This window comes from Oncorhynchus gorbuscha, linkage group LG08 (genome assembly GCF_021184085.1).
Source record: "Oncorhynchus gorbuscha isolate QuinsamMale2020 ecotype Even-year linkage group LG08, OgorEven_v1.0, whole genome shotgun sequence".
Classification (NCBI taxonomy): Eukaryota; Metazoa; Chordata; class Actinopteri; order Salmoniformes; family Salmonidae; genus Oncorhynchus; species Oncorhynchus gorbuscha.
Genome location: NC_060180.1, coordinates 27,542,083 through 27,607,996, shown reverse-complemented (window position 1 = coordinate 27,607,996; position 65,914 = coordinate 27,542,083). Strand labels below are relative to the sequence as shown.

General features: G+C 42.7%; 1 protein-coding gene across 1 annotated transcript; it reads left to right on the top strand.

Annotated features, from left to right (window-relative positions):
• Positions 1–12,314: 12,314 nt before the first annotated feature.
• On the top strand, positions 12,315–49,556 carry LOC124041435 (protein FAM204A-like). The gene is made up of 7 exons (XM_046359012.1): positions 12,315–12,798; positions 13,191–13,281; positions 13,763–13,805; positions 14,217–14,319; positions 23,305–23,394; positions 48,638–48,747; positions 49,195–49,556. The coding sequence occupies exons 1-7, from the start codon at positions 12,541–12,543 to the stop codon at positions 49,244–49,246; spliced, it is 747 nt and encodes a 248-aa protein (XP_046214968.1). The 5' UTR covers positions 12,315–12,540; the 3' UTR covers positions 49,247–49,556.
• The last annotated feature ends 16,358 nt before the right edge of the window (positions 49,557–65,914 follow it).

Below are 65,914 nucleotides of genomic sequence, written 5' to 3'. Positions count from 1 at the left end.
ACAACACGCTTTAATGTCCCGAAACACAACATGTACAAAGTGAAAACACAAATGAACAGAAATATAACCGGACAGCGTGTAACCCAAATTACAACAAAATACACTCAACCAACAAAACAGACGAACAAGCCCGCACGAAACAGAAGCGGGCTAAACAGACTATATATGCCCTATCCTAACAACCAAACTAGAAACAGGTGCTACCAATTAGACAAAACTAAACGAACACAGAACAATGGATCAGCGATAGCTAGTAGACCGGCGACGACGACCGCCGAGCGCCACCCGAACAAGCAGGGGAGTCACCTTCGGTAATATTCGTGACAGTACACCCCTCCTGACGCGCAGCTCCGGCAGCGCGCCGACGTCGGCCTCGGGGACGACCCGGAGGCCGAGGCGCTGGGCGATCCGGGCGGAGGCGATGAAATTCACTCAACATGGATGGGTCTAGAATATCCCTCGCCGGAACCCAGCACCTCTCCTCCGGACCGTACCCCTCCCAGTCGACGAGGTACTGCAAGCCTCTCACCCGGCGTCTCGAGTCCAGAATAGCTCGTATCTTGTACGCCGGGGACCCCTCGATGTCCAGAGGGGGTGGAGGAACCTCCGGTACCTCATTCTCCTGCATGGGACCAGCTACCACCGGCCTGAGAAGAGACACATGAAATGAGGGGTTAATACGATAATACGAAGGAAGTGATAATCGATAACAAACCTCATTTATTCTCCTCAGGACTTTAAATGGCCCTATACACTGCGGACCCAGCTTCCGGCAGGGCAAGTGGAGAGGCAGGTTACGGGTCGAGAGCCAGACCCTGTCCCCAGGTGCAAACACGGGGCCTCACTGCGGTGACGGTCAGCGCTCTTCTTCTGCCTTATACTAGCTTGGCGTAATGACTCCTGGACTGCCCTCCAGGTCTCCTTAGAGCGCTGTACCCACTCCTCCACCGCAGGAGCCTCAGTCTGGCTCTGATGCCACGGTGCCAAGACCGGCTGGTACCCCAACACGCACTCAAATGGTGACATGTTGGTAGAAGAGTGGCTTAGTGAATTCTGGGCTATTTCTGCCCAGGGAATATATCTCGCCCACTCGCCTGGCCGGTCCTGGCAATACGACCGCAGAAACCTACCCACCTCCTGGTTAACTCTCTCCACCTGACCATTACTCTCCGGGTGATACCCTGAGGTAAGGCTGACCGAGACCCCCAGACGTTCCATAAATGCTCTCCAAACACGGGAGATAAATTGGGGGCCCCGATCAGAAACTATATCCTCGGGCACCCCGTAGTGCCGGAAGACATGGGTGAAAAGAGCTTCCGCAGTCTGTAGGGCCGTAGGGAGACCGGGCAATGGGATAAGACGGCAGGACTTAGAGAACCGATCCACAACGACCAGGATAGTAGTGTTACTCTGAGAGGGGGGAAGGTCAGTAAGAAAATCCACCGAAAGATGGGTCCACGGCCGTTGTGGAACGGGAAGAGGTTGTAATTTACCTCTTGGCAGGTGTCTAGGAGCCTTACTCTGGGCGCACACCGAACAGGAGGAAACATAGAATTGCACATCCCTCCTCAAAGTGGGCCACCAGTACTTCCTCTCAAGACCTCTCACGGTCCTATAAACAACTGGGTGACCCGACGAGGGTAGACAATGAGCCCATCGAATCAATTGATCACGAACAGCCAGCGGCACGTACCTACGACCCTCCGGACACTGTGGAGGCGTAGTTTCCCCCCTTAGTGTCCGCTTGATGTCCGCGTCCACATCCCATACTACCGGTGCCACCAGCTTAGCTGCCGGAATGATGGGAGTAGGATCGATGGACCTGTCCTCAGTGTCATAGAGTCTTGAGAGCGCGTCAGCCTTAGTGTTGAGGGAACCTGGTCTATATGAGACAGTGAAATGAAATCTGGTGAAAAACATGGCCCACCTTGCCTGACGAGGATTCATTCTCCTAGCTGATCGGATATACTCCAGGTTACGATGGTCAGTCCAGATAAGGAAAGGGTGCTTAGCCCCCTCAAGCCAGTGTCTCCACACCTTCAGGGCCTTAACCATAGCCAACAACTCCCTATCCCCCACATCATAATTCCGCTCCGCTGGCCAGAGTTTCTTAGAAAAAAAGGCACAGGGGCGGAGCTTCGGTGGCACACCCGAACGCTGTGAGAGCACAGCTCCAACCCCAGCCTCGGATGCGTCCACCTCTACTATAAACGCCAAAGAAGGGTCCGGATGTGCCAACACCGGCGCCTTAGTAAACATCGCCTTCAACTTATGAAAAGCTCCGTTCGCCTCTGCTGACCACTGTAAACGCACCGGGCCCCCCTTCAGCAGTGAGGTAATAGGGGCAGCTATCTGACCAAAACCCCGGATAAACCTCCGGTAGTAATTGGCAAATCCCAAGAACCGCTGCACCTCCTTTACCGTGGTCGGAGTCGGCCAATTACGCACGGCCTTAACGTGATCACTCTCCATTACCAAACCAGAGCTGGAAATACGATAACCCAGGAAGGAAACTGATTGTTTGAAAAACTCACATTTCTCCGCCTTCACATACAGGTCATGCTCCAGCAGTCGTCTAAGAACTTTACGCACAAGAGATACATGCGCAGTGCGTGTAGCGGAGTAGATCAAAATATTGTCAATATAAACCACTACACCCTGTCCGTGCAGGTCTCTGAGTATTTCATCCACGAAGGATTGAAATATAGCTGGAGCATTCTTTAAACCGTATGGCATGACGCGATACTCATAATGGCCCGACGTAGTGCTAAATGCAGTTTTCCACTCATCTCCCTTCCGAATACGCACCAAATTATAAGCACTCCTGAGATCCAGTTTAGTGAAGAACTGCGCTCCGTGAAATGATTCCACTACCGTAGCAATGAGAGGTAGTGGGTAACTAAAACCCACTGTGATGGAATTTAGACCTCTATAATCAATACACGGACGCAAACCACCATCTTTTTCTTCACAAAAAAGAAACTCGAAGAGACAGGTGACATGGAGGGCCGAATGTACCCCTGTCCCAGAGCCTCGGTGATATAATTTTCCATAGCCACCTTCTCCTCCTGAGACAAAGGATACACATGACTCCTGGGAAGTGCAGCGTTAACCTGGAGATTTATCACGCAATCCCCCTGCCTATGGGGTGGTAATTGGGTCGCTTTCTTTTTACTGAAAACGATAGCAAATCATCATACTCAGCTGGAATGCGCACGGTGGAAACCTGGTCTGGACTCTCCACCGTTGTAGCACCGATGGAAACCCCTACACACCTGCCTGAACACTCATCAGACCACCCCTGTAGAGTTCCCTGTTTCCAGGAAATCGTAGGATTATGAATAGCCAACCAGGGAATCCCCAGAACAACTGGAAACGCAGGTGAATCGATAAGGAACAAACTAATTCGCTCCTTGTGATTCCCCTGCGTAATCATCTCCAACGAAATTGTGGCTTTCTTCACCAGCCCTGACCCTAATGCTCGACTATCTAAAGAGTGCACGGGAAAAGGGGGGTTTACTTTAACTAACGGAATCCTCAACCTCTGAGCGAGTCCGCGATCTATAAAGTTTCCAGCTGCGCCTGAATCTACCAGTGCCTTATGCTGGAGAGAAGGAGAATAATTTAGGAAACAAATTAATAGAAACATGTGACCAACAGGAAACTCTGGGAGAGTGTGGTGCTTACTCACCTGGGGTGACCGATGAGTATTCTGCCTGCCCTCATGATTCCCAGATGAATTCCTCCAGCACCGACCAGACGTGTGCCCTCTCCGGCCACAACTGGTACAGGAGGAGCTTCCTCCTCCGATCTCCCTTGATGCGGTACCTCCTAACTCCATCGGAATAGGGGCAGGAGATTCAGGAGGTAGAACTGACAAGACCCTTTCAGAACGTCCACGAGCAACTAGTAGATGGTCCAACCGGATCTACAGGTCTATCAGTCCATCCAGGCCAAGTGTAGTATCCCGACAGGCCAGCTCCCTACGGACGTCCTCTCTCAGGCTACACCTGTAATGGTCTATCAGGGCCCTGTCGTTCCACCCTGCTCCCGCAGCCAAGGTCCGGAACTCCAGCGCGAAGTCCTGCGCGCTCCTCTTCCCCTGTCTCAGATGGAACAATCTCTCACCTGCCGCACGACCCTCTGGAGGGTGATCGAACATGGCCCTGAAACGGCGGATGAACTCTGAGTAGTTGTCTCTTGCCGAGTCGGGCCCGTTCCAGACCGCATTAGCCCACTCCAGGGCTCTACCAGACAGGCAGGTGATGAGGACCCCTACTCTCTCCTCCTCTGAGGGGGCCGGTCGAACGGTGGAAAGGTAGAGGTCTAATTGCAGCAGGAATCCCTGGCACCCTGTCGCTGTTCCATCGTATTTCCTCGGAGGCGTCATGAGCAGAGCGCTGGAACCGGATCCAGATGGGGCAGATGGTAGAGTTGCTGGTGGGAGGGTCGGTGGAGTAGTAGGGAAACCATTCCTCTCCCAACGATCCATCCTCTCCATCATCCGTTCCATCGCTGATCCTAGGCGATGGAGGATGGATGTGTGATGTTGGACTCTCTCCTCCATAGTGGGAAGAGGAGTGGTCGCTGCTCCTGCTGACTCCATATCGTGGTGCGGGCTTCTGTCACAATATTGAGTGAAGAGGTGTGGAGTCAGGCGCAGAGAGCAAAGATGTGGGAAAAACAACACGCTTTAATGTCCCGAAACACAACATGTACAAAGTGAAAACACAAATGAACAGAAATATAACCGGACAGCGTGTAACCCAAATTACAACAAAATACACTCAACCAACAAAACAGACGAACAAGCCCGCACGAAACAGAAGCGGGCTAAACAGACTATATATACCCTATCCTAACAACCAAACTAGAAACAGGTGCTACCAATTAGACAAAACTAAACGAACACAGAACAATGGATCGGCGATAGCTAGTAGACCGGCGACGACGACCGCCGAGCGCCACCCGAACAAGAAGGGGAGTCACCTTCGGTAATATTCGTGACACCCTGCATGTGTATTTTAATTAACGTTTGAGTTTTAACGAGTGCTATTAGCATTTAGCATAGCGCATTTGCATTTCAAGATGTCTAGATGGGACGCCTGCGTGTCGGGTCAACCTAAGAGGTTAATGTCCTTGAGTGGCCCAGCCAGAGCCCGGACTTGATCCCGATCAAACATTTCTGGAGAGACCTGAAAATAGCTGTGCTGCAATGCTCCCCATCCTACCTGACAGAGCTTGAGAGGATCTGCAGAGAAGAATTGGAGAAACTCCCCCAAAAATACAGGTGTGCCAAGCTTGTAGCATCATACCCAAGAAGACTCAAGGTTGTAGTCGCTGCCAAAGGTGCTTCAAAAAAGTAAAGGGTCTGAATAATTACGTAAATGTGATATTTATTTTATTTTTATTATAAATGAGTTATAAATTATGTCATTATGGGGTATTGTGTGTAAATATAAGGGGAAAAAACTATCAATTTTAGACTAAGGTTGTATCGTAACAAAATGTGGAAAAAGTCAAGGGGTCTGAATACTTTCCCGAAGGCACTGTAACTACATTTTTTTGACAGGTGTCGCTTATTTTCCCCAGTGTATTCTGTCTCTCTGTGCAAGTGCGTCTTGTGTTAGCCAAGTGAACCAGCGTGTTTTTCCCGTACACCTTTTGCTATTCTATTTTTGATAGTCCTCTCGGTTTTGACCCCTGCCTGACTCTGGACTACTTTCCCGCCTGCCTGATAATCCTGCCTGCACAGACCTTGATTCTGCCAGCCCTCTGGTACCCTTTGGACTCTGAAATGGTTTTAACCCTTTTGCTTGTCCGCGACCATTCTCTTGCCTTACCCTATTGGATTAATAAATATTGTAAGACTCCAACTATCTGCCTCCTGTGTCTGCATCTGGGTCTCGTCTTGTGTCATGATAAATATAGTTTATATTTGCAGATTCTTCAAAGTAGCTACCCTTTGTCTTGATGACAGCTTTGCACACTCTTGGCATTCTCTCACCCAGCTTCACCTGGAATGCTTTTCCAACAGTCTTGAAGGAGTTCCCACATATTCTGAGCACTTGTAGGCTGCTTTTCCTTCACTCTGCGGTCCGACTCATCTCAAACCATCTCAATTTGGTTGAGGTCGGGGGACTGTGGAGGCCAGGTCATCTGATGCAGCACTCGCATCACTATAATTATTGGTAATATAGACCTTACACAACCTAGAGGTGTGTTGGGTCATTGTCCTGTTGAAAATCAAATAATAATCCCACTAAGCCCAAACCAGATGGGATGGTGTGTTGCTGCAGAATGCTGCGGTAGCCATGCTGGTTAAGTGTTCCTTGAATTGTAAATAAATCACAGACAGTGTCACCAGCAAAGCCCCCCCACACCATAACACCACCTCCTTTACGGTGGGAAATGCACATGCAAAGATCATCGGTTCACCCACACCACTTCTCACAAAGACACGGCAGTTGGAAACAAAAATCTTCAATTTGGACTAAAGACCAAAGGGCAAATTTCCACAAGTCTAATGTCCATTTCTCGTGTTTCTTGGCCCAAGTAAGATTCTTCTTATTGGTGTCCTTTAGTAGTGGTTTGTTTGCAGGAATTCAACCATGAAGGCCTGATTCTCCTCTGAACAGTTGGTGTTGAAATGTTTCTGTTATTTGAACTCTGTGAAGCATTTATCTGGGCTCTAGGTCTTCCTTTCCTGTGGCAGTCCTCATGAGAGCCAGTTTCATCATAGCGCTTTATGGTTTTTGCGACTGCACTTGAAGAACAAAAGTTGTTGAAATGTTCTATATTGACTGACCTTCATGTCTTAAAGTAATGATGGACTGTTGTTTTTCTTTGCTTATTTGAGCTGTTCTTGCCATAATATGGACTTGGTCTTTTACCAGAATAGGGCTATTTTCTGTATACCCTTCCTACCTTGTCACAACACAACTTATTGGCTCAAACACATTAAGAAGGAAAGAAATTCCACAAATTTTAAGAAGGCACACCTGTTAATTGAAATGCATTCCAGGTTACTACCTCATGAAGCTGGTTGAGAGAATTCCAAGAGTGTGCAACGCTGTCATCAAGGAGGCTTCTCAATGGAAGCTTCTCTAATGTCAAACATGTAAAGTGTGGTGTACCAAAGGGCAGCTCCCTGCTCTCTACTCTTTAATTTTTTTACCAATGACCTGCCACTGGCATTAAACAAAGCATGTGTGTCCATGTATGCTGACGATTGAATCATATATGCATCAGCAACCACAGCTAATGAAGTCACTGAAACCCTTAAAGAGTTGCAGTCTGTTTTGGAATGAGCGGCCAGTAATAAACCGGTCTTGGACATTACTTAAGTTCTAGACCTCAGCTGAATCTGGTAATGAATGGTCTGGCTGTTGAACAAGTTTAGGAGACTAAATTACTTGGCGTTAATTTAGATTGTAAACTGTTATGGTCAAAACATATAAATTCAATGGTTGTAAAGATGGTGAGAGGTCTGGCCGTAATAAAGAGATGCTCTGTTTTTTTGACAGCACACTCCAAAAAGCAAGTTCTGCAGACTATAGTTTTGTCTGATCTTGATTATTGTCCAGTCGTGTGGTCCAGTGCTGCAAGGAAAGACCTAGTTAAGCTGCAGCTGTCCCAGAACAGAGCGGCACGTTTTGCTCTTCATTGTAATCTGAGTGCTAATATAAATACTATGCTGCCAGTCTCACTTGGCTAAGAGTTGAGGAGAGACTGACTGCATCACTTCTTCTTTTTATAAGAAACATTAATGTGTTGAAAATACCAAATTGTTTGCATAGTCAACTGACACACAGCTCTGACACACACACTTATCCCAACAGACATGCCACCAGGGGTCTTTTCACAGTCCCCAAATCCAGAACAAATTCAAGAAAGTGTACAGTAGAGACCTAATTGCATGGAACTTTCTTCCATCTCATATTGCTCAAATAAACAGCAAACCTGGTTTTAATAAACAGATAAACCAACACCTCGTGGCACAACGCCTCTCCCCTATTTGACCTAAATAGTTTGTGTGTATGCATTCATATGGAGGCTATGTGTGCCTTTAAAAACAATGTATCTAGTTCTGTCTTTGAGCTGTTCTTGTCTATTGATGTTCTGTATTATGTCATTCTGTATTATGTGTCATGTTCTGTGTGGACCCCAGGAAGAGTAGCTGCTGCTTTTGCAACATCTAATGGAGATCCTAATAAAATACCAAAAGGCAAAAGGTGGCTTTTTGAAGAATCTCAAATATAAACTATATTTTGATTTGTTTAACACTTTTTCGGTTACTACGTGTGTTATTTCATAGTTTTGATGACTTCACTATTACTCTACAATGTAGAACATAGTAAAAATAAAGAAAAACCCTTGAATGAGTAGGTGTTCTTAAACTTTTGACCGGTAGTGTATATATTTGCAAACACATGGCTGGGGGATTGGAAATGATGCAGACAATTACATTGATGGAAGCTACAATCTATCTGCAATACTAAAGCTGATCTACCCCCTAAATTTAGAAAATGTCATTTTCGGACTACTAAACCATCATTTTTTTTATTTTTATTTTTTTATCATTGATTTAGAACCATGGAGAGTTACCGCAAGTCACACACAAAACAATCCTATAACTGTGAGGTAAGTTTCAAACAAGCCTTTCCATTGCTCCCAGGGAATGTCAGGATCGCCTGGGTGAAGCAGAAATGAGTCTGGAGGAGGCAGAGAGATTGTGGGAATGACAGGTGGATGAAGAATGATACTTAGTTTTCTAGAAACGGCTCGTATTTATTAGCCACAACTCGAAGATCATCACATTCGTGAACTAGCATAACAACAGCTGTTTAGCCAAGGTACAGTGGCTCCAGTAGAACATCTACGGTGAGTCAAAAGGAACACAACAATAACTCCCAGGGGCTACATAACAATGTTATATTCAATGGTTGCCTCAAGTTTGCATGTGGTGGCCTTATCGGTATGTGCTTTTAGCCAACTTGTTCAACTATATCATTGTCGATGATAGTCAGAGGAGTTTGCTACTGCACATACAGATCTGAGACCAGACTACAGCAACAGAGAACCAACACAACGATATTTTCCGAGGATGACGTTAGATTGCACTCACTTTTCATCAACAGACTCTCGAAAACCATGAGCAATTTACATGTTAATATATTTTAACAATGCCATGTGTGAAACCCATTAAGATGAATTAAAACTTTGTGAAATTTGACTTTACTCATAAAAACACTATTGTTCAAAAGCTATGCGTGGGATATGGATAAAATGTGACAAATTCCGTCAGAGTAAATATGGTTTAATAAATGAATTAGCTTCATAAATAATGTCTGTAATGACATTTTAGGGGACAATAAGCCTGAGCGTTGTCAGGAAATAGTTGATGTATGAGTTTCATGCCTCAGCGGTTCCTCAAAATGAATAGGCTTGGGAAGATAGCTGGGGCCAGCAACCAGCCTATTTCCTAGAATGATCTACTTGTTGTCAATTTGCACAGTGGAATTACACATGCAAATTGAACTGCCTGCACAAACACCACTTGGAGATGATAAAAACAAATTAACAAAGGCTATAGAAGGAAGATTTATTTCACTGGCTAACCCAGGTCAAGCAATACATGTATTTGATGATTGTGTGTACCCAATTTTGGTGTAATTATATCAGCAAATTATTCTTTGTAATCTTATAATTTTTCCACAACCTTCTCCTTACACACAAAATTAACTTCCTCCGTATCCTTGCAGAAAACAATTCTTCTTAATACCCTGTCGGATAACACTGCATAATCAGATTTGCGCCTCATATTTTTCAGTTTTAGATACAACGTTCAAAGTGTCTGACTGTTATGTGTGGAAGGTCAAAGGTTAGGTGATAATGTATAACTGACTGGCTAACGGCACACACACGGATCCATATAGGGTAAGTCAGAATATGAAAATATATATAATCGCCTCTTAACATCATCCCTCATCTTTGGCAGGAAATGATGAATCCCTGGACCTCCACGTTTGCTATTAGATATCTCATTTACTTTGTACACACAGTGCTAATCTGCACTAATGAATTCTGCCACCCCAAGCCAGATCGAGATTACTTAAAATTATTACCACTTCCACAGATATGCCTTTCCTCATTTGAGGCTCAATTTGGTGAGCTCGCAAAAACAGTCTGTCACACTAAGATACTAATAATTAGGGGTTTAAGATGATTAGTTTATCTCTCTGCACTTACAGTACTGCTGCCTCTTATCCACCATGGCCAAAACTTAATAAGAGACTCCAAGTTTAAAACAGCCAACTCCAAATTACCAAGAAATTATGGAAATAATGAGCTGGAGTACATGCCAAGGAGAGAGCGAGACAGCTCAGAGAGACAATAATTCAACTGTGAAATAGAACACAAAGTCTGGTAATCAATACAAAATAATTCAAACTTCTACTGCCACCATGTTATTAAATCATATTTACCCTGACTTTGTGGTTCCTTGTTTACCTTCAGAGTTCACCCTGCTTTTTTCCATTGCATTGTCACATAAGTAATTCAATGGGTAATAATTCTGAGTGAGTGATAGCAGCTAATGGTAGCATATTTAAGGGGATAACATAGAGATTTCACATCTTTCAGAATTACATTTTAATATACTAGGATAGCATAAGTCCTATCACCCTGGTTTATTTTGCATATCACATTTCTATTTAAAGTGGAGTAGAGAATATTTCCCACAAAGGGCGCAGGGAGGTCAAGGAGATTACTGAATCATTCACCTTTGTTTTGATTTGAGGGTCACCTTTAAGGAATATCTGGGTCATTAGTTGTGACTTTCACCCTGTCATGCATATTTGGACATCTGTAAACAATAATGTTCGCTGTCTAGCAATCAATATAGTCCAGAGAGAATATGCACACATTTATTGTTGTCAGCCACATCCTTCCATACAATTGAAACAAACATCGTAGGCAACATTTTTCATATAGACATAATTCATGTAGATTATTGGTTTGGCAATCACTTGCAACTAAAAAAGACTGATGTGATTTACTGAATTAGCAATTTAAGGGTAGATGTTCCTTTGCCAATGCCAAGGGCTATACAAGATTTGCATGCTAATCATTCTAATGATAATGCAATGCCTTCAGCTGTTTGAATAAATTGTGAACCATTGGTCACAAAATAGAATACTTATCTTCCTGAGAACATGGCATAAATAACAGATTTACTTGCCAGTTGTAACAAACCACTTATCTACGATTACTAACACTGTATAACTTCCTTGGCGATACTGTTGGCTGAATCGAAATTATTTTTACCTGAATTTCTAGATCGGGAAAGCCAAATAGTTATTACCCTTATTGGTAAACCAGTGCGTGTAGCTTATGCTTTTGTTAAACAGTCAAAAATCAGAATAGAGTAAACCTAGAGTCTTAAACATAGTGTAGGCTGCTGCAACTCGCTGTTGGCTGGGCTCCCCGCTTGTGACATCAAACCCCTGCAACTTATCCAGAACGCTGTAGCCCACCTGTGTTCAACCTTCCCAAGTTCTCCCATGTCACCCTGCTCTTCCGCACACTCCACTGGCTTCCAGTCGAAGCTCGCATCCACTACAAGACCATGGTACTTGTCTACGGAGCAGCAAGAGGAACTGTCCCTCCCTACTTTCAGGCTATGGTCAAACCCTACGCTCCAACCCGAGCACTCCTTTCTGCCACCTCTGGTCTCTCAGCCCAGTCGAAGCTCTTCTCTGTCCTGGCACCCCAATGGTGGAACCAGCTTCCCCCTAAATCTAGGACAGCAGAGTCCCTGCCCATCTTCAGAAAACATCTGAAACCCTGACTCTTCACCCTATCATCTGAACCCTTCCCCCAATAAATAAATAAATTAGGCCTTTTGTGAACTAACCCTCGCACTTTCCCTTTTTCCACCTTACTAGCTCTGAGTTTGCTGACAGATACTTTATTGAGGAAAATGTACTTACTATGACTGTGATATGTGGTTGTCCCACCTTGCTATCTTAATTTGAATCCACGAACTGTAAGTCACTTTGGATATGAGCATCTACTAAACTACTTAAAAAAAATGTTATGTACTGACCTTTTGAAAAACACAATAGCAGCAAATGTCTTTTAAAATCATGGAATACCAACACATTTATGGTGGTTGTCGTCATTTAAAACTAATCATGGAATACCAACACATTTATGGTGGTTATCTCCCTATAATTGTGTTAATTCTAAGAGGGACAATCGTTCAACATTTCAGCAATAATCTGAGTTGCGCAGCGCGACTGTAATAAAGACGACCTGAAACGCAACCATCGGCTTTAGTGCAGCGATAGAACAGTTTTCATTGGTAGAGACTATATTGTTTTTCCCAATCGGAGTAGTTGTTTTGCAAGAGTCACAATGTCCACCAGGAAGTGAAAATGTTTACAACGCTTCAAGTAGTTTTCGATGCATTTTTAAAATATCAGTTTGACTAACACGTTTTATAAACCGAGTTGCTGTTGATTTGCCATTCTCAAGATGTATAGCGGACTTTTACCGAAAGGTCTGAGCGATGCAGAAATTAGTTCAGATGATGAGGACGACCAGGGACAAAATGTAGTTGCAAATCAAGAAAAAACGTTAGCCTCAAACAAATGTCGTGCAGTTGGACTTTCGCGTGGTCTTAAGGAAAACGTTGGGACACTTGTAGACACAAGTTCTTCCCATATACAACCCGTCGTAGAACATGACAAGTCGTTGGACTGCTTACCCGGGATTTCCGAGGAGAAGTGGCAAGTATGTCACACATGTTATGCTTCCTAGTCAGGTGTTGCATATCAAGCTAACGTTAGCTAGCTAGCGATGTTGCCTATATACTCTATAGCATCCCCTACTACTTTTGGATAGGCAGTCCATAAATGATTAAACCTGCATGGAAAACAATAACGTGTTCTAACAAAATGGCTGCATTGCTTGGCTATACCACTTATTCCCGTTTCCCAGGATCAGCGCCACTTTCAAAAAGCATGTCCAACGTGGATAAGCTACTCATCTTTGTAAAGCCACATTGTATGTTTTACTACCATATACACATTACACCCAATTCATGCTGAAAGGGTTAGGGTAAATGCTTTTGTTGCATACAGTGTTGTTGCTTAAATGAATGGTTACACTTCATGTTCTTTTAGAGATTTAAAGAGCTACAGAAGAAAAAAGATGAGATTAAGAAGATGAAGCTCCCCAAAAAAAGACAGCGGGGAAAACGACGACATAAGAAAGGTCAATTGCACTTCTTTTTAACCACACAGCCACTGGAAAGATAACGATCTTTGCCCTGGTCAGATGTAACCGACTTGACCTATCCCAGAAATAATGGAAATGGGAAAAGAAGAGGGTTCATCCTGTGTCCAAATTCTAAGTGTCACATGACCCTAACGTTAGTGTTTTTGTTAAAGTGCTGTCTGTGTTCCTTTGTCCTCGTTAAATACAAAAATGGTATTATAATTGAGTTAGTCTTTTGCCTATAAAAGCTGAACTGGAATGGATCTGAGTGGAACATAATTAAATAATATACAATTCCATTGAAAGTCACTGAAAGAAATAGTCAGCAGGTCTACCTCTTTTCACTGTTTTGGATATGATCACAGTGTATGTTAATATTTCTGAGCTCATGAGTTATGACACAATACGACGGACTGTAAAATTGGGTGATTTTGGAGTTTACAAGATTAATTTCTTTGTGTTTCATGTCACTAAACAGATGATGAATCAGGGACTAAGAACATGGAATCAAACAATGAAAGGTAACGTAGACCTAAATGTATCACAAAATCTGTTCAAACATAGTTCTATACAGTATTCCACTAACTACTAAAGAGTCTTCAAAGGCTTTGTCCCGATTTTCCACCATTCTCCCAAAAGTGCGCATTAGAGCTTGCACACTTTCTTGCACGGGATCTCCCTCCAGCCAATGCTTAGGCTACACCAATCCTATGCTTTAAATCCATGACAGGGAGTGTCCAAGTGCACACTTATGGAAAAGGGTGGAGAATTGTGACATAGCCTTGTTATTGGTGTAGGCCTAACTGAAAGCCTATTCTACCCGGGCATTCCAAAAATTTGATTGGTACTTAGCACCCATTTATAGCCTTAACATATGCTGTAGTCTTGTTCTGAACCGATAATAAACATGAACACTCTTTCTTCTTCGCCAGAGAGCCTCAAGCTGAGCATGACAAGCATTGGGATGGGCTGACGCAGTACTTTGGCATCAATGATAGATTTCAACCCCCTGCCTGTTACAAGCCTGCTCCCAAGGTAAAAAATAAAGTCTGCCTGTGTCTAATGCCATCATGTTATGGCAAAAGCATTGAACATGTTCTGTCTTTCCATATCCATGCGTGTGTAACTTCTTATTGTTTTATTAAATATGACAGGCGGCTTAAGAGGTTTCTAGACTCAAACCTGACAAAAGATTGTGTTACGTTTTAATGATGAGATTACCTTAATCTTGACATTGTGATGATTCTCCATTCCACTTTTTTTTGGTTGAGATTAAAGTAAGATGTAGATTTGCTCTAGAGAGAAGTGTCTGTACTGAATGTCTATACAGATACCTGACAGCTCCTGCTCAGTGTTACTGTATGTGGAAAGCTCAGAGTGCACTCAATACATGCACAATAACATAGCCTCTCACACGTTGAGTAGCCTAATTGTCAGACCCATGGATCTAGCCTACATGGATATGACTCTAGTCTACATAGCATGAGCCTACATTTTGATGAAAAGGTGTATAGAAAATGGCATCACAGACACTTGCCTGCTTTTGTTTTAGTGTCTCTCAACCTTGCGTCTTTGTGAAGGAAAGTGCATGTGAATAGCTGTTTGTGTGTGTCCTAATAATAACCCTAATAAGAAACTCTTGGACAAATTAGTTAATTTCTTACTTGAATCCATTTAGAAATACATCTGTGTACTTGATACATCTGGTGTAATAGAACAAGAAAGAGACATACATATTTTGATATGTAAATTGTTGTGCAAGCAAAATAATATATATATATATACACACACTGCTCAAAAAAATAAAGGGAACACTAAAATAACACATCTGAGATCTGAATGAATGAAATATTCTTATTAAATACTTTTTACTTTACATATTTGAATGTGCTGACAACAAAATCACACAAAAATTATCAATGGAAATCAAATTTATCAACCCATGGAGGTCTGGATTTGGAGTCACACTCAAAATTAAAGTGGAAAACCACACTACAGGCTGATCCAACTTTGATGTAATGTCCTTAAAACAAGTCAAAATGAGGCTCAGTAGCGTGTGTGGCCTCCACGTGCCTGTATGACCTCCAAACAACTCCTGGGCATGCTCCTGATGAGGTGGTCTCCTGAGGGATCTCCTCCCAGACCTGGACTAAAGCATCCGCCAACTCCTGGACAGTCTGTGGTGCAATGTGGCGTTGGTGGATGGAACGAGACATGATGTCCCAGATGTGCTCAATTGGATTCAGGTCTGGGGAACGGGCGGACCAGTCCATAGCATCAATGCCTTCCTCTTGCAGGAACTGCTGACACATTCCAGCCACATGAGGTCTAGCATTGTCTTGCATTAGGAGGAACCCAGGGCCAACCAGCATATGGTTTCACAAGGGGTCTGAGGATCTCATCTCGGTACCTAATGGCAGTCAGGCTACCTCTGGCGAGGGGCCCCCCAAAGAAATGCCACCCCACACCATGACTGACGCACCGCCAAACCGGTCATGCTGAAGGATGTTGCAGGCAGCAGAACGTTCTCCACGGTGTCTCCAGACTGTCAAGTCTGTCACATGTGGTCAGTGTGAACCTGCTTTCATCTGTGAAGAGCACAGGGCGCCAGTGTCAAATTTGCCAATCTTGGTGTTCTCTGGCAAATGCCAAACGTCCTGCACGGTGTAAGCACAACCCCCAACTGTGGATGTCGGGCCCTCATACCACCTTCATGGAGTCTGTTTCTGACCGTTTGAGCAGACACATGCACATTTGTGGCCTGCTGGAGGTCATTTTGCAGGGCTCTGGCAGTGCTCCTCCTTGCACAAAAGCGGAGGTAGCGGTCCTGCTGCTGGGTTATTGCCCTCCTACGGCCTCCTCCACGTCTCCTGATGTACTGGCCTGTCTCCTGGTAGTGCCTCCATGCTCTGGACACTACGCTGACAGACACAGCAAACCTTCTTGCCACAGCTCGCATTGATGTGCCATCCTGGATGAGCTGCACTACCTGAGCCACTTGTGTGGGTTGTAGACTCCGTCTCATGCTACCACTTGAGTGAAAGCACCGCCAGCATTCAAAAGTGACCAAAACATCAGCCAGGAAGCATAGGAACTGAGAAGTAGCCTGTGGTCCCCACCTGCAGAACCACTCATTTATTGGGGGTGTCTTGCTAATTGCCTATAATTTCCACCTGTTGTCTATTCCATTTGCACAACAGCATGTGAAATTTATTGTCAATCTGTGTTGCTTCCTAAGTGGACAGTTTGATTTCACAGAAGTGTGATTGACTTGGAGTTACATTGTGTTGTTTAAGTGTTCCCTTTATATTTTGAGCAGTGTATAATAGTGTATACTTTGCCCTAATTCAATTGGAAGTTCTCGTAATGCTTATTTGGAGTGTTATTTAAATTCTGTTTATCTGAACGAACCATCAAATGTAGTTTTTGCTCTGTGTTTGCAGCAAAAACGGTTTACTTTGAATGGATATGATATATTTAACAAGAAGCTCAATTAAACAGAATTTGTGAAGTCAACATAACGAGAAGGCCTTGCTCCTCCATTTTCAAACATTCTCATAAGTGATCAATGTCATTTACATATTGACATTACATTAAAAAAAGTTAGGCCTAAGTCAATTACACGATAGACATTTAGAATCTATTTGGGTCTTTCTATAAACTACGGTACCAGTGAGAATTTCCTGCGGTGGACAACTAGTTACAGCTGTTAGTAAGTCATTGTTAATAATCTGCAAAACAATTTCATGTGATTACATTAAGATATAGGGGGGGGACATACCATGTTCAATCAAATTCATGCTGGTTTGACCAATCGGAATCTATGCTTCAGGACTGTTTTGATCACGCGGACTGGGAAATGTTCCGGGTTGCCTCTGAATAGTGTCAACACACTGACTCTGTGACTTGGTTCATCAGAAAGTCCATAGAGGATGTTGTTCCTACTGTGATGATTAAAACTAATCCAACTAACGTAAGGCAATCAAAGAGGCAAAACGACAGTACAGGGAGAGACTCCAGACAATCATGGAGACTCCAGACAATCATGGATTATAAAGGAAAGTGAGGCCTCCCGAGTGGCGCAGTGGTCTAAGGCACATCATCACAGTGCTAGCTGTGCCACTAGAGATCCTGGTTCAAGTCCAGGCTTTGTCGCAGCCGGCCACGACGGTGAGACTGCCGACAGGGAGGATGTGAGAGCCCTGGTGGAGTGGTGCCAGAATAACAACCTCTGCCTCAACATTATCAAGACAAAGGAGATGATTGTGGACTACAGGAAAAGCAGGACCGAGCACTCCCCCATTCTCATTGACTGGGCTGTGGTGGAGCAGGTTGAGAGCTTCAAGTTCCTTGGTGTCCACTTCACCAACAAACTAGAATGGTCCAAACACACCAAGACAGTCGTGAAAAGGGCACAACAAAGCCTATTCCCCCTCGGGAAACTAAAAAAATTTGGCATGGGCCCTCAGACCCTCAAAAGGTTCTACAGCTGCAACATCGAGAGCATGATTATGGCACTGGTTGCATCACTGCCTGGTACGGAAACGTCTCGGCCTCCGACTGCAAGGCACTCCAGAGGGTAGTACGTATGGCCCAGTACCCCACTGGGGCTAAGCTGGCTGCCATCAAGAACCTCTACACCAGGTTGTGTCAGAGGAAGGTCCTAAAAAATTATCAAAGATCCCAGCCACCACTGTTCTCTCTACTATCGCATGGCAAGCGATACCGGAACACCAAGTTTAGCACCAAAAGGCTTCTTTAACAGCTTTTACCCCAAGCCATAAGATTCCTGAACAGGTAATCAAATGGCTACCCGGACTATTTGCATCCCGCCCCCACATCCCGTTTTACGCTGCTGCTACTCTCTGTTATCTATGCATAGTCACTTTAACTATACATTCATGCACATACTACCTCAATTAGCCCGACTAACCGGTGCCCCCGCACATTGGCTACCCGGACTATCTGCATTGTGTCCCACCACACGCCAACCCCTCTTTAACGCTACTGTTACTTTCTGTTTATCATATATGCATAGTCACTTTAACCATACCTACATGTACATACTACCTCAATTAGCCCGACTAACCGGTGCCTGTATATAGCCTCCCTACTGTATATAGCCTCGCTACTGTTATTTCTCAGTCTTTTTACTGTTGTTTTTATTTCTTTACTTATCTATTGTTCACCTAATACCTATTTTTTTACTTAAAAATTCCACTGTTGGTTAGGGCCTGTAAGTAAGCATTTCACTGTACCTGTTGTATTCGGCACACGCGACAAATACACTTTGATTTGATTGTGTGTGTGTTTGTGTGGGAGTGTCAATATAGTGTGAGTGTGTATATGGTTGGTTTATATAGTCTAGTGTTATTTTATTAGGATCCCCATTAGTTGTTGCAAAAGCAGCAGCTACTCTTCCTCAGGTCCACACAAAACATGAAACGTTACATAATACAGGACATTAATAGACAAGGACAGAACTACTTCATATATTTTAAAAAAGGGCACATGTAGCCTACATATCAGTACATACACACAAACTGTCTAGGTCAAATAGTGAGTGTGCGTAGGGTCAGTGCAGATAGTCAATTAATGGTACCTGAACTATTTAGCAGTCTGGCTTTTTAGCAGTCTTATGGCTTGTGGGTAGAAGCTGTCCCTGGGCCTGTTGGGTCGAGAGCCGATGCTCCGGTACTGTTTACTGGATGGTAAAAGAGTGAACAGTCTATGGCTTGGGTGGCTGGAGTGTCTGACACCGCATGATATAGAGGTCCGGGTGGATGGGAGCTCGGCCCCAGTGATGTACTGGGCAGTCTGCACCACCCTCCGTAGCACTTTGTGGTCAAGGGCGATATATTTTCCATACCAAGCGGTGATGTAGCCAGTCAAGGTGTTCTCAAAGGTGCAGCTGTATAACCTTTTGAGGATACGAGAGCCCATGCCAAATCTTTTCAGTCTCTTTACGGCCCTCTGTGTGGGTGTATGTGGATTATGTTAGGTATTTAGTGATGTGGACGCCAAGGAATTGAAGCTCTTGACCCGCATCACAACAGCCCCGTCGATCTGGATGGGGTCGTGCTCTCCCCTCTTTCCTCCTATAGTCCACAATCAGCTCCTTGGTCTTACTGACGTTGATGCAGAGGTTGTTGTCCTGTCACCACACTACTAAGACCAACTCCCTCGGGCCTACCGCCGTCGTGTCGTCAGCAGACTTGATGGTGGTGTTGGAGTCGTGGATGAACAGGTAGTACAGGAGGGGACTAAGCACACACCCCTGAGGGTCCCCCATGTTGAGGGTCAGTGTGGCGGAGGTGTTGTTGCCTACCCTCACCACCTGGGGCCGGCCCGTCAGAAAGTCCAGGATCCAGTTGCAGATGGAGGGGTTCAGTCCCAGGGTCCCGAGCTTGGAGGGGACTATGGTGTTGGTCGCTGAACAGTATTCTCAGTTATTTCCCCTCTTGTCCCGGTAGGAGAGGGTTGTGTGAAGTGCAATTAGATTGCGTCATCTGTGGATCTGTTCGGGCAGAATGCGAATTGGAGTGGGTTTAGGGGGTCTTGAACGGTGGTATTGATGTGTCATGACCAGCCTTTCAAAGCACTTCATAATTCAGATGTGAGTGCCACAGGGAGATAGCCATTTAGGCAGGTTACCTTGGAGCTCTTGGGAAGAGGGACAATGGTGGTCAGCTTGAAACATGTTGGGATTACAGAGTGGGATAAAAAGGATAGATTGAAAATATCTGTGGAGACATTTGCCAGCTGGCGTGCGCATGCTTTGAGAACGTGCCCTGTTGTTCCATCAAACCCGGCAGCCTTGTGATATGTTAACCTAGATCACTAGATCACACAGTCATCCTTAACAACAGGGGCTTTCACGCAAGTCACAGTGTTAAATTCTTAAAATCGAGCATAAGGCATTTAGCTCGTTTGGTAGTTCTGTATCACTTGGCAACTCATGGCTGGGTTTCCCATTGTAATGTGTTATTGTCTGCAAGCCCTGCCACATACAGTGGGGCAAAAAAAGTATTTAGTCAGCCACCAGTTGTGCAAGTTCTCCCACTTAAAAAGATGAGAGGCCTGTAATTTTCATCATAGGTACACTTCAACTATGACAGAAAAAATGAGGGGGGAAAATTCCAGAAAATCACATTGTGGGATTTTTTTATGGATTTATTTGCAAATTATGGTGGAAAATAAGTATTTGGTCAATGACAAAAGTTTCTCAATACTTTGTTATATACCCTTTGTTGGCAATGACAGAGGTCAAACATTTTCTGTTCCGAGCGTCGGAACTGATGTAATAGGATATTGTCCTTTCACATTTTTAATGTCTCGTCGGAGGTTGTATTGGGCTTTCTTGTATGTGTCCGTGTCCCGTTCCTTGTAAGCCGTTTGTTCTTTAGTCCAGTGCGGATATTGCCTGTAATCCATGGTTTTTAGTTTAGATACGTTCTTGTCGTCACTGTGGGGACGACATCGTCTATTTTTATTTTACCTTTATTTAACTAGGCAAGTCAGTTAAGAACAAATTCTTATTTTCAATGACGGCCTAGGAACAGTGGGTTAACTGCCTGTTCAGAGGCAGAACGACAGATTTGTACCTTGTCAGCTCGGGTGTTTGAACTCGCAACCTTCCGGTTACTAGTCCAACGCTCTAACCACTAGGGTACCCTGCCACCCCATGCACTTATTATTGTGTTGAATGCTGAGCTATAGTCGATGAACAGCGTTCTTACATAGGTATACCTCTTTTCCAGATGGGATAGGGCAGTGCGATGGCAATATGCATCTTGACATTAGAATGAGGTAACACATTACTTGACATCCAGCGTCATAACCATGTCATAATATATCATAACATCTGACATAATGTCATAACCAATCATAATATGGTCATCACTGTCATGACCCATATATTTACACCTGTTGTGACATATTATGTTATTTTATGGCTGGTTATGACACTTACACAGGAGTGTCAATACCCACATGGATTCAAATTGTTTTTTTCCCTGCTAGAAGTTTCCTTCCTTTTGTTGTTGTTGTAATACATTCTTTACAGTCATGTGTTTTCCATCACATTTTAAATAACTTGTAGACTCCAACACCATCATTAAGTTTGCTGGCGACACAACAGTGGTAGGCCTGATCACCGACAGTGATGAGACGGCCTATAGGGAGGAGGTCAGAGAACTGGCAGTGTGGTGCCAGGAGAACAACCTCTCCCTCAATGTGAGCAAGACAAAGGAGCTGATCGTAGGACTACAGGAAAAGGCGGGCCGAACAGGTCCCCATTAACACCGATCGGCTTGTAGTGAAGCGGGTAGAGAGTTTCAAGTTCCTTGGTGTCCACATCACCAACGAACTATCATGGACCAAGTTTAGGACCAACAGGCTCCTCAACAGCTTCTACCCCTTAGTCATAAGACAGCTGAACAATTAATTAAATTGCTACCAGACAAATTATATTGACCCCCCCTTCCTTTTTGTACACTACTGCTACTCACTGTTTATTATCTATGCATAGTCACTTCACCCCACCTACATGTACAAATTACCTCACCTAACCTGTACCCCCGCACACTGGCTCGGTACCGGTGCCCCCTGTATATAACCTCAAGTTTACTTGGTAAATATTTTCTTGATCTGAGGGCTTGTAAGTAAGCATTTCACGGTAAAGTCTACACTTGTTGTATTCGGCGTTGTATTCGGCGCATGTTGTTGTATTCGGCGCATGTGACAAAGTTTGATTTGATTGGGCTTTGATTGGGCTAGTTGCATGTCTGACATCGACGTGTGTGCAATTACAATGGTCATTTAATATGGTACATTTCAGACGGTTTCATATAACATGGACTACTTGTCAACAGTGTGTTTATGGTGTAATGGAATGTTTTGCCTTGTGTGGTAGGTTTTGTGGGTTTTGACACTGTCATAACCAGCCATAAAACCAGCCATATTTTTCACAACCGGTCTAAATATGTGTCATGACAGTGTTATGACCATGTTATGTCAGGTGTTTTGACGTAATATGACATGGTTTTGACCGTGTCATAACGTGTCATGGCGCTGGGTGTCAAGTGTTACCTAGAATGACAAGATAGTAGCCTAGAGGGCATTATTCACAATATGAACTGGTGATCAGGTTATGAAATGACATGACAAATACATTTTGGTGTCCATTTTACTCTACTCCTGCAATTTTAGAGGATATAACTCCTTGTCCTAGGTGTATTCTGTTGTTAGGCAAAGTGATTTGCCAATTTGGCATGTTCACTTTTTATTTCTGTCAGGACACATGTGTAACTGCATTTATAAAAATAAAAACATGTTTTAACCATTTTGAAATGTTGATCCCAATGTCGCACATTGAAAACCCATTTACAACATATTTGATTTGGAACATGAACATTGCCACTTTGCCAGCAAGTAGACCACTGTAAAGTTGTGGTAGAGGTAGATTTTATTATTTTTTTGTTGTTGTAATTATTACTATATTGCCATATTATTATTTGGCTCAGCTTGCTGTCTTTGTCCAAATTAATTTGAGGGATGAGTGTGCGTCTATAAACAACCGGAGTCCTTGAATCATTCGTATGAAGATGCTTCCGAGAGGGCTCCCCCCTAATTTAAAATTGTCTTGCTTTCATGTGTTCTGTGAAATTATTGACGAAATGATCTTAACTCTACTTCTCTGGATAGTCTCCTTTTTTTTGGAGAACCTCCCCTGCCATCAGTATCCAGGGGCATCTTTGCTCCCTCCTCTGCTCCAGCCTGTAATGGAAATGTGTAATTAAAGAGTCACATTTATGTTTGGTAATCTCCAGTAGCATTTTTTGAAGATTTCCCCACTAATATCCAATCAAAAAGGTTTTCATTTGTGAAGGAAAATCTACATATTTGTAGTAATAGCAATCATATTAAAAGTAAGGCCCAGGGGACTTTTGAAGTTACTCTTTGATTTCCCTTCCCCCCTTTTTCTCATTCTAAATCACTACATTTTCCCCTTCTCTCCAGTCCAGCTTAGAGAAGAGCATAGAGAGCGCCATCGCTGAAGGGGACTTTGGGAAGGCGGAGGAGATGAGCGACAGACTCGCCACTCGAGAGGTATGTTGTACCGATAAGAGATCTTTGGGGCGCTCCCGCTGTGACAAATTGAACTAATGGATCCGTGGCCATTTCTTCCTGCCAAGACATAGGGGAACAAAAACACACACAGGCACCCGCAATTGAGAAGTCCTGCAGCCCTTTCCCATTGAGTTAATGGAAAGCCCTCCCCCTTAGTTTTGGAGTTCGGCAGTGTCAAAAGCACTTTTGGCTCAGTTTTTTAATGAAGGGCTACATTGCTTTCAAGCCAACTGTTAAAACATTCTCAAGGTGCGAGTTTCATACCTTTGAAGTGCACACGTCCCTAAATGCACTGCCTGCAGTTTCGAAACCACTCGTCTTGGCAGGCATCTGGGATCAAGCGGTTTGAAGCTAATTTAGCAGAAAAAGTTGCCCACACACCCATAATTGTGCTTAAGAAGACATCGCTACTACTTTTCATAGTTGGCGATTGCAGTATGTTCGATTGTCACAACTTGAATTGTATTAAGTGAGAGATGCTCTAATAGAAGCATTGATATTAATGATACTTTTGAAAAACTAGATGATTTAATTTTGAATTCAGAAAGGATTTTTGGGGAATTTTGTTGTTGTTGACACTTCTCTGTTTTCTCAATGACATTTAAATCAGCTTTGAAAAAAGGCGCAAGTTTAAGTTTATTCCGCCTGAGTGAATCTGACCACAAGTCAGAGACCACTATGATGACACACCAAATGTGGTTGATGGATTGTGGGAAAAGAGCAGGAATGGGCTTTTGTAGGCTACAGTCCAAGCCAATAGTGTTACTGTTGTTGGCATACAAAGGTTATCCAATTTTAATAAACACTTGGAGGTAAGGATGACAGCAGTGGTGTAGTCTACGGCGATACCGATATCACTTATTATTGATATCTACATAACGCATTGATGTGAATCACACTGCTGCTCTCTCATTTAACTATTTGCGCCTTACAGATTGTGGTTGTTGTGGATGGCTGTTCACAAATCTCAATGTGTATTTGAACACAATAATGGTTGAATTCAAGAAGTTTAAGCTGCCTATCAATCATTGTTTTTGTAACCGATGGACAGCCGGTGAAAAATGCACTCTTGCAACAGCTGTATAGTGTGGATCCCAGCCTATGGAATAAAAGTGGGGCTTTTGTTGCTCAATCTAATTGATACTGATGAAAAAAAATCCATAGGCCTAAAGGACACGTGCTCAAAATTGCACAAGTTGACTTAAAAGGACAATCTGTAGTTGCTGCATCCATTTTTGGATTTTTAAATGTATATATAATAATATATAATACTGTTCAAAAGTTTGGGATCACATAGAAATGTCCTTGTTTTTGAAAGAGAAGCAAAAAAATGTCCATTAAAATAACATCAATTAAAATAACATCAAATTGATCAGAAATACAGTGTAGACATTGTTAATGTTGTAAATGACTATTGTAGCTTAAAACGGCAGATTTTTTTTATGGAATATCTGCATAGGTGTACAGAGGCCCATTATCAGCAACCATCAATCCTGTGTTCCAATGGCACGTTGTGTTAGCTAATCTAAGTTTATCATTTTAAAAGGCGAACTGATCATCGGAAAACCCTTTTGCAATTGTGTTAGCACAGCTGAAAACTGCTGTTACGATTAGAGGCAATAAAACTGGTATTCTTTAGACTAGTTAAGTATCTGGAGCATCAGCATTTGTGGGTTCGATTACAGGGTCAAAATGGCCAGAAACAAAGACCTTTCTTCTGAAACTCGTCAGTCTATTATTTTTCTGAGAAATGAAGGCTATTCCATGTGAGAAATTTCCAAGAAACTGAAGATCTCGTACAACGCTGTGTACTTCTCACTTCATCATGGTTACTACATGATTCTATATGTGATATGTCATAGTTTTGATGTCTTCACTATGATTCTACAATGCAGAAAATAGTAAAAATAAAGAAAAATCCTTGAATGAGTAGGTGTCCAAACTTTTGACTGGTAGTGTGTGTATATATCCATTGATTCTTGAAGAATGTAACTTGTAAATTCCTCATGTGCTTAGTTCAACTGTCACATTCCATGAGAACCCAAAATATAAGCTCAATCAGTCCTCCATGACAACTAAGTAATAAACAACAGAGTAGTGCTGGCTAATAAGTCCTTAGATTTGGGGTCATGCTCAGGTAAAACAATTTGGCTAATCTATACTTCCATATTTCCAAGTCCTGTTCTTGAAGATCAAGGGGTATAACATTGATTGGAATGACTAGAATTCTGTTAACTTTGGTTTTTAATGTAAAGATATAATTGAATCATATTATTATATGTAGTAGAGAGTGGTGGGTTAGGAGAAGCCTACATAACCAACCCATAAAGTAAAATTTAACATCATATGGCCAGCTATGTAAACTTTAACATTGATTTATCCTGCAATAGATGTTGTTCAATTTGTAACATTTCTGTCTTCTAATGCCTCTTAAGTGGAAAGTAATCTAAAAGTAACGGAATGTAATCAGATTACGTTACTGAGTTTGGGTAATCCAAAAGTTACGTTACTGATTACAATTTTGGACAGGTAACTATTAACTGTAACGGATTACATTTAGAAAGTAATCTACCCAACCCTTATCATTACAGCATACACGTTTCAGGCTGTCATCCATGTACAGTGTCTTCAGAAAGTATTCATGTCCCTTGACTAACACTGAACCCAAACCGGCTGCGCGCGTGCGCTATCGTGCATAAATGTATTTTGTCCCCCTACACCAAACGCGATCACGACACGCAGGTTAAAATAGCAAAACAAACTCTGAACCAATGACATTGATTTGGGGACAGGCCGAAAAGCATTAAACATGTATGGCAATTTAGCTAGTTAGCTTGCACTCACTAGCTGATTTGTCCAAGGATATAAACATTGAGTTGTTATTTTACCTGAAATGCACAAGCTCCTCTACTCCGCCAATTAATCCACACATAAAACGGCCAACCGAATCGCTTCTAGTAATCTCTCCTCCTTCCAGGCTCTCATCTTTGAACTTATATGGTGATTGGCATCTAAACTTTCATAGTATTACCACGACTACCGGCAAAACAGTTTGTCTTTCAATCACCCACGTGGGTATAACCAATGAGGAGATGGCACATGGGTACCTGCTTCTATAAACCAATGAGGAGATGGGAGAGGCAGGAATTTCAGCGCGATCTGCGTCAGAAATAGAAAGGAGTTCTATTTTAGCCCTTGGCAACGCAGACACTCATTGGCGCAATAATTGAATAACTTGGATTTCTAAATGTATTTTGTGACGTGTCTGGTTGGCATGTTAATCCACATTTTGTTGTAATACAGCCGGAATTCAAAATGGATGATTTTAAATATTTAAAACATGTGTTTTCACTTTGTCATTATGGGGTATTGTGTGTAGATGGGTAAATAAATTGAAAAATGAAATGCAAAAATATGTAATTTGCATAAGCATTCACACAGCAATTTCAGCTGTGAGTCTTTCTGGGTAAGTCTCCAAGAGCTTTTCACACTGGGATTGTTCAATATGAATTTATTATTTTCAAAATTCTTCTCTGTCAAATTGGTTGTTGATCATTCCTAGACAACCATTTTCAGGTCTTGCCATAGATCTTGAAGTAGATTTAAGTCAAAACTGTAACTCGGCCGCTCAGGAATATTCACTGTCTTCTTGGTAAGCAACTCCAGTGTAGATTTGGCCTCGTGTTTTAGGTTATTGTCTTGCTGAAAGGTGAATTCATCTCCCAGTGTCTGGTGGAAAGCAGACTGATCCATGATTTTGCCTGTGCTTAGCTCTTTTCTGTTTCTTTTTTATCCTGAAAAACTCCCCAGTCCTTAACGATTACAAGTAGTGATGCACCGATAGGACATTTTTGGTCGATATCTGATATTTTCCTTGCCCCAAAAATAACGATACTGATGACTGATATTATATTTTTTTGTGTCCTTTTAAACATTCTAGTACAGTTAAATAGTTAACACACACATGTACGTAGAGGTCTAAGGCACTGCAGCTCCGTGCAAGAGGCGTCACTGCAGTCCCTGGTTCGAATCCAGGCTGTATCACATCCTGCTGTGATTGGGATCCCATAGGGCGGCGCACAATTGGCCCAGCGTCGTCCGGGTTTGGCCCGGGGTAGGCCGTCACTGTAAATAAGAATTCGGTTAGGTTACACACACACACACACACACACACACACACACACACACACACACACACACACACACACACACACACACACACACACACACACACACACACACACACACACACACACACACACACACACACACACACACACACTCTCTCTCTGACCAAAAAGTTATTTTGTTGGCATTTACGTATGTCCCCATTACCAGTAAAACATAATTTTTACATTACATTTACATTTAAGTCATTTAGCAGACGCTCTTATCCAGAGCGACTTACAAATTGGTGCATTCACCTTATGACATCCAGTGGAACAGCCACTTTACAATAGTGCATCTAAATATTTTAAGGGGGAGGGGGGGTGAGAAGGATTACTTTATCCTATCCTAGGTATTCCTTAAAGAGGTGGGGTTTCAGGTGTCTCCGGAAGGTGGTGATTGACTCCGCTGTCCTGGCGTCGTGAGGGAGTTTGTTCCACCATTGGGGAGCCAGAGCAGCGAACAGTTTTGACTGGGCTGAGCGGGAACTGTACTTCCTCAGTGGTAGGGAGGCGAGCAGGCCAGAGGTGGATGAACGCAGTGCCCTTATTTGGGTGTAGGGCCTGATCAGAGCCTGGAGGTACTGAGGTGCCGTTCCCCTCACAGCTCCGTAGGCAAGCACCATGGTCTTGTAGCGGATGCGAGCTTCAACTGGAAGCCAGTGGAGAGAGCGGAGGAGCGGGGTGACGTGAGAGAACTTGGGAAGGTTGAACACTAGACGGGCTGCGGCGTTCTGGATGAGTTGTAGGGGTTTAATGGCACAGGCAGGGAGCCCAGCCAACAGCGAGTTGCAGTAATCCAGACGGGAGATGACAAGTGCCTGGATTAGGACCTGCGCCGCTTCCTATGTGAGGCAGGGTCGTACTCTGCGGATGTTGTAGAGCATGAACCTACAGGAACGGGCCACCGCCTTGATGTTAGTTGAGAACGACAGGGTGTTGTCCAGGATCACGCCAAGGTTCTTAGCGCTCTGGGAGGAGGAAACAATGGAGTTGTCAACCGTAATCAAAACCTATTTATTTCACTTACTTGCTTGTGCTGTTTCGTTGTTCAGTCGTTTCATTCTCAACCAGGATTTCATCATACATGTCAAGCAGTGAAGTTTCAGCTCTGTTAGTCAGTTGTTCGAATGGAGCTTGCTAGTGTTTCCAAGCTTCAAACATGTTCTCAAATGCCATTGAAATTGTAGCAGCGGTATGACAACCAGCACATTCATGAGCCTGAAATACGACTTTCCTCAGTACAAAATCCTTGACAACTAACTGTGCTGTCAGACTCAGCGTGCTCATGGGGCTTATATCACTGGTCAACATGTCAGTCGTGAAGGTTAGTAGCAGTGATGCTATTACTGTGTAACTCCAGTAGGGCAACAGCTGAAAAATAGCGCACTTGGTAGTGTGTATCGGTGCTTGAACAGTCGGTGAAAGCCAACATCACCCACGACAGAGAACGGCTGATTGTCAAGGGGAATGAATTCCATTCTCTTGGCTTTAATGGATTTCACCTTTCAGTTTTCTCGCTGAAATGTTCTTACTCTTTCAAATGACTGCTCACCTTGTTGACTGCTCGATCCACACAGCAGACATTGTGGGCTAGGTTAGGAATGCTGTGTTGCACGTGTAGCAACACATGTACCTACGTTATATAGGTATGCACGTCATCTTTGACATCGGTTTTGCACATCAGCGTTAAACTAGACATCGGACCGATGTCAATGTTGGCATTTTTAGCTAATATCGGCCGATTGACTTAAATGACTTAAATGTAAATGTAAATGATTCTTCACCGACATATCGTGCATCCCTAATTGCAAGCATACCTATAACATGATGCAACCAAAAGTATGCTTCAGGGTGAAATCCCTGAGCAGTTTCCTTCCTCCCCAGCAGCTGAGTTAGGAAGGAAGCCTGTATCTTTGTAGTGACTGGGTGTATTGATACACCATCCAACATGTAATAACTTCACCATGCTAAAAGGGATATTCAATGTCTGTTTATTGTTATTTTTACCCACCTACCAAAAGGTACCCTTCTTGGTGAGGCATTGAGAAACCTACCTGGTCTTTTGGTTGAATCTGTGTTTTGAAATTCACTGCTCGAATGAGGGACCTTACAATTATCTGTATGTGTTGGGTACATAGATGATGTAGTCATTCAACAATCTTGTTAAACACTGTTATTGCACACCGAGTGAGTTCATGCAACTTATTATTATTACTCCTGAAGTTATTTAGGCTTGCCATAACAAAGGGATTGAATCTTTTCCATTTTTATTCATTTGTAAACATTTTGAAAAACATAATTCCACGTTGACATTATGGGGTATTGTGTGTAGGCCAGTGACGAAGGAAAAATCTAAATTGAATCCGTTTTCAATTCAGTCTGTAACACAACAACATGTGGAAAAAGTAAAGGGGTGTGAATACTTGCTGAAGGCACCGTACCTAAAGCTTTGTTCAGGTAAACATTTGAACTTCAACAAAAGTTAGGCCATGCACGCAAATTGTGATGCTTTACGTACTCTATTAAACATGAACCTGGTTGTCTATTTAAAATGTTGAAGAGGGACACCGGCAGTAAGGGATTTGATTTTTACATGCAAGCAGACTGTTTGTTGAAGGCTGATTCTTGTACCCAGCATAATATAAAACGGACTATAAAATACAATAATGCAAGTGGTCAAAGTAAAGATTAGAACAATTGAATGACTTGCTTTGTTGATGAGAACGTGGCACCTGTAGTTCCAGAAAGCCTCTTAGAGCACTAGTGGATTTGGGTAGAATTAGCGGAGGTTCTTCGCCTATCTGTCACCTCCCTTGTGGCTTGCCAGGAACATGAAGGATGGGCTTGACAGCAGTCTGGCAGCCATAGCTCACTCTGTAGCTGTGTTTACCTCATGATGAGAACAGTGAATTGACTGAAGTTTTGGGAGGACAAAGTATCAGAAGGAGCTATCACGTACAGCAGAATTGGTGAGACGGACTGCGTTCATTGTTCTGTATCACTTGTTTTTTTATTAGGCCATTATTAGCCTGATGGAAATGTTTTCTATGTGATAATGAAAGCTGATGACAACTGACCTACAAATTCCACCTACTTCATACAGTACTGTGAATGAGTAGGCCATTGATTGAGATTTCACCATTAATTCTACTGTAGTATGTTAACTATGTTGTACAGAAGTGGATATGGATGTGTAGGCTTGGGCGGTATCCAGATTATCGCACCTTCATACCGACCTTGTGCCATACCGGGATATTCGGTAATACTGGCAGAAGTACATGTAAAATCCCACATTGAATGCTAACCATCGCATTATGAACATTCTATACACTCTCTGACCTAAACTATTTTCAGGACAGACAGCCCAGCTCATAAAGTTATAGACGTAACTCAAAAATGCTACTCATAGTTTTCTGCACGTACAAAACAAATATTACACAGCAAGGCTCTTGGTCCAGGAGGGGATTCTCAGCGTTACCGGCAAGCAAAACTCAATTTTTGAAAAAGCTATCTAGCGAACTAGCTACTAAATTAGCGAATCAAATGCACAACTGCAGAGCATTTAGCACATTTCTAGACAGTTTACTTAATAGTTATGAGATATCTAGCCGGCAAATTCTTTGTTTTGAATTCCATACTCGAACTAGATCAACTGGGCGTGCTGCACAACAGTGAGTGACACACACAAACACCACGTGACTGGGTACTACTGGTAAGCTTCATAATAAATAATTATGTGACGGGTGAAATGAAGAACGCGATCTTTGTCCCCTAGCATATTGCACAAGTTCACTGCAGGTATTTACTTAAAAAGTAGCTAAACAAATTCAAATGTATTAGACGGTATTGAAAAATGTGGCTATTTCCAAATACCCCTTTATATGGTATACCACCCAAGCCTACTAATGTTTTTCATGGGGGCAAAGGGAGGGTATATTACTGGTAACGTTTACCAGTAAACTACCAGAATTGTTGTAACTTTCAAGTTTTGGAGGGAATTTTAGCACTGTGTCCTTTTTGGGGTACTTCAAATTATCACAGGTGTCTATAATTATTTCTGGCCCTGTGTGTGGCCTTATCACATGTCAAATATATGAAATAATAAAGAAATCATAATAGAAAGACAAAGCTGTAAAACATTATCCTAAATGTAAACCATCAGCTTAATGCATGCCACTGGTTATTTTAATATGACTTTCAGCATAAAATATATTTTATATATTTTATATAAAGGATATTTCTTTGTTGTTTTGGTGCCAAACTGGTGGCAGTTGTGAAAAAAGTCAATATTTGGAAGAGTTGCGGAGTTAATTTAAAAAATAATGTCAGTGTTGTCTCGATGTTTTTTAATTCATTAGGATATTTTCTCTTGAACCATATGGTCTATCCATTAGAAACTCATGGACAATATGGACACAGATATATATATATATATTCTCCAGAGGCTGCAAGTATATATATATATATTTTAGAACTATTTATGAATATATATTTGTTTTTAAGTTATTCAAGTATAAATGACCTGTTAGTTACCGGTAGTTTTCCAACCCTACTTGTGTTACTGCTGCAATGTCCCTTTTCAAATATGTTTTGCTCAGTCTCACTAGTGGATGTTGGACCAAATATACTGTATCTGAAAAAACGTGGATCAACTTGAGAGTAGTGTAGTTTGCTACAAGTGGCTGCAGGAAGTACCTAGGTTGCAGCTTCAATTCCTGCATTCGAACTGGAAGTCTACATGTAAATCGCTTTGGCTAAAAGTGGCGGCTACGTGGCCTTTATTATTGATAAATAATGGCATGTGGTGTATGAAACAGGCTCTGGAGAAAAGTGCATCTAGGCGGAGAATTCTACACCCACATGTCTAATCTGTCTTGAGTTCAACATCATTGCAATGATGTTTGAGTGTCGATTCAGGACAGTCCTATGGTGAAAAACATTTAGAGCATCAATATTCTCAACTGGGGCCAGAATCAATTTCAAGGTTATTATTGAAGAGTCTCATTTGATACTGTATGTAATGGCTTATATGTTTAATTTTGTTTACGGTCGTAACACTTGAGACATTATGGCAGGCTTTTTGGTGCAGGGATAGGTTTTTAACACGGAAAGAACGGAAAAGGAATAGACAGCTGTGAAGTACTCAAGAGGGTGTGTCTGTCCCCCAAGGCGTTACTTGTAAAGAAAACCTAGTACACTGTGAACAACTATGTATCACAGCCTTTTCATACTCAATCTACCAGCATTGCACATACGTATCTCTTTGAACCACGGTGAAATGGCTGAAGATTGAAAGAAAGCCTGTCAAGGTTCTTCCCAATAAGGGAATTGTTTGTTTCTGCCGTGTTTTGAAATTGCGCAATCAATTAATGTTTATTTTTTTTGTTGCCTTTGCTTTCTTCTTTTTAATCTGAATATGAAAACAATTTGGTAAAACCTTTCTTTCTTTTTTTTCTTTTTTTTGAAGGCTCCTTACAAATTCTCTGATACATGCGCTTTAATCTGTCCGGTTGCTTTGAGATTGTGTTCTCATTAAAGTATATATTTAAATATATTCTCCAGAGGCTGCAAGTCTTTTGTTTTTAGTACCTTTTTCAAATATATATATATTTTTAAAGTTATGTTCTTCTTTAAAGTTGGAAGTTAAGTATTAATTCCGACAAAAAAAAGGTGATACAAAGCAATCGCTTTCCTTCATAGGTATCTGTTCATATTATTAACTGGTACCTTACTGAGACAGTTTCGAAGGAAGCCTTCAGTTATCATCCCTAATACCTTATACATTTTAGAAAGTCGTTGTTTGCCAGTAGGATTGGCAGCGTTTCTTCTTTTCTCACGTGCAGTTTTGTTTGTTGATCTTTTGCCGAGCCGTTCTTTTCTTGTTGTTTCTCAAAGGCCGGCATAGAAGTCACAAAATACTAGGAATAGCTTCTGGTCCCTAAAGTACTTTTTAATATTAGTACAGTGTATTAAGTGGTGCATGTCTTCCAATAAGGGCACTTGCTACTCCATCCTTTGATTATTGAACATTATTTTACCCAGCTGTAGGTTACATATGGTGTAATTAATTTCCCCAATTAGCATAATATTAAGTGCTATATATAACTCGCACACCCTTTTGTCAAGAGAGTTAATAGGATTCAGCAGCTCTATTTGAAAGATGAATTCCAGAAAGCATTCCTGGAAATGAAACGAAGGCTGTATTCGGCTACGACTGAAATTCAGTAGTACAGCATCTGCTCATAACAGCTCGTGGCTCCTTATAACTGCCTGCACAGGTTCATAAATGCCTATGATTCATTCACAATGCGTTACACACATGGTTTAAAGAGTTTAACAGATTACCCCCAACCATAGCTGTAGGTAGGTTAAATAGCAATGCACTACTTAATCCAATGCTTATTGTAAATCACTGCCTCTTCAGTGGACATCCATCCTGCAACACTTGCTAATTTTCCCTCTCCTGTACAAACCAAGCAATAAGCTCTCCTTTGAAATACTCCGCGGCAGTACTTTATAGAGTAAGAGAGAATAATACAAGACAAAAAAAAATGTCACACCATGTTAGTGCTTCCAGTTTCCCCCTAGCACTGATCACAGCTATTAGCGGAGCATTACCACTTCAAAACAGAAACTCTCTAGTCTGACACAATGGGGGGGGCACACGCATGTCCTTTTCATGAATTCCAGAAGTGAACGAATATGACATTTCTGGAAATAAACGCCTGCATGGTTCATCATAGCCCCTTGGCTAACCACTGGTAGGCGAATGTACAGATCCCAGAGAAATGACACTCTGAAACATATACCGTAGATAGTTGAACACAGGAATCCAAGCCAGATTATCTACAGGTGCTGCTCGTGGCAATCCAGATTCTAAGTATCGAAATAAAGTGTAAAGGACCAACTTAATAGTCACTTGACATTAGATCATTGTTGGTCGGAGATAGAGATCTAGAGCCATGGTTGCTAACTTGCATAGGGTTATCACTACTTCTTATACCCCGCAAAATGGCTTGAGATTATTAGAAATCTCATTACTTCTACCATTTTCAATGAAACTAGAGCTATACGAAAGAATGCCAAACCACCCTTGACATGCATCCCTTTAGAAAGCACTGTTTTAAGTATTGTGATACAACAGTGGCACAAAAAGGCTTTTGTTGGGTGAGACAAAAGAGCCGAACTAAGTGTTTTCGTGTTATTTATGTTATTTGTGTGTTCTCCCTTTTCAGTACCTTCACCTAAGATGCCACGTGTTTGTAATACAAATGTAATGAGCATTGCTTTTGTGGAAAACACTCGTTATCAGATTTTCGCTGTCCCCCGCCCCACATCAGAACACGAGGCTCTCTTCCTCTACCCATGCTAGGCCCCCGGGCGACTGAGAAACAGTTAAGGAAAGTATTTTCTTTGTTCGGTTTCCCTGCACCATAAGCAATTTATCACAGAATGAACTTTTTATTGTATCTCTGTATGACTCACATTAAATTTTCACCCATTAATTTTGAAATGGGTACTAAGCTTTTATCAAATGCTTGGGAATCTCATTTGGATTATTGTATTTCATTAATTACTTGATAGACAAAGCATACTTTTCAATGTAGATTTTTTGTGCTGTTTAATTAATTAGCATGTTTTCTCTTTTAATTAAAGCCATTTTTAAAATTAAAGCCCACAGCAAAACACATATATAATTTGTTTGTAATTAGGCCTTAATTGGTGGTAGTGGAAGCTTAGCACCCTCGGTTTCTTTTTTCATGATTGCCATTTTATTGCCAGTCAGTCATTAATTAAACTGTTTTTCTAATTAGCTTATAAAACTGTTGATGGTACATTATTGTAAGTGTGAGTTCAAAGCTTGCTAATAAGCCTTCCCTACTCAGAAGAGGCAAGATAATGGAATATGTACAAAGCGGGCAAACTTTCAGACTCTTTTCCAGTCCCTAAAGATGACAGTATCTAGCATCAGATTATTAGGGAACAGAAAAATAGAGACATGCTTTATACCACTGGCTGTTTGGCAGCATCTTCCCAGGAGTGGCTCTCTTTTTGCATGTCATGTAATGCTGTTGGTCAAATTGGCAGCAAGATTACATAAACCTCTGACACGACTGCCCCCTGAACGACAATAATGATCATCTTTATTGAGAGAATATGACTCAGGAAATCCTTTTACTGAGGAGTGGCTTCTGTCTGGCCACTCTACCATAAAGGCCTGATTGGTGAAGTGCTGCAGAAATGGATGTCCTTCTGGAAGGTTCTCCCATCTCCACAGAGGAAGTCTGGAGCTCTGTCAGAGTGACCATCGGGTCCCTGGTCACCTTCCTGACCAAGGCCCTTCTCCCCTGATTGTTCAGTTTGGCCCGGCGACCAGCTCTAGGAAGAGTTTTGGTGGCTCCAAACTTCTTCCATTTAATAATGATGGAGGCCACTGTGTTCTTGGGGACTTTCAATGCTGCATAAATGTTTTGGTACCCTTCCTCAGATCTGTGCCTCAACACAATCTCGGAGCGCTACAGACAATTTCTCCGACCTCATGGCTTGGTTTTTGCTCTGACCTTATATAAACAGGTTTGTGCCTTTCAAAATCAATTGAATTTACCACAAGAGGACACCAATGAAGTTGCAGAAACATCTCAGGGATGATCAATGGAAACAGGATGCACCTGAGCTTGATTTCGCACCGAAACGTTTCAAAATAAAACGTATCGTTCCTGTATCATATCGGAGCTCATGTATCTAGATATGTATCAAATCGTCTTGATAGGAAAAGATGCACATCCCTATTGGTCATTATACAATTTCATGATGACAAATAGTCTTTAGTCTGTAGGTGTAAAAAAAAAAAAAAACGTCCAAGTACATGAAAGCATTACTGGCATTGGTTGTCTGGTGAGACTATTTGACTGCTTATCTAATCAAAGCCATGAGCTGTATATCCTCCCCATATTATTTTCTATTCAAGATGCATTGTCATGTTCTCTCAATAAAGATGATCATTATTGTCGTTCAGGGGGCAATCGTGTCAGAGGTTTATGTAATCTTGCCGCCAATTCTACAAACAGCATTACATGACATGCAAAAAGCGAGCCACTCCTGGGAAGATGCTGCCAAACAGCCAGTGGTATAAAGCATGTCTCTATTTTTCTGTTCCCTAATAATCTGATGCTAGATACTGTCATCTTTAGGGACTGGAAAAGAGTCTGAAAGTTTGCCCACTTTGTACATATTCCATTATCTGAGTAGGGAAGGCTTATTAGCAAGCTTTGAACTCACACTTACAATAATGTACCATCAACAGTTTTATAAGCTAATAATATAATAAAAACAGTTTCATTAATTAATGACAGACTGGCAATAAAATGGCAATCATGAAAAAATAATTGTCTAGTAAAATAAAGGTAAAATAAATTGATAGCCCGCTTAGAGTTAAGAGCCAAAAGGCACCTAAAGACCCCAAAAAAAGAAGATTGAACTCTTTGGCCTGAATGCCAAGCGTCACGTCTGGAGGAAACCTGGTACCATCCCTACGGTGACGCATGATGGTGGTGGTGGCAGCATCATGCTGTGGGGATGTTTTTCAGCGTCAGGGACTGGGAGACTAGTCAGTATCGAGGGAAAGATGAACGGAGCAAAGTACAGAGATCCTTGATGAAATCCTGCTCCAGAGTGCTCAGGACCTCAGACTGGGGTGAAGGTTCACTTTCCAACAGGACAAAGACCCTAAGCACACAACCAAGACAACGCATGAGTGGCTTCGGGATAAGTCTCAATGTCCTTGAGTGGCCAAGCCAGAGCCCAGAATTGAACCCGAATGGAACATCTATGGACAGACCTGAAAATAGCTGTGCAGCGACACTTCCCATCCCACCTGACAGAGCTTGAGAGGATCTGCAGAGAATAATGTGAGAAACTCCCCAAATACAGGTGTGCCATTTTTATAAATGTGGGAATTTCTACAAACCTGTTTTTGCTTTGTAATGATGGGGTATTGTGTGTAGATTGATGAGGGCAAAAAACAATTTAATACATTTTTGAATAAGGCTGTAACTTAACAAAATGTGGAAAAAGTTGAGTGGTCTGAATACTTTCGAATGCACATTAAGTCAATAAGTCATCGTCTTACTTGTCTTTTCCTATGAGATGACGTGCAAATAATTTTTAGCCTACATTTCTTTTCAGGCCTGTGTTTCATTTAAATGTTGACCACCATCCAACATGGACATGTTTATTAGTCAGAAACACCTGCTGATAAGTTCTTCCTATTTGCGAGTCGTCTGAGAGCCAAACAGCTTTTCTCCGTACACTTGGGTTTCCACGAGATAAAACAGCCACAAAGTGCAAATTGTCTATATTGTACAAATTCATGAAAACAAAAATTTGCTTTTTGGTCTTAATTTAGGGTTAGGCTAAGGTTAGCAGTGTAGTTATGGTGAGAGTTAGGTTTCAAATCTGATATTAGGTAAAGGTAGTTAAGTAGATGTGTTAACTAGTGACGCCACGACACTTGGCCGCCTTGCCATGGAGCAAATAAAAATGTTGCCCAAACAAATTTTTTCACACCTCCCCTTTTTTTTACCAGCAAATTATCGTAATCCATTGGGTAATTTGTTTAATGGAAGTAATTTTTTTTAGCCAGTCTGCATAAAAAAAGACAATTTTATAAATGTCGAATTGCATCATATGATTGCATTTTAGAACCCCGCTCCCCCCGTCGCCACAAGAGGAATGGTTTTGAGCAATAATGTTTTAGGCCAATTCATTTAGCATGGCCAGGTGTGCAGGGTTTTGCTTATTTTCTACCATTTAATTGATCCGAAAGAGACTTCTCAACCCACCCGGGGAACCTGGCCATACAAAACTAACTCGCCCATTGCTTGCATACACCCTCCAAAACGTTCAATATTTAGGCTATCCGTATTACCGGAGCTTATAGTCATTCAAATCAAATCTAATTTTATTTGTCACATACACATGGTTAGCAGATGTTACTTTGAGTGTAGCGAAATGCTTGTGCTTCTATTTCCGACAATGCATTAATAACCAACAAGTAATCTAACTAACAATTCCAAAACTACTGTCTTATACACAGTTGGTGTAAGGGGATAAAGAATATGTACATAAGGATATATGAATGAGTGATGGTACAGAGCAGCATAGGCAAGATACAGTAGATGGTATCGAGTACAGTATATACATATGAGATGAGTATGTAAACAAAGTGGCATAGTTAAAGTGGCTAGTGATACATGTATTACATAAGGATGCAGTCGATGATATAGAGTACAGTATATACGTATGCATATGAGATGAATAATGTCGGGTAAGTAACATTATATAAGGTAGCATTGTTTAAAGTGGCTAGTGATATATTTACATCATTTCCCATCAATTCCCATTGTTAAAGTGGCTGGAGTTGAGTCAGTGTCTGTCAGTATGTTGGCAGCAGCCACTCAATGTTAGTGGTGGCTGTTTAACAGTCTGATGGCCTTGAGATAGAAGCTGTTTTTCAGTCTCTCGGTCCCAGCTTTGATGCACCTGTACTGACCTCGCCTTCTGGATGATAGCGTGGTGAACAGGCAGTGGCTCGGGTGGTTGATGTCCTTGATGATCTTTATGGCCTTCCTGTAACATTGGGTGGTGTAGGTGTCCTGGAGGGCAGGTAGTTTGCCCCCGGTGATGCGTTGTGCAGACCTCACTACCCTCTGGAGAGCCTTATGGTTGAGGGTGGAGCAGTTGCCGTACCAGACGGTGATACAGCCCGCCAGGATGCTCTCGATTGTGCATCTGTAGAAGTTTGTGTGTGCTTTTGGTGTCAAGCCGAATTTCTTCAGCCTCTTTTGAGGTTGAAGAGGTGCTGCTGCGCCTTCTTCACGATGCTGTCTGTGTGAGTGGACCAATTCAGTTTGTCTGTGATGTGTATGCCGAGGAACTAAAAACTTGCTACCCTCTCCACTACTGTTCCATCGATGTGGATAGGGGGGTGTTCCCGTCTGCTGTTTCCTGAAGTCCACAATCATCTCCTTAGTTTTGTTGACGTTGAGTGTGAGGTTATTTTCCTGACACCACACTCCGAGGGCCCTCACCTCCTCCCTGTAGGCCGTCTCGTCGTCGTTGGTAATCAAGCCTACCACTGTTGTGTCGTCCGCAAACTTGATGATTGAGTTGGAGGCGTGCGTGGCCACGCAGTCGTGGGTGAACAGGGAGTACAGGAGAGGGCTCAGAACGCACCCTTGTGGGGCCCCAGTGTTGAGGATGAGCGGGGAGGAGATGTTGTTGCCTACCCTCACCACCTGGGGGCGGCCCGTCAGGAAGTCCAGTACCCAGTTGCACAGGGCGGGGTCGAGACCCAGGGTCTCGAGCTTGATGACGAGCTTGGAGGGTACTATGGTGTTGAATGCCGAGCTGTAGTCGATGAACAGCATTCTCACATAGGTATTCCTCTTGTCCAGATGGGTTAGGGCAGTGTGCAGTGTAGTTGAGATTGCATCGTCTGTGGACCTATTTGGGCGGTAAGCAAATTGGAGTGGGTCTAGGGTGTCAGGTAGGGTGGAGGTGATATGGTCCTTGACTAGTCTCTCAAAGCACTTCATGATGACGGAAGTGAGTGCTACGGGGCGGTAGTCGTTTAGCTCAGTTACCTTAGCTTTCTTGTGAACAGGAACAATGGTGGCCCTCTTGAAGCATGTGGGAACAGCAGACTGGTATAGGGATTGATTGAATATGTCCGTAAACACACCGGCCAGCTGGTCTGCGCATGCTCTGAGGGCGCGGCTGGGGATGCCGTCTGGGCCTGCAGCCTTGCGAGGGTTAACACGTTTAAATGTCTTACTCACCTCGGCTGCAGTGAAGGAGAGACCGCATTTTTTCGTTGCAGGCCGTGTCAGTGGCACTGTATTGTCCTCAAAGCGGGCAAAAAAGTTATTTAGTCTGCCTGGGAGCAAGACATCCTGGTCCGTGAATGGGCTGGGTTTCTTCTTGTAGTCCGTGATTGACTGTAGACCCTGCCACATGCCTCTTGTGTCTGAGCCGTTGAATTGAGATTCTACTTTGTCTCTGTACTGACGCTTAGCTTGTTTGATAGCCTTGCGGAGGGGATAGCTGCACTGTCTGTATTCGGTCATGTTACCAGACACCTTGCCCTGATTAAAAGCAGTGGTTCGCGCTTTCAGTTTCACGCGAATGCTGCCATCAATCCACGGTTTCTGATTAGGGAATGTTTTAATCGTTGCTATGGGAACGACATCTTCAACGCACGTTCTAATGAACTCGCACACCGAATCAGCGTATTGGTCAATATTGTTATCTGACACAATACGAAACATATCCCAGTCCAGGTGATGGAAGCAGTCTTGGAGTGTGGAGTCAGCTTGGTCGGACCAGCGTTGGACAGACCTCAGCGTGGGAGCCTCTTGTTTTAGTTTCTGTCTGTAGGCAGGGATCAACAAACTGGAGTCGTGGTCAGCTTTTCCGAAAGGGGGGCGGGGCAGGGCCTTATATGCGTCGCGGAAGTTAGAGTAACAATGATCCAAGGTTTTTCCACCCCTGGTTGCGCAATCGATATGCTGATAAAATTTAGGGAGTCTTGTTTTCAGATTAGCCTTGTTAAAATCCCCAGCTACAATGAATGCAGCCTCCGGATAAATGGTTTCCAGTTTGCAAAGAGTTAAATAAAGTTTGTTCAGAGCCATCGATGTGTCTGCTTGGGGGGGGGGGTATATAGGGCTGTGATTATAATCGAAGAGAATTCTCATGGTAGATAATGCGGTCTACATTTGATTGTGAGGAATTCTAAATCAGGTGAACAGAAGGATTTGAGTTCCTGTATGTTTCTTTCATCACACCATGTCTCGTTAGCCATAATGCATACGCCTCCGCCCCTCTTCTTACCAGAAAGAGGTTTGTTTCTGTCGGCGCGATGCGTGGAGAAACCCGTTGGCTAGCGGATAGCGTCTCTCCAGTGAGCCATGTTTCCGTGAAGCAAAGAATGTTACAGTCTCTGATATCCCTCTGGAATGCTACCCTTGCTCGGATTTCATCAACCTTGTTGTCAAGCGACTGGACATTTTCAAGAAGAATGCTGGGGAGTGGTGCATGGTGTGCCCGTCTCCGGAGTCTGACCAGAAGACCGCCTCGTTTCCCTCTTTTTCGGAGTCGTTTTTTTGGGTCGCTGCATGGGATCCATTCCGTTGTCCTGTTTGCAAGGCAGAACACATGATCCGCATCGCGAAAAACATATTCTTGGTCGTACTGATGGTGAGTTGACGCTGATCTTATATTCAGTAGTTCTTCTCGACTGTATGTAATGAAACCTAAGATGAACTGGGGTACTAATGTAAGAAATAACATTTCCTAGGAACGCGAAGCGAGGCGGCCATCTCTGTCGGTGCCGGAGTCTCTGCGGAGTTGCAGTCACAATTAAATAATGTATTGATATACTGTATAGCTAGTGTGCGGAAATGATAACAGAGAGAACAAAGAATGTAGCTATTTGATCATGTCTGTGTGCGTTTCCAAATAGGAATGACGTCTGGAATCCGACACTGTTTCACTGGAATTATCAAACAGCAAAAGTCCGACAAAACATCAACCCGGAAACATGTCAACGGCTCGTTTAGGCACGTTTTAGCTGAGACTCATCTCTTGGCAGGTATTTATATTTCTGAAATAATTATTTTCACCTGACTTACAGTAATGCCTGTCTTAACTGAAATGTCTTCACATAAACATTCATTAGCTAGCTACGGTTAGCATGCTAGCTAGTTACACTGAGAGCGGTGCGTCAGTGCCCTATTTGTGATTTCTCTGCTACACGTGGAAATCACCACAACGTTCCCACCCCAAAGTCCTGAATATGTATTCGCAGCCTGCATCAGTCTTCGAGGTGGAACCGTAACAAGAATTTCTGCTCTAAGTCAAGGATTACTTGAAAACAGTGGTGTGCAGAACGGTATCTCGGAACCCACAACTTGTTGGTTTTTGTCACAGATGGGCTATTGTAGCCGACGATCACCCTGGGATCCATTTCTATTAGCTAAAAACAAGAAGAAGTGGCTTCAGTGGGCACCGAGATCATCAAGACTGGACAATTGAGGAGTGGAAGAACATTGCCTGGTCCGGACATTGCGTCATGCAGAGTCAGGATTTGGCCTATGCAGCATGAGTTCATGGCCCCATTCTTCCTGGTGTCAATGGTACAGGCTGGTGGTGTATTGGTGTGTGGATTGTTTTCCTCGAACACCTTGGGTCCATTGATACCAATTGAGCAATGTTTCCATGCCCCTAGGAATTCAAGCTGTTTTGGAGGCAAAGGGGGGATCCAAACCGTTACTAGATGAGTGTACCTAATAAAATGACCACTGAGTCTATAGCCTAACATTGAATTTCACCCCATCTCATAATCAAGTGGGTTGGACAGTTTGTACGTTTTGATGGACTCTTCTTCTCCCGCTTTTCGACCATGTGTAACCGATGTGAAATGGCTAGCTAGTTAGCGGTGTGCGCGCTAATAACGTTTCAACCGGTGACGTCACTCACTCTGAGACCTTGAAGTAGTGGTTCCCCTTGCCCTGCAAGGGCCGCGGCTCTTGTGCTGCGATGGGTAACAATTTCTTCGTGGGTGTTAGATGTTGTGTGCAGAGGGTCCCTGGTTCGAGCCCCCGGGTCGGGGCGACGGATGAAAGCTATCCTGTTACATTGATGCTGTTGACCCGGATCACTGGTTGCTGCGGAAAAGGAGGAGGTCAAAAGGGGGGTGAGTGTAACCGATGTGAAATGGCTAGGTGGTGAGCGCTTCAATCGGTGACGTCACTCACTCTGAGACCTTGAAGTAGTGGTACCCCTTGCTCTGCAAGGGCCGCGGCTCTTGTGCCGCGATGGGTAACAATGATTCGTGGGTGTCAGTTGTCGATGTGTGCAGAGGGTCCCTGGTTTGAGCCTGGGTCGGGGCGACGGTTGAAAGTTAAACTGTTACACATGCAGTGCGGGTAGAAAAAGTGATTGTTGTCCTCATTATGAAATTGTCAACATGACCCTTTTATATAAAATAAATTACCATATACACTGATTATTTCAAGCAAAACTATTACTGATGGTGAACCTGAACAATCAAAATAAAATTGAATCTAGGCTAAACCCCGATCACCATGTATCCTACCTATAGCTAGATGAGAGTTGTGTCTCCGGCGGTAGCTTAGGACATTTTATTCTGGTAAAACATCTTTTCACACCTTTTCAACAGCGCAATTTGATAAAAAAATAACCTGGCAAATTACATTGGTTGTCACTCAACTAATAAAGCCTAATATTGTGCAAGCCATTTCACAAACATGTGAATGATGGTGACGCGCAGATATGCCAGATCAGGAATAGAGATACCTCTCGTTAGTCAGCATGCACAGTTGTACTGGAATGAGCTGCAACAAACACTCAAACGGGACAGTTTTATCTCAGTCTCTTCATTCAAAGACTCAATAAAGGCCACCCTTACTGACAGTTCTGGATCCTTTGCTTGATGTATTGTTGTCTCTACCTTCTTGCCCTGTTGTCTTTGCCCAATAATGTCTGTACCCTGTTTTGTGCTGCTACCTTGTCATGTTGTGTTGCTGCCATGCTATGTTGTCGTCTTAGGTCTCTCTATGTTGTGTTGTCTCTCTGGTCGTGATGTGTGTTTTGTCCTATATTTTTATTTAATTTATTCGTATTTTTAATCCCAGCCCCCGTCCCCGCAAGGAGGTCTTTTGCCTTTTGGTAGGCCGTCATTGTGAATAAGAATTTGTTCCTAACTGACGTGCCTAGTTAAATAAAGGTTAAATAACTAAATAAATGAGGCACTCATATCTTAAACATTTGAACCGGGGACCGATACATATCGGTGAATCGTTACATTCCTATTGACCAAGTTTCACCCCCGTGCAGGACTCAACCGGGTTCCAGCGGCCAACAACCTTTTAGCTTACCAAGGGATCCAAACCTCTTGACGAAGTTGATAGGCGTTGGGTTAAAGTTGCTACACTATACTTCTACCCTTCTCCATATCAAGTTCCTAATGCCTGGGCACACTTTCGATGACCTGACACCAATTTGCAAAATCATGTGTTGCATTGACCTGGTCTCAGACTTGGGTCATGGGATTGTCATCCCAACCCTTTGTAGCCGTTAAGCCGGGGGGGGGGGGACGACGACGACTCTGAACCTCTTGATGGTGAACAGTAGCTAGGTGTTGGGTTAAGGTAGCTTCTAGCTATATTCTATTGCATGGCCCTACACACCATTTGGCTCACAGTGAAATAAGAGCACATCCGCATAATCTAACACTCGTAGAGGTGAAGCTTTAGGCCTATGCATTCCATTTGAGCCCGACTTCACTCAAATCATTGTCAAGACTTTTGGTTATCCGTTATCTCTTTGATCACAAATGTTATATTTTCCAAAGATACACAGAATATTAACTGTCATGTTTCCTCCCTGGCTTTTTCAGAGAGTTGAACTCGACCTAATACTTCTTATCAGCATAGGCATTTCTTTGTTTAACCTGCACAGATGGGACAACCAATAATTGGAAATAGATTGAATGACATCAAAGCAATTTAGTGGACAAACTGCGTTATGCTTCATTGTCGCAGTAATGCTTCTACGTGGCATAAACAAGATCAATTTGAAGTATAACAATCTGACTTTTCAGACTAGAAATCCATTTTCCTTTTTCCCTCCCGACCTCGATTCTTCGAAATTAGATTGAAATTACATATGAGCTGCTAATCTGATATTCATTCCATTCTTATATAGCCCTGCTTCCCAAAGTTGACTAAGGCCACATTATTTAGGCATTAAGGTAGTGTGATAAGGGAATTAGGCTGGTCATTAATCGTTTACACGTCAAACGCAGCGGAGCAGCTCGGGGTGGTGATTTAGCGAGGCAAAGCCACATAGCCCCTGTTAATCCACCTCTCACACGTTTTAATTGGAAGAGGCTTCCCTGGATAGGACATTTATGAATGGGTTTAAGGCCATTTCTCCCTTAAAGCCATCATTTATTTCATATTCTTAATACCAGCTTGAACATTTTATCCATATAGAGAAGCATTCGTGTTTTGAAGTTGAATCGTCTCTCCCTGCCATTTTGTCTTTTTGAAGCTGCTGTTGTTTGTAATTGTGTATCTTGGGATATCCAGGGATCCAGAAGTTACTGAAGTTACTGATAACTACGCACTCTGAAGACTGTATGCAGTCATGTTGGTAAACTGGTAGTACTACCGGCATGATCCCCCCCCAATGTCTGGATTATTTTGGAAGGGATGTCACTGACAGAAGACACATCCACGCGGCCCATGAAGTAGGCTGTGCTGTAGCATACAAGTCAGCTCAAGGGGGGGTGTGTATGACAATACCTCGTGTTACTCAGTACTATTTTGTGTCCATACAATGGACATGTCTTATCACAGCCATGTCTTTAACATGGTCTGTGCTGAAGTGCCATAATATAATGAGGCCCCATATTTGGAGGTCCACTTGACTCTCTATGATGACCCAAACATGAGTGACAACAGAAAGCGTTACTATTGTCTTAACCCTCCTAGTGGCCCTAAGGTGCTGCTACAGCTGCTGCTGCTACTGCTGCTGCTACTGCTGCGGTATAATGCAGCATGAATATTCTGCCTGCAAACCTTCCAAAGGTCACAGTATTAATCTTTTGAATAAACCTTGTGTTAAACAGAGGCTGTGCTCAGGACAGACTTTTAAAGGAAAGACAATGGTTTGGGGGGGGGGGGGGGGGCGGATGGTATCGGACACTAAATCTACTTTTAATATGGGTTTTAAGGAAACATGGATTGGCTTGTGTGACTGCCTTAAACAAAGAACACATGAGGTTTTTTTTCCTGTTGTGTAGGCTCATGTCTCTTTTCTTTTTTTTCTAGCTTTGTATTTTTTTATTCTGGCAGCACATTTTTTTAAAACATTTCTTCTGGCTTGTGATGTGAAAGGATTTGGCACTAAGACGCAAGAAGGAGGGGGAGAGAAATCCTGAAAAGTGGATCAAAAAAAAGTAAATGAAAAATAATGTCATATTACTGAAAATATGAGAGGCTAATTTGTGCCGACTTTTTGCTAATTTTGTTCTCGCCACAGAAAGAGGAGCCGTCACCTGCTCGGCGCCACAGCGCTGACAGTGCCAGTGATCCATGAAATAAGCTGCCGCTGGCTTTGTTCAGATAAGAATGAACAAATCTGCACAATGTACTGCTCTCGGAATCTCATTTTCATACTTGCATGCAGGCTAAAAGAAATAAGCTGTTTGCAGGCTTGATTAATCAGACATTTGAGGGCTTTTTTGTCTCTTTGATCTGTTCTGTCGCCTAGGTAACTTGGTTGACATTAATGTTGAGCCCCAGTAAAGACAATCAGGGATTGTAGACTGAACTGATAAAAAATTAAAGACCTTTAACGCTTTAAATATAGTAACCGCTCAGTGGCTTCATTTGAAAGAGAATAGGGGGGAATGTGAGGGTTTTAATTTTGGTTTTGGAAGAGGGTTTTCATTTTGGTTTTGGAAGAATGTTTAGGAAGGCGTGGTTTCTAGACCTTTGCATTTCAGATGATCCACACGGGAGAGCAGGTTAATGTGGGTAATCCTTGTGTTGTAAAGAGTATACATCTCTGGGTGTAAACTTCAAAAGGAGCCACTTAGCATCCTCCAATTTCATTGTATTTTCTCTCAAAACTATGCCTTTTACCCAATTACTTTGTTTTTGGAAAATGTGTGAACACAGGAGCCTTTCTGAGATTTGTCAATAATCGAATAAACCTTCAGATGTACAATCCCAGCGTGTGCCACAGCCAAGCGAATGCATTTAGCACCTACTACACCACTTAAACATGGTGCTCAAAACGCCCTGATGAGAATTATCTGCTGGCAAATCTACTCCCGACATAATGATCACCCATTGTAACTTTCCGTTTCTCCAGCATTCCGACTAGAAAACATAATTTATTGGCTATAAAACCTATAAAAAATGGCAAGGAATTAGAAAACTGTCATAGTATGTTAGCTTCAGGTTATGCAGACGCTTTACAAATCTTCCAAGTGACTGTATAGATTAATGCCTCGAGGGCCCAGCCAGAGCCCAGTACTTGCAGCCAGCTGAAGCCCTTATCTTAAATCCAAGCAAAGTACCATTAATCTTTTTGAAAGACCTTTATGGCTTTTAATGTATCCCAAATTAGAACATTTTACACCCTTGGTTCCTGAAATATGGTGATAAAAAGCCTTTAGAGTTACATTTGTCCTGGCTGCTCGCTCTGACCTGCTTAATCCCAGCATGCATTAGGAGATATTTTAGTTTTAGTCTTTCTAATAAAGTTTATCCCACTTAATTATAATTGAAAGAAAAAAAATCACTAGCAGGTTTTTAAAATATTTTCCCAGTTAAGAAATGGCGGCACATTCCTTCATTACCTTAAGACTTTTTTTCTTTCCCCTGATTGTACTCTATGCATTTTTAGAAAGGGTGATTTGTTCCAAGTGTTTATCAAACTTTGCCTTCGGTCGAATAATAAACCTATCTCGGGAGTGACAGGATTTCTCCTTTTGTTTCTCGTGCTTCTGTGCGACTGGGGTTATTGGGATTATTCTGCTCGACAATACATGCACTTCCTCCCTGGGATTTGAACAAAATGTGTTTGCCACTTGCAGTCACAGTCATTCCTTTAACTTTCCATTTAAAGAACTGCGCACGGTCTCCTTTAGTGTACATTAAAATGATTTAGGAAAGGTCATGATATTATTTTTGCACGTTCGTGGTAAATAGTTGACTGTCTTATTACTGTTAAGCAGTTGTCTATGTGTATGTACCATGTTTTATTTTTCTTCACTAACCCAGGGATCTTTATGCCATCATGACTGTCATTGCATCATGGTCGGGGTGAGACAAAACGGGGACCGGAGGCACTCATGGGATGCCACCCTGACACATCAGTTGGAAGAGCTCTGCTTGCCAGAGAGACTGATTTACATCCTCTAATGGGCCTTGTCTTTGTCTCCCTCTCAATAGCTGGCCGTGAAAATCGCTCAAGCCGCCGATTGCCGTGACTTTGTGCAAAGCAAACAGGAAGCGGAGGCTTCTCGGGCAGCCCAGAAAAGGAAGACTCAAATCGCTTGGGGGTGTGTTGTCTTTTTGCTCTCCTCCCCACAATTATCTCCTTAATTTACATTACATCGCAGTTTGTTAGTGACATACATTTTATTATGCATATTTGCCTCGCTTGCCAGCTTCTTTCCCACTTATTTCATGCACAGGTATGCGTACATGTTAATTTTCGCCTATACAGAGAAAGTGTGTTCTGTAGCCGTCTCGTAAAATTAGATAGATGCCATTTTGAACTGTCACAGTGGATGTCATGGTTAGAATATGTGCAAAATGTGTTATGTCAATGTTTAAGAACTACACTTAACTTACTGTCATTTCAAGCTCTCAAGAACTTGGAAATATGTGTATTTCATTCAGAAATTAATTGTATTTTCTGTAAAAGAGAATATATTTTGCAGGATTTTTATTCCAAGTACTCAAAATAGGTTTTTTGCTAAATCAGTATTTTAATATTGTTTCAGGTTTGAAGCCAAGCAAAGATGGGAAACCAAAAGCAACATGGGATATATGTGACATAAACCCAGAAGAGAAAGAAAATTCAATTTTTTGTAAAGATTTGTGTAACTTCTCAGTTAATTTAATAAAGTTAGTTAGAAAAGATGTTTGTACCTGTTCAATTTTGAGAGGAAATGTCAGGATACTGTACAAAAAAATAACAATAAAAAAACAAAGCCTGTATAAGATGAGAATTATGGACTGTTCAAATGAATTCCCTGAGCACTCCATGGTGGCTGCTGTGTGTGCTATTTTCCATTTACATTTCTGTGATTTGAGCATTTCTGGGCCTTTTTCCTTCCAATTAAATCTGGTGTACATTACTGGATGATGCGTTTATTTATTGCTGTAAAGTGGGTTAATCATGAAGGCGCTCCTTTCTTCTGAGGAGGTAGAGAAAGAAGAGATTAGGGTCCTAATGCAATGTACAGGATAATGTGCGATAGGATTTGCCAGTGCAAAATGAAATTTGGCTGCTGTAAACTGTTCTGAGCAGTCATAAACTGTAAATTGTGTCAACAGAGAGGGTATGAGACATGAAACGGAGGCTTTGGTGTTGGCCTTCACCCATGCTGAGAAAGATGCCATTGTTCCTCGGCTTAAACAAGAAGCACAGGATATTTCTGAGAAGCCTACTCTGTGGCTGTAAAGAGTCTGAGCGATGATTAACAATGTTGTTGTGCACCCAGTAGATTTGATGCCAGTCTTTTATAGTTTCTTTGCACCCTGATCATATTTTGATCTGCAATGACATCTCCTAACTGGTCCAACCCAAACCCCCCCCCATGCCGATTGCGATAATTATTATTGTAATTTCAAATTTCATTGCAGAAAAATAGCAAGTCTGTTAATTGCCGTTATTCATAACCTTACATTATTTTGTTAACAATGCAAAATGATTGCTTTGCTCCAAGGCAATCTGGATTTATCCAACTCGGATGTTTGCTGTTCACCCATTTGTGCACCCACTCCACGCTGGAGTGCACGCTGTATCCTATTCTCACAGTCCTGCTGTGTAGGCTGAATCAGTCACTCACTGCAAGACTAAATGGGCAGAACATCCTCATAAAACGTTTACTTGACCGAGGCAACTTGAAACTTTCAGCATCTGAAAAAGCTGAGAACTACAATGGATTCCACAGACAAGAGAACCGGCTGTTTTTCATTTCTGAGTAACATTTAAGAACCTTACTGTGATTCTTGTTCAATAGAAAGTGTCTAAAAGAAACAAAAATGGCTTCATAGCAAAGTCTCAAGCAACAATTTAGCTTGGACTGTCTGGGTGTGGTCTGAAAACAAACTGTTATTGGCAGAGAGGTTTGGAACTCTTACGGTATATTTACTAATTCACTGCCTGGTGATGCCAGGCCACAACTCCATCCCTCAAAACAAGCTGACATCTCAGGTGATCTTTTCAATCAGCTCTTACACTAAAAGGGCATAATATTTTCACAATTTCACAGTATTATTCCAACCTCATAGTGTGGAAATATGTATGAAACACAGGACATGCATGTTTTTGACTGTACTGAGCCTTTTTAGTGTTAAGTGTCATTTTTAGTGTAGTGTCATTATCATTGGCAATAGTTTTCAGAATCACTTTTACATGATACTGTTGTTTATTTGATGGGTGGACATTTTGCTGTGGGGAGAAAAAAAAGACATTTGCTCTACAGTATATGTTTTCATTGAGTTTCTGAGACCATAGAGATGACGATTGTCTGAATGACCGAAGACTTGCTAATCATTTCCACGCTGGAGCCTTACGGTATAGGACTCTGTGTGTGCGAGAGGCAGTCAGATATGAAGATGAGCTAATTCATCTATTTAACAGTCCTTCAGTGAGAAAGAGTTTAACAATGTTAATCACCTCAAAGTCCTCTATATGGGGTATTGTCCTCACTTTGATTGCGATTATTTCAAAAATGCATATTGATTGAGAACAGAGAAAAAGATTGGAATGGGGTTCATACACAACATTCGACCGTTCATTTCTGGTGCCTAAAACTAAGATCAAATTGGACAAATCCTTCTAAAAACATTGCTTTACCATGTCCCATTTGTAATTTATCAAGCATTATTTACTATTGTTAATTATGTTGATTTCCAATAATACTGAAGCCTCGCTGTTTCAAAAGTCTGGATGCAGGCTAAGCAAAATCTCCTTAGCGTTTGAACACCTACTTTAACAAATAATCATTTTAAGTTGACCCTTAAATTGAACTCCCCCTCTTTTTTTTTACAGTGTTAGGCTTCCAACACTGTGTTTTGGAAACTGGTATTTTAAAACTTAACAGTCATTCAATCAAGAACACTTGACAGTGTTGAGCTCACAACACTGTGGGTGTTGGAAATACATTTTTTAAAAGCAAGTCATTCAATCAAGAGAACTTAAGTGTTAGGCTCCTGACACTGGGCGTTGGTGACATGACAACACAGTGCTTCCACAGGAGTAGCATCGAAACACTCTGGATGATCATAACTTAAACGACTTTCTGTCATTTTCAATGGTTTCACAATGAACTCGCACTGCTTAGCACTGTGTGGTCATTGTGGATCATATCTTAAACATTGCAACCCCCCCCAACACTCAGAGAAAATGACTGCTTCTTATCAGGGTGATATTCCATTTGGCCTGTTCTCAGATCATGTTGAACTTCTCTTGGAAAGACCCTTTTATATGTACATCATCTCATCCTGTGTCCTTGGCATAACGCTGTTGAACCAGTGGACTCAAAACGATGGCTAGAAGCAATTCGCATCTGTGAATATGCTTTTGCTACATGTTAGCCTGCATATAGCCATTTAAATGTTAGCAAGACGAGTGTTTTCATTGAACATGACCAGCGTACAGCCTAGAGCGGCGCAGCCAGCGTATCAGTAGCATCTCCGTTTATTAATCTCTTTGAACATAATGCCTTGAGCGGAGAAGATACTGTTTTTTTAAAGCAGGAAAATCCTGTTTCCTTCTCTCCGTGTTACGGAGTCATTTTCAATGGGTTTTTACTGCAGGCCAAGCTTGGCCTCTGACCTATGTTGATTTGTTGTGAAATGCATCGACAAATTCCTCGGGCACATGTTGAAACACTTACGGGGGAGAGCAGTTGTTGTCGTCAGGAGTGGAATAACAACAATCCTATTAAACGGTTGAAAAGTAGTTGTTGTGCATTGTTGTGAAGGTTCTGCCGTGAACAGGGACATGTGTACCTTGTAATAGCATATCAATGGGATCACTAGCTGGTGTATCACTAGATTAAAAACAAACAAATATCAAAAACAGACTCAACTCCAGAAGCTCGGGGATATGACCCCAGGAAAATATCTCGGTGTCTCAACGCAGATGCTACAGATAAGGGGAAATATTCAAAATATCTTGACCATAGACTGGTCTCTAAGAACAGAAGAATCTCTCGTAGGCTCACGCACATCCATAGATGGATGGATGTACAGAACATTGCCTTTGAATTGGACTGCAATCTCAAATTGTAGGCAAATAAAAACATTTTGTTTGCGTTTTGTGTCAATGCTGCCCCTTCCCTATTGAAGGAGTTTGGTTGTGTTTCATATTCAGTACGTTCATTCCTGATGAATGTAAACTAGTCTCAGAGCGACAGGCGGTATTGGATGTTGACATTTCCCCCGGCTGATTTAATGACCTGTTTAATTCTGGCACGTCCACGGCACCTCACAGATGTTTTGCGGTTTTAATTAGCGTAATCATCACTCTTGAAAAAGGCCATAGGGCTGTTTAATGGGTCTTGTTTGTCAAGATGCGCAGAATTATAACACAAAAGACATGCCGTTTATTCTAATGCAACAATCATTAAATGATTATGGATCTGTCACAATTAATAATCGCACCAAAAATAGATTTTGTCTTTGAGCCAAATGAACCCCCCATTTCCTTTGAAAAGATTTGTTTGCACAGTGTTTGGCTGTTCATGCTTTTTCAGTCCAACGGTGTGGTCTTACTTAAAGACGAGGTATAATGCTTTTTACCGTGTTATAAGCCTGTATGAGCTTTGAACCTATGTTACGATAAGGTCGTTATGTCTCGTTCACTGCATGGGAATAGTCATCTCAAAACTGCTATAAAGAACTGTTTTGAACGGCAATCAATGGCTTACCTTCGAAGAATCAAGATCATTTTCAAAGAATGTAACACCATTGCAGGCTGAATCAGTAAGACAAAGGAATTAGTAAGTGTTAATATGGTCTATAAAGTGTCTGTATAGACCATATTAGCACTTGATGTGTCTATCGTCTATATAATAAGGATGTGGAAGTAAAATGGAGAAAACCAGTACATCCCTTGCAACAACATTGCACATATACAAACGGTTATCTGTTCTAATGCTATCTGTCTAACTCAGAGTAATTATTGAGGACCTCAGATTCATATGACTGTTTTGAAATAAAAGCCAGAGCAAGAAAAGAGGATCTCTTGGGTGACCACAAAGCTTCACATCAAATTATGAATGCATGTTATTTCTGTCACTAATTGAAGTTTGGAACTCATGATAAATTCCGATACTCAAGCTGCCAAGTACCAAGCAAGAAATATGCCCACTAATTAGCTGTATTTAACACTTTCCTAAGTTTTTTTTTAAACTGCAACTTTTTCAAGCTATGGGAATGAGGTCAAGTACACATACATTTCTAATCTGATTTTTGTTTTAAAGGAATGCGTATAAATACAATTTCACAATAATTAAAAATAAGACTTGTGGGTTAGTTATTATGTGGGTTAGATATTACATTATATGAGCTGGAAATTGCAAAAGCATTTGAAATCATGTATTATCGTTTTACATAACTTGAAGAACACAAAATGAAAATTAACTTTCAATTAATTTTTTTCTGCTATCTGGAAGTGGAATAAAAAACTCTCAAGAACAAATATGCTGAGCACGCAGTCATTATGCATTCATCTTCACTAAGCAAGCGGCATATTGCGTTTTATCTGTATGAATAGTGTATTTTTCTTTAAATAGCCATTTAACAATGCACACAAAGGTAATGACATCATAAGCAACACTCGGAGCAATACCTGCTTTAAAAAAAAAAAACATGTTTCTGCCTGCCCTCTTTGTTTTCACAGTTAATAGTATGCAACATAATGCAACATGTATGTTTTACCCATTGGTTCTGTTTAGTACCTCTACTGAAACCATGTACTTTAATATGCCACTTTTAGAAAAAAAACGTTATCCAAAACCATGTAACATGACTTTTACTGTGAAATGCTGTGACTAGAAATGGGAGAGTAAAGTGACCACGAACACAGGAAATTGGGCCAGAGTTACTGAGTAGAATAAATGGCTTAGGAAGAGCCATTTCCAGAAAAAACACACCTGCATCACCCTAACCTTGAGGTCAATGCAGCAACTGACAGAGCAAAAAGTATTCTTTTGTCTTACAAATGAACAAAAAAAGGGATCCGAAATCGCTTCAGGGGATTTGCTCAAATTAACTTAAGTGACGCAATTAACGTTACCTTGATTTGTCTCATGAATGAGCACAGTGAGTCTGGCGTTTGTGGCCATTCATTGTCTACTTCCTAAAGAAAGAATAACCGCCTACGTCAAGCTGCGTAATTATAGAACTTTGCTTGATTGAAAACAACCAGCTACAGTCAAGCGTTGTTCAAGCACTGCTGAAATAATACTATGTATTGTCTTTCACTGTTTCATTGAGAGAGAAAAAAAATGAACATTGGATGAAGCAGATTATCACCAAAAAGGACGGACAATAATGTTCCCACTTGCAATTTGGGTAACACTTTATTTGAAGGTACACGTTGGCCACTAATTTGTAGTTTGTAGGGAATGTATATAAGCACCTTATAAGGCCTTTATGATGTCTTATTAACCATATATTAGGTCTTAATTAAGTGATGTGTTAGTCAAACAGAAGTCATGTAATGCTGGACAATCCTTAATAAACTCATTATTAGCTTACAATAAAAAAGGTATATTTACACTGAGTGTACAAAACATTAGGAACAACTTCCTAATATTCAGTTGCAACCCCCTGGTGCACCTAGTCAGTCTATGTCATGGAAAGAGCAGGTGTTCTTAATGTTTTGTACACTTTGTTAATAAGCCTAGTTAATAAAGAGCAAGTCACACAAGAAACAGGCTCTTCGTACATTTACATTTACATTTAAGTCATTTAGCAGACGCTCTTATCCAGAGCGACTTACAAATTGGTGCATTCACCTTATGACATCCAGTGGAACAACCACTTTACAATAGTGCATCTAAATATTTTAAGGGGGGTGAGAAGGATTACTTTATCCTATCCTAGGTATTCCTTAAAGAGGTGGGGTTTCAGGTGTCTCCGGAAGGTGGTGATTGACTCCGCTGTCCTGGCGTCGTGAGGGAGTTTGTTCCACCATTGGGGAGCCAGAGCAGCGAACAGTTTTGACTGAGCTGAGCGGGAACTGTACTTCCTCAGTGGTAGGGAGGCGAGCAGGCCAGAGGTGGATGAACGCAGTGCCCTTATTTGGGTGTAGGGCCTGATCAGAGCCTGGAGGTACTGAGGTGCCGTTCCCCTCACAGCTCCGTAGGCAAGCACCATGGTCTTGTAGCGGATGCGAGCTTCAACTGGAAGCCAGTGGAGAGAGCGGAGGAGCGGGGTGACGTGAGAGAACTTGGGAAGGTTGAACACTAGACGGGCTGCGGCGTTCTGGATGAGTTGTAGGGGTTCGTAGGCTGTCTCAATGTGGAACTAATAAGGGCGTAGTACCTCCATGTGTTTACATCAATTGTTTACATCCGTTTTGAGCGTTGGCTACATGACGTATATACTGTATGAATCCATTTATCCTTTTATCAAACGACACACAGCCCCAGTTTCAGCCAATCAAATGGTTTTTGATCAAGGGGTGGGCCGGTGTGCCGCTTTGCTATTCATAATATAACTGTATACAGCCGACATTCATATGGCAGTACAGTATATATGGACCTTTTGTTGTTTGCATCAAATGTTGTTACATGTTGGCTGAAAGGCATATATGAGGGGAGGTGGGCCCCTTTCTGTCCAATGAGGTCATTTCTGGACCAGTTTTCTGCAAGCAAAAATATGATCAAGCTTCAGAATAGGGAACACATATTGAGGTACTACGCCCTTATTCGTCCCACATTGAGAAAAGCTGACTAAGAATCTGTTTCTTGTTTAACTAGCTCTTTATTAACTCTAAATATACCTTTATTATAGGTAATGATGAGGTTATTAAGGATTGGCCAGTACTACATGACTTCTAGTGTTTGACTAACAAATCACTTAGTTAAGGCCTAATATATGGTTAGTAAGACATCATAAAGGCCTTATAAGCTGCTTATATACATACTTATAACCTAGAAATTAGAGGCTAACGTGTACCTTAACGTGTTAGCTTAGCATTGATGTAATGTACACACAAGTAAATGTTCCTATTGTGGTAGTCTTGAACTGCTTGAAGAAAATAAATGTGTGCAAAATGTAGTGCTTCATTGAGCCATTCGTCACTCTCGTCTGCAGCTTTGTGACACTCCTGTCCTTGCTGTTGCAGTCAAGGCAGAAGGTTGTGATGTTTAAGGCTCGTCTGACTGTTAGGGAAGGCCTAATGAGCGTGGAACCAATTTGTCTTCAAACCCCAAGGAACTTCGTGAAACTCTCCAAAGTAATTCCCTCAATTCTGACTTCCGAAAACCTTGTCTCGACACAAACAATAGCTGTGCTTTGTAAAAGCCATTCTAAAACCTCTGCCAAGCATATTTATCATTTGAATGACAATAGGCCACTTAACACTGCTTAAATAATTTCTGTGCACTATCAGCTACTTGACTGGCTTTGTGTTGTAACAACGGACTATCATTAACTGCATGGGTTATGTGGCAGGCCCTTATCAAGGGCTGTGAGTTTGATTTGGAACCAACTGCTGTACCATGTCATAAACAACTTTTTCAAACGAACACAAAGTAGTACAAGCAATATAAGTATATCTTTCACTCTATCCTTTTTATGTTAGATTTTCTTGGATGTTTTTATTCCAAATATAAAATGGTTTGAGGTCTCCATCACAAGGCCTACATAACTGTCAGATAAGACCACGTGGGGTAGGACATAACATGTAATTTAAACAGAATTCCGTTTATGGCAAGTGCCCATGGCATAGTAGACATGGTAGACAATGGTAGGGTTACCAACACACTTTGTAAATAAAGACAAGAACCCACATTAGATTGTAAAATATTTCTATGTATGGAGGCAAGACAGATTTATGGCATTACGTCCAGTCTGAACACGACTGGTCTGAAAGTCATTCATTTAGAAGAAGTTGTCACATTTATAGAAATTGTTTATTTTTCTCTCTTAAATGGTGTAGAGACCTTGCATCCCATCTCTCGCTTTTGTGACATTTCAAGGTTTGCTGCTTGAAAATGCAGCGCAGAGACAAAGAGACGAGCGTGAGAGAAGATGAATCATCTTCAAAAGGACGAGATAATGCTGTCCTGGGTGGTCTTAGACTTTCTGAACATGTTTGATGCCCACATCACACCCATCTACGATGATGAGTGCAGATACCAAAGTACACATTGGCAAAAAAATTTTTTACAACAATGAAAATAACAGTCCTAATATTCTCTATCAAGTATAATGCTATGCTTACGGCAGTGTAAGACTTTCTGGCAGATCATTGAAGTAATGTTTTCCACAATGTTCAGCCGACAAAAGTCTTTTCATGAGATTTGCCATCCAGACTGAGTGAAAAAGACCGACCATATCTGGAGTTTGGATTGGGAGAGAACTGAACTGAATACTAAGATGCTAAAACGTCCTTTATAGGACCAGTGACCAGAGGTGCCTTCACCCTATACGTGTTTCAAAAGGCTGCAATTAAATTAGTTTGGAAATGACTTATGCAGTGTTGTGAGGCTTTCAGGCAGTTTTGGCAAAATAGACCACGGCAAAAAAACGAAACAACTCTTTAGGTAAATAGAGACCGTTTGTTTACTCAGTGGAAGAAAGAGAGGGCCCCCGAACAGAGCGCTAAGCTTAGCCAGGCCCCGCCAAACGGGACCTCTCACCATCAACTTCAGACTTATTCAATTGATTACCAACTCACGCTAATTAATCAGAGACAGTGCCCTTTCTTGTCATGCAGGGAGGGAGCTGTGTGTCTCTCACAGAGTTTCCCTCTCTCAGTAACACCCCTCTCCCCCATCTGCTTTCTCCTGTTCCCCTTTCTCCCTTTTTCTTTTCTCAGCATTGATTGAAGTAGAGGAACAGTCATTTTCTCGCATCATCTGGGCTGGAAGGATGGGAGGACAAGTAGTAATTACCTTAAACAAACAAGGCCAAGATTGCTTGTAAAGCTACCCCTCTATTGAAGCTGGTGAAACAAGAAAACAGAGCGAGAGCATAATGATTTCAAAACACACTTCAGAGCCTCGGTCTTTCGCTCTGCCCCTTACAATTCTTCATTTTGTAAAGGAACAAACTATAAAGATTCTAATGACAAGTCAACAGACATCACTAAAGACATCTATCGTTTGAAGCTTGGCCAGGTGTTGGGGGGGGGGGGGAGCGTTCCATTGTTCTCCCCTGTCTAGATTGGGTATTCGTCTCTACAACGCTGTATTCAGGGATGCAGTGGTAAAAAGAAAAGATGGGTAAATGCTGAATAGAAGGGTGGCCACCATTATGAACTCTATCAACGCTAGTTTAGTGCAATATGTGCTTAAATGCGATATACTTAAGCAATAGGGCACAAGAAGGTGTGGTATATGGCCAATATACCACGGCTAAGGACTGTCCTTAAACACAATGTAACGCAGGAATGGCTGGATCCACACCTCAGCCGTGGTATATTGGCCATATACCACAAACCCCCGAGGTGCCTTATTGCTATTATCAACTGGTTACCAATGTCATTTGAGCTGTAAAAAAGTTTTGTCATGCCCGTGATATACCATGGCTGTCAGCCAGCCAGCATTCAGGGCTCGAACCACCCAGTTTATAAATGAATATATCACGATATACTATACGATAGTCATATATATCGTATACGATATGATATTCAAGCGCGATATGCAATGAAGATAATATTAACGCTCTTGTGAATTTCAGAGGTGTAGATGATCCCTCTCACATGGTTTTCCAGTACAAGTTGCTAATAGGAGCACATTTACAATGATTTTTAGTACATGTTGCTGATTGAGGCACAAGGTGAAGTCAGTGAAGGGAACAAGAAAACATAACGTACATTCCTGCACCAGAAATTACGTTTTGAGTAGACATTTCACTAATCCGTGACCTGGTAATCAATTAATTGATTAAGTCAGTAATTCATACATTTCATTTAAGGGCCATAATATACACAATCAAATAGATATTTTCAATGCAACCTTCAAGGCATATGGAGACATTTGACACAACTGCAGGCAAAAGAGATTACGGGGTGTGTTGCCCCTTTAACTAAGGGGTGTTTAGCCATCTGTTAGCTGTCAGCCAAACTGAAACCGAAACTTAAGTTTAGGAGTGGTTAGGGTTGAGGTTTGGGATAGGGATAGGTTTAAAAAAACATTCTTTTGTTTTGTTACACAACAATGCCTAGCACTGGGATTGAACCTGCAATGCGCAGAGCCGTAGTTCACGTTTTAAACTCATCCTCAAACCCATCCCCAACACCCTGGATGGTACCAGGCACTCACGTTGACCCTAGTGGATGGTTGGAAATTGCCATGTAAATACAATTCCAAGCCATGCCGTAACTTCACCATTCTAATCATGGCTGGACAGCGCATAATCCACTGGAGTTTGGGCTCGTTATTCTTAATAGAACAGTGTTCTAGACCGTGTCATTGATGGTTTTTACTGTGGCTCTGCATTGAGGAAATATCAGCATTGTGTGGGACTTTCATGAGCCCAGATCCTCTTTCCCCCAATCCTCACTTCCTGCTGTTCTGTATGATTGTGGAGCCTTTGTCTTAGCCTGATGTGTTTGCCTCTTCCTCTGGAGAGGCTAATAGAGGCTTTTTACTCCCCCAATCTTCCAAAATGCCAAGTGTAACTGGTGCCCCTATTGCTCCTAATTAATGCGTGATTAAAGAGTGAAATAAGGGATTCTACCCGTGATTTGTTTTTTCAAGGAGTGAGAAATTAATCCCCTTTGGATCTTGCGGAATCATTTAAGGATTTTTCTTGTTCTGTTTATCAAATAAACCAAGTAATTAGAGACTTTAGATAAGTAGGCTAAATTGATGCCCGCCCTATGTCTTCCTAGGCTGTTCGCTGATAGAGACTGCCATTTTGCTCTGGTAATGTCTGGCATTATACTTGTCCAATAACAATGCCTTTGTGTTTGCCGTATTAGTAATTATGCTTGGGAGCTTCCTTGACCTTGGTAAGCATTGTCTATCTTATTCCTGGATCAGTGTACTGTATTATATTGTTAATGCAAGGAGTTATCGCCAGGGAGTTTACTGGATCTAACCAGTGAGGAGGTCCCATGTAATCATTTGTGTAAGTGGCAGCGTAATTAACAATACCATTGGTAACATAGTATTACCATATCATTTGATACCATTTATTATGATATTTTACTGCAAAAGCTTAATACTATAAGTGTGAGTGATTTATTGCTGTGTCCTTGTTGTGGTTCTCCAGCAATCTAAATGTAATGAACTTCGTCTGCTGTTAGAAGAGAGGCAGACCGAAATGCAGCGTGTAGGTTACTCATGACCTTTAATAAAGATAAAGCGGTACAAGAAATAACGGAAGAAGAAAACAACAAATGAATGAAACTAATACAGCCTATCTGGTGACTAACACTAAGACAGGTACAATCACCCACGAAAACAACGCGCACTCAGGCTACCTAAATACGGTTCCCAATCCGAGACAACTAGAATCAGCTGACTCCAATTAGGAATCGCCTCAGGCAGCCAAGCCTAACTAGACACAACCCTAATAATACACACTCCCAATTAATACAAACCCTAATACGAAATACAACATATAAACCCATGTCACACCCTGGCCTACCCAAACATATAACAAAAACACAAGATACAATTACCAAGGCGTGACAAAATCCCCCCCTAAGGTGCGGACTCCGGGACGCACCTCAAGAGCATAGTGAGGGTCCGGGTGGGCGTCTGTCCATGGTGGCGGTTCTGGCTCGGGACGTGGACCCCACTCCATTAATGTCCTAGTTCCTCCCCTTCGCGTCCTAGGATAATCCACCTTCTCCGTCGACCATGGCCTAATAGTCCTCACCCTGATCCCCACATAACTGAGGGGCAGCTCGGGACCGAGGGGCAGCTCGGGACAGAGGGGCAGCTCGGGACAGAGGGGCAGCTCGGGACAGAGGGGCAGCTCGGGACAGAGGGGCAGCTCGGGACAGAGGGGCAACTCAGGACAGAGGGGCAACTCAGGACAGAGGGGCAACTCAGGACAGAGGGGCAACTCAGGACAGCGGGGCAGCCCGGGACAGAGGGGCAGCCCGGGACAGAGGGGCAGCCCGGGACCGAAGCAGCCCGGTACTGAGGGGAAGCCCGGTACTGAGGGGAAGCCCGGTACTGAGGGGAAGCCCGGTACTGAGGGGAAGCTCGGTACTGAGAGGAAGCTCGGTACTGAAAGGGAGCCCAGTACAGAGAGGGAGCCTAGTACTGAGAGGAAGCTCAGTACTGAGAGGAAGCTCAGGCAGGTAGTAGGCTCCGGTAAATCCTGGCTGGCTGGTGGACCTGGATGATTAAGGTTGTCTGGCCGATCTAGAAGATCTTGGCAGATTGGCACTTCTGGCGGGTCCTGGCAGACTGGCACTTCTGGTGGATCCTGGCAGACTGGTGACGCTGGGCCGACAGGAGACTCCGGCAGCACAGGAGAGGAGAAAGGCTCTGGCTGAGCTGAACAGGCGGGAGACTCCAACAGTGCAGGAGAGGAAAAGCTCTGGCTGCGCTGAACAGGCGAGGCGCACTGGACGCGCTGGGCCGACTGGTAGCACTGGTGGCGCTGGACAGACAGGAGACTCCGGCAGCGCCGGAGAGGAGAAAGGCTCTGGCTGCGCTAAACAGGCTGGAGACTCCGATAGCACAGGAGGGGAGAAAAGCACTGGCTGTGCTGAACAGGCGATGCGCACTGGACGCGCTGGGCCGACTGGTAGCACTGGTGGCGCTGGACAGACAGGAGACTCCGGCAGCGCCGGAGAGGAGAAAAGCACTGGCTGCGCTGAACAGGCGAGGCGCACTGGAGGCCTGGTGCGTGGTGCTGGAACTGGTGGTACTGGCGCGAGGACACGCACAGGAAGCCTGGTGCGGGGGGGAGCTGCTACCGGAGGACTGGTGTGTAGAGGTGGCTCTGGATAGACCGGACCGTGCAGGCGCACTGGAGCTCTTGAGCACCGAGCCTGCCCAAGCTTACCTGGCTCGATGCCCACTCTAGCCCGGCCAATAGGAAGGGCTGGTATGAGTCGCAGCTGGCTCTGCACCCGCACTGGAAACACCGTGCGCTCCATAGCATAACACGGTGCCTGCCCGGTCTCTCTAGCCCAACGGTGAGCACAGGGAGTATGCGCAGGTTTCCTACCTGGCATAACTATTCTCCCTTCTAGCTCCCCCCCAATAATTTTTTTGGGCTGTTTTTCCGGTTTCCAACCGCGTCGCCGTGCTGCCTCCTCATACATACGCCTCTCCGCTTTAGCTGCCTCTATTTCCTCCTTGGGACGGCGATATTCTCCCGGCTGCTCCCAGGGTCCTTGACCGTCTAATTCCTTCTCCCATGTCCAAATCTCCAAATGATGCATTCTCTCCCATTGCAACTGCTCTTCACGATTAACAGGGAGAGTAGGCTCAGGTCTGTTTCCTGACTCAGCCACTCTCTCTCTGCGCTTTCCCCTGTTACCTTCAGTTTTCGCTCTGTATAGCAATGCTTTCCTTCTCGATTCCATACGTGTATAGCCCTCTTCGCATTGCTGCAGGGAATCCCAGGCGGGCTCCTGCACTCGCCCTGGGTCGGCTGCCCACCTGTCGATTTCTTCCCACGTCGTATAATCCTTGCTTCTGTTGTCCATAACGTCCACCTTCAGATCCTGCCAGTTCACACGCTGCTCGGTCTGTGAATCGTGGTGGGTGATTCTGTAATGAACTTCGTCTGCTGTTAGAAGGGAGGCAGACCGAAATGCAGCGTGTAGGTTACTCATGACCTTTAATAAAGATAAAGCGGTACAAGAAATAACGGAAGAAGAAAACAACAAACGAATGAAACTAATACAGCCTATCTGGTGACTAACACTAAGACAGGTACAATCACCCACGAAAACAACGCGCACTCAGGCTACCTAAATACGGTTCCCAATCCGAGACAACTAGAATCAGCTGACTCCAATTAGGAATCGCCTCAGGCAGCCAAGCCTAACTAGACACACCCCTAATAATACACACTCCCAATTAATACAAACCCTAATACGAAATACAACATATAAACCCATGTCACACCCTGGCCTACCCAAACATATAACAAAAACACAAGATACAATGACCAAGGCGTGACACTAAAAGGAAGAATGCAAGCTGTCACTTTCAAAAGAGTAAACTTCCTCCGAGATCAAATGTGGCATTCCACAGGGATTGATTCTTGGACCTCTAATATTTCTATTTTATAAACCAGGGATGGTGTGACATTTTGTCAATAAATTCATAGATACCATCCTTTTGTCTCTGTATGCAGTTTGAAAGAAGTTGAAGGTAGCTTCTGGAGCCATTGCTAACAAGCTTTAGCGCAATGACGGGAAGTTTAAAGGATCAGCTAGCATGCACAAAGTATCCTGTTGTAAATGATAAGCTGTCCAATATATCAAAATGCTCTATGCAACAATTCCACCAGCAACTAGGCCTTTATTTTTATGATATATACGTAATAGTATTGTAATAAACTTACTTATTTGTATGAGTCGTACCTCAGTAAACAAACAAAAATCTGATTAGATGAATTGATTCATTTTGGACAATGTTGGCCAACCTAAACTTTTTCAGGACCCTCTCTTTCAAAGATAATTAGTAAAAATTCAAATAACTTCACAGATCTTCATTGTAAAAGGTTTAAACACTGTTTCCCATTCTTGTTCAATGAACCATAAACAATTAATGAACATGCACCTGTGAAACGGTCGTTAAGACACTAACAGCATATGGTAGGCAATTAAGGTCACAGTTATGAAAACTTAGGACACTAAAGAGGCCTTTCTACTGACTCTGAAAAACACCAAAAGAAAGATGCCCAGGGTCCCTGCTCATCTCCATGAACGTGCCTTAGGCATGCTGCAAGGAGCAATGAGGACTGCAGATGTGGCCAGGGCAATAAATTGCAATATCCGTACTGTGAGATGACTAAGACAGCGCTACAGGGAGACAGGATGGACAGCTGTTTGTCCTCGTAGTGGCAGACCACGTGTAACAACACCTGCACAGGATTGGTACATCTGAACATCACACCTGTGGGACAGGTACAGGATGTCAACAACAACTACCCGAGTTTCACCAGGAACGCACAATCCCTCCATCAGTGCTCAGGCTGTCCGCAATAGGCTGAGAGAGGCTGGACTGAGGGCTTGTAGGCCTGTTGTAAGGCAGGTCCTCACCAGACATCACTGGCAACAACGTTGCCTATGGGCACAAACTCACCGTCACTGGACCAGACAAGACTGACAAAAAGTGCTCTTCACTGAGGAGTCGCAGTTTTGTCTCACCAGGGGTGATGGTCGGATTCGCGTTTATCGTCAAAGGAATGAGCGTTACACCGACGGGTGTACTCTGGATCGGGAACGATTTGGAGGTGGAGGGTCGGTATGGTCTGGGGCGGTGTGTCACAGCATCATCAAACTGAGCTTGTTGTCATTGCAGGCAACCTCAACGCTTTGTGTTACAGGGAAGACATCCTCCTCCCTCATGTGGTACCCTTCCTGCAGACTCATCCTGACACGACCCTCCAGCATGACAATGCCACGAGCCATACTGCTCGTTCTGTGCGTGATTTCCTGCAAGACAGGAATGTCTGTGTTCTGCCATGGCCAGCAAAGAACCCGGATCTCAATCTCATTGAGCACGTCTGGGACCTGTTGGATTGGAGGGTGAGGGCTAGGGTCATTCCCCGCAGAAATGTCTGGGAACTTGCGGGTGCCTTGGTGGAAGAGTGGGGTAACATCTCACAGCAAATATTCATACAAATATTTACACATGTTTAGTTTGCTGAAAATAAACGCAGTTGACAGCGAGAGGACGTTTCTTTTTTTGCTGAAAATTTATTATGAATCAGTGTACTGTTAAACCGTATAGTCTAAGTTCCTCTGACTCTTTCTTCCTTAGACTACACCTTATGGCTATAAAATACCTCTATATGGATATGTACCAAGCCTCATCCTATGTTGCATCCACTTTCGACATTCTAACAGAGCACCTGCAGCAAGTGCCTCCGTCTCGTCTTTTTTAGTAGACAGACACTTTGAAGCCAAGAAAGGCTCGTCTTTGTAATAGTGTTTGTGTTACATAGGTCTGAAAGGATGAAGGTGGTAAACTGCCATCTCTTAGTATGAAAAACGGGAATAGAGCTATCTATATGGATAGCTTCTTAGACCTTCCATTTACCTCTTCTAATATGTAGTGTTTGTGCCTTTTTTGAAGAATAAGGGGGGTTGTAAAATCA

Excerpts from the sequence above, each read along its gene's own strand:
- LOC124041435 (XM_046359012.1), top strand. The coding sequence starts at position 12,541 with ATGTATAGCGGACTTTTACCGAAAGGTCTGAGCGATGCAGAAATTAGT. Across the intron at positions 13,282-13,762 it reads AAAACGACGACATAAGAAAG|ATGATGAATCAGGGACTAAG; the intron begins GTCAATTGCACT and ends GTCACTAAACAG. Across the intron at positions 48,748-49,194 it reads AAGACTCAAATCGCTTGGGG|GTTTGAAGCCAAGCAAAGAT; the intron begins GTGTGTTGTCTT and ends ATATTGTTTCAG.